Genomic DNA, 72,089 nt, shown 5'->3' on the forward strand with positions numbered 1-72,089 from the left:
CAGAGTTCATAGTCAGTAATATTCTTCACCACTGAAAGAACCAAAATGTTCCTCTAATTAAAAGAAACAATGAGGGTTTTCTTTCACATCTACTGTTTTCTCTGAATGACTATGCTAAAGAAATGTAAAAATTGGGCATTAGTAATTGCCTCACCAGATCAGAATACAAAGCCAGTGTAGTGTAATGGTTAAGGGGGTTGGACCAGGATCTGTGAGACCTGGGTGTAAACTGCACGGAGATTTTATTCCAATCCCAGGTCGATTCAGTCCCTGCCCTCTACACAGAATGCGATTTCTGTTTTGATTTTGGACGATTTAAATTTTCCGTCTGCAGCAAGAAGGATTGATCCGGAGTGACCCTACTTTATTGTGCAATATCTTAGAGTGCTTTTAAACTTCAATATTTTAAGATTCGGATTGAGAAAGCAGGCTATTTTGAATCTGGGCTCTCCTCCATGGTAGAGATGTCATGATTGGCCAAAAGTGCCCATGTGACAAGCTTGCCTTAAAGGAGAAGCCCCTAATTTATCTCAACTTCTGTCGGTCTTGGATTTTTTTCTCCCTCGTCTGCCTTCTTTGATCCTCTCCCCCCCTCCAAGAAAAGAAAGAGGATTCCTGCTTGGCTTCTCCCCCACTTCAAGAAAAGAAAGAGGCTTGGTTCCCCCCCTCCCCTTCTGAACTACCCTAACCACGTGCAGAACACTTTCCTGTATCAATGGGGGGAGGGGGGAAGAGGAAGACCCGAGTTCAAATCGATCTGAATTCAACAGGATTGACAATGGAATAAACAAAGTAAGTGCAGCCTCTGCCCTGGATTCAAATCTCTACTCATACCATAACAATTCACTGGGTGACTCTCTACTAGTGGCCCTATGCCCCTTCCTCTACTTACTGAGGTGTGGCATGGCTGCCTACAAGCTGAACTAGCTGGGGGCTAATGAGGCAGAGAGTGCCAGGGGGACAGCCCAGCATTTTAGGGAGCGAGTTGGACAGCCCCAGAAATGGGAGACTTGGAGCCATAAGAAGGTGTGGTATGGAATTCGGCAGATAGACGACCCAGGATTGAAGAGGGAGAGCACAGTCATATGGGGAGAGAGAGATGTTTAGTGGCAAAGCAGCTTTATTACACCTGGGCTCAATAAGTTCTAATGGGAACCACATAGAAGGTGATCATGTTAGCACCTTATTGGATGAGAAACCTGCCTTGCAGGAAAAAGAAATGGTAGATTCTGGGATTGCCCTCCCCCCCCCTCTGCAGGAAGCTCTTTAAGGTCTGGTGGGGAAGGTACCAAGAAGGAAGAGCCTGGTTGTGCCCCACAGACATATGGGTGCCACAGAGAGAGGGAGGAAAAATAGGGAACAGAGTGAAGATAGCCCTCTGCTTTCCCCAGAGCCCCCAGAGGTGGACAGTAACCTCGGAACAGATGTCCCTACCTTACAGGGCTGATGTGAGAATATTTTTCTGTTCCTTAACATCCAGTAATTAAAGCATGTGGCCAATATATCTTAGCCTAACTTACTTTATCAGTTAATTATTAGGAAAAATTGAGGAAAGCACATTATAAAGGAGAAATAGATGTGATCTCAGAGTCACATGAGAGAGACTGGGCAGTGGTGAGTCACCTAAGCTGCCATTTGGCATGCTGGAGGGTGGGCAGGAGAAGTGGCACAAGTGGCCAGGCAAATGCCAGCATTGGCAGATGTTGCCTGTGGTCACATGCACAGCTATGTGGGTGGGGCTGAGAGGCACCTTTATAAGGTGCCATGTGCTTGGCCCCAGCCTCTTCACCGGACACTTGAACAGTGGTGAAGGGTAGGCAGGCGGAGAGGCTTCACATCTCCAGGTCACTGGAGATGTGTGAGTTTGCAGGCAGGGACTTTCCAGTGGAAAGCATAGAGCATGCAGGGAGCATTCCTCACCCCCACTTTTCCCCTCCATCGGGAGGATGAGTGGGCTTGTAAGGGGGGGTTGGGGTAGGTGCACCAGTGGGCCAACTTAGAGCTTGATGGGCCCCAAGAGGAAGTCCTGGGCAGGCAGCTCAGCCACAAGGGCCAGGGAGGCAACTGTCAAGAGTGTTCGCCAGCAGGCAGGCAAAGGATAGTGTTGCATGAGTGCTTCAAGGGCCAGGGAGGCTTGGGCCTCATCGGTTCCAGCTCCATGGCCCGGGCAGGGCAGGGCGTGACCCAGTCAATGAGCAGGCCACAGCCCTGTGGATACAGGGTCGGATCACGGGGGGAGGGGGAGTTGAGGAGGATGGCACGAACTCCTTCCAACTCCCCTCCACAACTCAGACACAGGACAGGCTGGGAGACAGTGGTGCAGAGGCCCAGGAGTAGGGGGGGGGGTGAGAGGCTTCTTGCAGCTAGGGGGCCTAACCACTCTTCCTCCCCCAGGAATTCTAGCGTGAGTTCCCCCAGGGCAGGGGTGGCCTTCCAAAAAACCACTGTGGCACGCAGAGTAGGGGTTCATGGGCCATGAGCAATCGGGCATCTACAGGTTGGACAGATGGTGGATCTCCTTCCACAAGCTTTGGAAGAGATGACACACAGAGTACCAGCAGCTCAGACCAGGAAACCAGCAGGGATAGTGGCCCCAGTGTTGAGCACTCTAAGGAAAAAGGCTTGCTGATGTTTTAGAAAAGATACACAGATGTGGTTGAGCATATGGCAAAAGCCAAGGCAGGTTGCGGGTCATCTCACAAACCTAGCTCTTCAGATAAATCCAGTACAGGCAAGAGTTCCAGCTCCAATGGTTCTGCGTGGACCTTGGCACAGGAGGTGAAAAAGGAAGGGTGGACATAAAAGCAGGTGGTCAATGTACAGCAGTGTGCAGCAAACTGGATGGGTGATGTGCAGCACACAGGGTGAGTCTTCCTCTTGGGATGAGAGGATCACTATGTCGAGGGATGGCTGGTACTGGCTGGAAGGGGCCTACGTGCCAGATATATCGAAATGGCTGCAGTTTCACCGGTCAGAGGCGAAGTGCCTTTTGAATGATGTGAGGATTTTGGAGGACAGACCCACCCTGCCAAGTATAAGGACATGGAACCCCCCCCCCCCCGGGGCCCACTTAGAAACCAAGTTACAGGAAAGAGCCTTAGAGGGCTTTTTTATTGATGTCTTTGCCTTAATTAAAGGACAAGGGAAAGGCGGGGACACGGGGAGTAGGAGAGATAGATAGGAAGAAGCAGAAGAAAGTGAGAGGGCTTTTGAAAGTTGGATGAGGGGGTATGTGGAGTACCTTACCCTCATTGCTGGGAGAGCAATCACCAATGCGAAGCTTGTGGCAGCAATCACGCACTCCCTGTTCATACACATGGGTGGTCTCAACCCCCTTTTGTGAGGGCCAGCCTTCCGCAAAAAAGGATGGAGGGTCGGGGGTTACAGGAACTACAGGCACTACAAAAACAGCATGAATGGATTCCAGCTTCCCTCCTTTGCTGGCTGTAACACCAGTGCGGCTGCACATACTGTCTGCCTTGCTCTTAAGTTATCCTGACAGGGCAGCGGCCAAATATTTAGCCAAGGGGTTTGGGGAAGGCTTTCAAATTCCTTACACAGGAATCTAGGCTGCTATCAACTGTAGCAATTAAAAGTCGTTAAAGGAAATGCCAGGGGTGGTGGCACGGAAGATACAAAAGGAGTGTGGTGAGGGACACATAGCTAGAACATTCTCCTCCCCTGCAATCCTGAACTTCAGGACTTCCCCAATGGGAGTTCCAAAAAAAGGCTCCAGGGGAGTTCAGATTGATCTACCACCTGTCGTATCCCCAAGGATCCTCCGTGAACGACTCCATGACACTTGAACTGTGCGAGTTGCGTTATGCTCCTTTTGACTCCACTGCAGCTATGGTATGGGAATGTGGCAGAGAAGCCTTATTGGGCCAAATGCGATATCCAATCTGCATTTTGGCTCCTCCCCATATGCCCAGAGGACTTCGGATTATTGGCGTTCCAGTTCTAAGGACTATGGTATGTAGACCAAGGGTTGTCCATGGGATGTGTGATTGCATGTGCAGCCTTTGAGGCTTATTGGGAATGGGCTGTGAAGGACTGGGGTCACTTTGGGGAAGTGATGCACTAGATGACTTCCTCTTCACAGATTCATGGGACTCCACAGCTTGTGCAGCACACTTAGACTTGTTTCAAGGCATGGCAGCAGAACTCAGAGTTCCCCTTGCAAAGGAAAAAAAAAACAACCAAGGGGGTTTGTATTATTTAGGGATTGAATTGGACTCAGTGCTAGGGACTTCCAGACCCTCAGCAGGAAAGCTTGTGACACACAAGGAGCTGTTGATTGTGATGGCTGCTTGCTGAAAGTGCACTTTAAAAGAAATTCAGTCTTTTGTGGGGCACCTCAATTTTGCCTGTAAGGTGGTTGCACCGGGTCAGGCATACTGCGCTAGGCTAGTATGATCCACAGTGGGTATCAACAAGCCTCATCACCAAATCAGATTGACTTGGCAGATAAAAGATGACATCTCAGTTTGCTAAACATTTTTTATCAAATGTTAATGGGGTAGCCTTTTGGCAAATGCCAGTGGCCCTGGGAAATTGTTTGCAAGTGCACTCGGATGGTGCAGGGGGCATTGGTTTGGGGGTTTATTATGGGAACAGGTGGTGTGCGTAACATTGGCCCAAAGACTGGGGGAGGTGGTTTGCAGGGACCTCACCTTTTTAGAACTGTTCCCCATTGTGGTAGCCATAGCGCTTTGGGGTATCATGTTCATTAATAAAAGGGTCACCTTCTGGTGTAATAACCAGGCAGTGGTCTATATTGTGAACAAGCAGTCATCCAGATTGGCCCAGGTCATGAGGATTGTTCAAAAGATGGTGTTGGCTTGCCTTGAATTTAATGTTACATTTGTAGCCAAGCACATAGCAGGAGTTCACAATGAGGTACCTGATGCCCTCTCTCATTTGCAGAAGACGTTTCGTTGGCTGGCCCCAGGAGCAAATCAAGACCCAGATATGTTCCCAGAAGAGCTACAGGCACCTGGAGTTGAGTGATCCTTCAGGGAGTGTAAGGGTCCATGGCCCCTTCAACACACTGAGCTTATGAAAGAGACTTGAAATGTTTCCTGGACTTTGCTGCCATGCTAGGCTACAGTGCATCGTGGCTAATGAAGGAAAGTCTATTGTTATTCTATTTGACACTTATGTGGGGAGAAGATAAATCTCCAGAGACTATAAGGGTTGAGATAGTGGGTTTATCCTTTTATAGCAAGGCACTGGGGATTTGGGATCAAGGCACTTCCTTTTTTGCACAAAAAACTATCAGAGGTTGGAAAAGGGAAGCTCCTGCAAAGACCGACTGCTTGCGTCCACTCAAACAAGACATGCTGAGGGGTTTATTGGGGCAGATTGACAGTGTCTGCTTCAACTCGAACAAGGCAAATTTAATGAGGGCTGCATTTACCATGGCCATTTGGGGGGCTTTCTGTTGCAGCGAATGGTTAGCCCCATCTTGGGTGGCACCCGGGTTAGCACCTTTGGCTCAAGACAACATAGACAAAGTGAGGGAACATTTATGGGTATGGCTCTGGAATTCTAAAATGGGTTAGTGGGGCCAAGGCATATCCATCCACATAGCCCAGATGCAGGACAAGTATCTTTGTGCCACCTTTAGGGTGGAGCGATACTTAAGGGTGCAACCAGACATCCTGGGCCCATTTAGGTCTTGTTTTTCAAGGTAAATTCCTGGCCATCAGGCAGTCATGCTTGACTAAAATGGTAATGCAGGAGGGACCCTTGAGTATGTACTCATTCCGGATAGATAGGGGCTGCTACACAAGCCTATTGGGAGGGTGCCTCAACTGAAAAAATTATGAGTCTGGGCAGGTGGAAGTCAGGGGCGTATGAAATATATGTCCGGCATGTTGTCGGTAAGTAACCTGTGCTTTGTTCTAGGGATCTGCTCCTCAGTATGGATGGTGCTGTTTCTGGGGCATAGCATCATTCACTGGGCTGGCCACTATGCTTCCAGCTCTGGATGGGATTGTCAACTCAGACTGGAAGGCTACCTGCATATTCTCTGATGCAGCCACCATGGTATGAAGTGGACATTCCTTTTGGAAGAGGCATTGAGAGCCATTCATTGTCGGGAACCTAGGACTGTGCTCATCTTCCAGCTGGGAGAAAATGACATACCAGCGGTCTCTGGTCGCAGTTTGATCAATGTTATGTTCAAAGATTTAACAATGTTACAGCAACGGCTCCCTGGAACTCTGTTAATGTGGTCAGAAATGTTAAGCTGCCATGTTTGGCAGAGTGTTTAGGGGCCCTGCATTTATCTACATGCACCTTATTTATATGGAAATATGGGAAGAACTTGTACTGTTATTTTGGTGTCAAAACTATTTATATGCTTTGCTAAATCCTAAATTGAGCTGCCACAAGCTGGTTTGCTATGGAGCAACAGACCCCACTAAAAATTTCCTTACTGAGGGGTATTTGAAAAGTTGTAGGGAAGAGAAGCAGGATTTTTTTTTTCAATGGCAGTCACAAACTTCTGTAATAAATTATTTATTTATTTATATTTATACTTTGATTTCTATACCACCGTTCCCACTTGGGCTCATGGCGGTTTACAATAATAAAAAGGTAAAAACATAATAAAAAAAACCATAATTCCCTCAATTACATACTATTACTGGTAAAAAAGTGGCAGGCGAAAAACCACTAACTGTTCAACTCCTGGTCCAGCCAGGGGGGCAGTTTCCTTGTTGTCTTACTAGTGGGAGTGAGGAGCCAGATCAATCAATAAACAATAACAGAATAACAAGATGGACATGGGGGGATCCCAGCTCGAATCGAATATCGGGACCCCGCCTGGGCCTCAACTATATGCCTGGCGAAAGAGCTCCATCTTGAAGACCCGATAGAAAGTTGATAACTCCAGCAGGGCCCTTAGCTCTTCTGGGAGATCATTCCACCAGGTTGGAGCCAAGACCAAAAAGGCCCTGGCCCAGGTTGAGTCCAGGAGAGTGTCCTGAGGGCCCAGGACTACCACTAGGTTCATGCGCGCAAAACGAAGATCCCTGTGAGGGGCATAAGCAACCAGGTGGTCCCACAGGTAGACAGGACCCAGACGGTGTATAGGATTCCAGTTAACCTCCTTGGTATCATTTAGGGGGAAATACTCCCTCCAAAGCCCATTTTTTAGTAAACATCAGGAGACTAATTGTCGTTAATGAATGCTACGTTAGTTATTTTTTTACGGTTTTGCTGCAGTTTTTTCATGGCTTGCTATGTTTTATGAAATTCTTTATGTCACTGCAAAATAATTTGTCCATGGGGCATATGCATGCATATAACTTGACATTAACTGTTAACATAGGCCTCAAAAGGACATAGCCTAATCTGCACACCCAGCTATATTTCAATAAAATTACATTGGGTCTTCCTTCTATTTAGTAGTTTTCCTGATTATACAGTATTTAGGTGGGAGGTAAATATACACAGATTGCAATCTTTGGCTGATAGCAAACACCATTTACATGTAACCTAGTTTCACTCTTTAGATTTCAAATGTTAATGTCAAGCAAATCAATTAATCTGCCATTACCCAGACCTTCATCATAATTCGAATAATAGTTTAAGAAGTAAATGTGTACAGTTCTGCATGACTGTATTGTGCTTAATGTGTCATTCTTTAGTTATTTCTTTTAAAATAATGCACACCTTTTAAAGTCATCCTAAACTCCAGTTGAGGGCTTTTTCATGTCCCCCCTTTGTTCTGAATGGTAATAATAAAAAGTTGTATGAAAACACTATTAAGAAGGTAAGCTTTAACAGATGAGCCCCTTAGATGTTTTTCATTGTGCACATGTACTGCCGCAGCCCTTGGCTTGTGAGTGCTTGTCTGCTGTATGTCTCTCTCTCTCTCTCCCTCTCTTTCTCTCTCTCACACACACACACACACACTCAATGGTACATAAGTAGCACGTTTTGGGAAAGCAATGAACATATACATTTGCATCAGCAAGCCTCAAGGATATTGAGGATGTTCCAGGCATGTCAACAGCACGTCTCACATGAACAGCTTAACATGCGGGGGGTGGGGGAATGGATGCATTGTTCAGAATATTCTTTGTGCGTGTGGTATGCATGTACTTCTCAACCTGCCAACACCCAAATATTGGAAACAACACAGGATGCAAACTCCCTGCAAGGAAAATTTTCCTATAAATGTAAAAATTTACAAGTAGGGCTACTTTTCTGGTTGGCTGTGTTGGATTATTATTAGTGAACTAATCTGGAATCTTTGCCAACCCCCAGGCTCCACAGTCACATTCAGTAATGGAGACCAGAAACGTCACGTATAGGTATGCTTTTGGGGAACAATAAAAAACAAATACTTTAAACACACACACACACACTGTTAACCATATTGACATGGGACAAGTCAAGGATAATGAGTATATAACTAGCCAGCATGAAACAATCTTGATTAACAATCATTAAACAATCTTCCCCAGGAAAATGAGATGTTTGGAAGCAGTTTTGCAAAGGAGGCACACAAAACTAGAAAGCATGGAGGGGGGTACTGTGACATGGACAATCATCGTTTTGTTCAATCCAAACTCTTTTTTTCCCTATAAGACATCAAAGACAAGGAGATGTATTCATTTAAAAAAACTATCTATTCATTGAAAGGCTGTCTTTTTTCTTCCCGTGAACAATGTGCTCAATAGATATTATTTCTTTGGATATACTCTTCTAAAGGTCCACTTCTGGGAAGAGGCAGGTTTAAATGTCAGTTTGTTCTGATACTGTCATATGAATTTGATTGATATATCACATGGCATGGCATGAAGCCTCAACAATAAACTTATTTATTTACCCTATCACAGGTGAAAATATCATTAAGAAATTGAGTACAGATTATCACCCCCCACATTCAGAATGAAGAACAGCATAGATATCTTATGGATCTTTCAGAATATCTGAAATATCAAGGGTATTTTGAAATTAAAGAAGGTGGGGCTTTTAAGATAAAGAGAGAAATCATTATAACAGTGGTCAAATGATGGACTGTTATTAAAGTAACCTCTTACAATCACAATCCTTTAAAATGTCCGGACCATTCTAAACCAATTTTCTGTGCAACAGCATGGCACCAAGAATCTGAGAACAACGAGCAGCTCAAGGCTCAATAAGAGATCACCCAAGTTGCAGGAGTGGACTAAGAAGTTAAAACGCCCTTGGAGCAAGCTGCGACAAGCAGCTCCTGCTGTGCTGGTAGAACTGCCAAGTCCACTCAGCTCAAATCCAGGCAACAGTTACAATAGCAACAGGTGAACTTCTACCTGTGGTCAACAGTTGCCGTGGCCCAGGTCCAAGCCACAAAGCCCCTGTGGCTCTGCTAGCACCATAGGGGCCACTTGGCTCAGTTTGTTCCTGGCCACCAGCGTCCTTCAGGGCAGCAGCCTACCAGGAACATTCTGTTAAGTATCTGGTCCGCCCTTGCAGAGCTGGATTTTGGGATTAGCTAAACAAGATACAGTCTGGAGCTTTACAATGTCAAGGGGGGGGGGATGACACTATAGTTAGAATGCAGTTTTTCTGTATGATTTCACCTTTTTTTACACACAAAAATAAAGTATATTTATATTGCAGTCCCATAAAATAAAATAATTTTAGAGCCTCTTAAAGTGACATCACCATGGCTTGACCCTTGCAGTCATCACAGTATACACAGTATCTGAAGAAGCGTGCATGCACACAAAAGTGAATATCCAAAATGAAACTAGGTTGGTCTTAAAGGTGCCACTGGATTCAGACTTTGTTTTACAGTATACATTCATAAGCTAATGATCCTCTGGAACTTCTGTGGTTCTTCTCACTGTGTGCATTTTAGAAAAAGAATTTCTTCAAAAAAAACCCTTCCTTTTCAATGGGACCATCCACCTTACCTAAATGACTACATTCTTTGTGATAACCTCTTGTGAAATACAAGGCTTTGCCATCTCAGAGATCAGGTGGTGGTGGTGGGGAGAACACTCTTTTCCACCCACCCTTCCTTATATTCTCTTTAGATAAAACATTCTCTTCAGAGTGTTTATCCCCTAAAATATTTCACTGCCTTAAGCAGAATCAGTTATTTTTGTTCTCTGTTAAGTCCCTCCTCCCATTTTGGGGGAATTGAGAAATTGCTGTAAGTAATTGAGTCTCTCTGCATATTAATGAGTCTGAGGAAAGGGCAGCAGGAAATGTTTTAAAAGAGGAGGAAAGCGGCAGTGCTCAGACAGAGAGCAACTGAAACGGATGGGATCGCAAAAGCAATAGCCGCAGCCAAGAGCATAGAGCCTAGGTATTTGCATAGCCTGGCAGCACCCAGTCTGACCACTGCATTTGATCAAAGAACAGAGGCAAGAAGGGGGGAAGCAGATTATTCAAGGGAGGTCTTAGCAAACATCTCTCGAGGTACCTGGGATCTTTTGATCATGAAGTTCTTCACATTCGCTTTTCTCTTTGTGTTCTTTGCAGTCTGTTTGACCAGCATAGAAGGTAAGTTACAGGTTATTCACTAACCACTCATTTCACCACTTTTTTTCTCATTTGATTTCCTCCACTTATTAAATTGTTGCTTGAAAAGTATCGTCGTGCTTGGAGGCACTGAAGACCTCAGTTAGTTAATAAATAATGAATAAAAGACCCTTTAAAAAAGTGTAAAAGTAAAAATGCAGGAAAAGCCAAAGGTCCAACGCAACTCTAGTCAACATTTTAACTGCCTGAACTAAAATGCTGAAGGATTTTTTTCTGGGGCTTACTCTGGTATGTATTCCTGTAGTGTGGCGAATTTGGACGTGTTAATGGGGGGAAAGTCAGGGAAGAACAAACTGATTGAGTTATACCTGGATTCAGCATCTTGTAAAGTTTGATACCATATTCATGGTTGTGGATTTGAATTTGCCTTGTTTTGATCCAAGGGGATTATTGTTGCTAAAGTCAAGGGCTATTTGAATGTAGAATGCTGAAGAATTCTGAATGCATTCTATGATTCATTTTAAAGTCTTTGTCTAACGAGAAGAGGAAAACATTTCTGTCAGTCATCTTTAATCTACAGATTTCTATAACAGCTTCATTAATTTGTTTTGTTTGTCTTCATTTTCACAATGATCCCAGCAGGTGCAGTTTTGCCATATGACTTCTAATATCAAGGATGTAACACTGCATATGCATTTGAACTTTGTGGATTTTATTTTTGAGTAGACATTGATAGGATTCACCTGCATATCTTATTGACTGTAGTGGAATATAAACTGCCTAGCAAACTGTCTACAACACAGTATCTTTCTTGTGTTTTTCTTGTTTAAAAACACAGTGAACCTAGATTTTTAAAATCCTCTTTCAAGCCATTCTTTACAATGATGTAGATGTTTAAAAGCTCATCAGTTTGCACAGATTAAAAGCCAAGAATAAGGGAGATAATGGGGGAATTATAAGTGCAGGACATATTATGCTGTACTTTTAATCTACCAATGAGTGAATTTTTATTCTTTTAGGATCCAAATGCAAATGTGCAAGAAAGGGCCCTAAAATAAGATTCTCTGATATACAGAAACTTGAAGAGAAGCCAAAGTATCCATATTGCAAGGAGAGGATGATCATGTAAGTCCTTTTTTTTATTTGTCTCATAACAAACAAAATTAGTATGCATCTACCCATGGGGGGTCTGCTTTTTAAAAAATTAGAAATATGAATTTGGCTACTATAATATGCTAATACATTAGGCACCACACAATGAGCAAATATTTTGAAAACGTCCCATTCATCTTTAGTGTAATAAATCTGTTTCAGCTGTAATTCACTTGACTGCAATAGGAACTTTGTAAGGGTAGTCAATTGATTCCTAATGAACATAATCACTTGAGCTATGTTTCTTGCCTTCTTGTAACTCCAGTGATCCAGCATGTATTTTCAGGGAAGCAAGTAGCCCAGCAATGCAACTTGACTGCTCAAATCCCATTATCTTCAATTAAATCTGCTTTACTGTGTGTAGGTCTACAATCCTGCATTCAGCTGCCTGAGTTTAAATAAGCATAGGATTAGGCTGTGCATAAGGAGCAAACTCTCAGTTCACTGGAGGAACTGGTTTACATAAATAAAAGCACTTTGCCCTTGATATATATGGTACACCTATCTCTTTAAAGACATGTTCTAACTTGCATTATTATTTCAGTTTAGTGACTCATTGTGGGATATACCAAATGTTTAAAAAAAAACAACTTTGTTCATTTTGCTGCGTCATTTGCTGGAAATGCGCCAATCAAAGTCTTAAAATGACAATGATTAGTATTCTTCCTTGGGATGCTAACTTTGGAACTAGTTACATAATAGATGTGTAACCAATTTGCTCTCTTTCTAGGAAAAGAATGTTATGGCTTGGTTCCATTGGAACGTTTATGTGGATGGAAGGATTTCCTCTTTCAGAATATGACTTTCTAGTCTGTCCTCTTCCACTACAGGCCAAAATGCATGCAGAAATGCTGTTCCTGGGTACAGGAGACCCCTATGAATAGCATTTCGGAACATACAGGGGATGCAGAAGGAGGGGGAGAGGAAAAAAGTCATGCTCTGCAAGTGAAAATCTTTCTATCCTCTGTATTTCATTATGTTTAAATCTTGTTTGTGTCAACTAGTTCTAGAGACACAACTGTCTTGCTTATGCATAAAAGGAATAACAATGTTTATACTGCTTTCAATAAGCCTGTTGAATCAATGATAGACACAGAAAGAGTCATTTTCATGGACCATAGGCCCTTGGCTTTGGATTGTGCTAGTCCTTTCATGGTCTGCTGACAGTTTCCAAGAAACTGTAGAGTGGCTAATAAAATTCCAAGCAGCCTTGTTTTATCTTGGATATGTTTTTATACTATGTAAATCAGGATAAGGCTCTTGAAGAACATACCTGCATCCTATCATTTTATGGGCAGCAACTATAGGGCCACAGTGCATCCATCAAACTCTAAATTGACTCCTGGTATCGCTGTACAGAATCTGCCAGTTTCAGAAATGAGAAAGGCTACTTTTTAAAATGGTTGGTACATACATGGGAGTAAAACTAATAGAATCTTTGCTTCACTAAACTAGGTCATCAATTGATTACTGATTTGTTTCCGCAGCAGAAGCAGCCTCTCTCTCACTTACTACAGCAACTGAAATGCCCAGTTCTCTATGAGTATGAAATATGCTTACTCAGACGTTGGGCTTATGCCATCCGAGTCAGTGTGCCATCTTGCACTGAAGTGAAACATGCTCCACAACCAAATCCTATTGTATTTGTTTTCTTTCAGTATCCCAAGGTCTTTTTTAAAATTCTCTGTGGCTGATAAAGTGATAGGAGCAAGATATGTTGGCCATGTTGAGCACCAAGCCAGCATGAAAGTTCTGCAAGCAACCCAGGATAACTTTCTATTTCAGACTAATTTTTCTACAAAAAAATTAGTCTTCACAATGTAATATACTTCTCTTGGGGGAAGTCAGACCAATTTGGAATCCAACTGAACCCCAAGTAAATCATAAACAAGCTCTTGAGACTCTTTTTACTATATGTAGTTTCTTAGTTACTTTTTTTCTAACTGATAAAAACTGTTGCTGCTGAAGCTGCCATAGAATGTGGAATATTGTCATGGGTGACGTCTTTCTCTTTGTGTGTGTATGCATGTGTCTGCTTTGAACATTGTGGTCCCACTACCACCAGCCCCCTGGAGTGAAAACAGTGTGTGGGAGGCATTGTGATTTTTAGTCAAAAATGCTTGGTAGGAAAGAGCACTTGTGCTGGTTTTCTGCTTCAAACTGTAGTGCCAGTCTGAAAAAAAACTATATGTGTAATATGTAATTTTGCTCTCAGTAGACGCAGCGAAGCCATGCAAAGTACTGCACGACCTGCTGATCTAGGCACGGCCTCTTTATGCTCATTCTAGAATACCGATGGAGCATGAAATGGGTGTAGCTTTAACATGGTGCCTTGGTCCTGAGACTGAAGCTTTGTGGCATACTGTATTCTGCTTTGATATCAGAACTTAATGCTTGGAATATGTTGATTACATAGTCAAATCACAAACTACAACAGAGCACAGTTCTGATCAAGTCACGGTTCCAGCATTCTGTTGAGAATCAGTGACCAAAGCAATATATCTGAAGACATCTAGAACAGTGGTACCTGTGACATCTTCTAAGCCTATGAAAGAACTAAGGTTATAAGTAATCTAGGAAATATGTTCAGTTAACATATTTTTAAAGGAAATCTCTTCTCACAAGTATGTATTATATCACTTTAGGGGCAACTGGCAGCCTGTTTCAGATTCAAAATATATTGGAGTGTAATTTTACTAATTTGCTAATTGTTGCTTTTAAGTTAGACTTCCTTTAGAAGAAGAAGAGTTGGTTCTTATATGCCGCTTTTCCCTAACCAAAGGAGGCTCAAAGCGAGCCCAAGGTCACCCAGCTGGTTGCATGTGGGGGAGCGCAGTATTGAACCTAGCATGCCAGATTAGAAGTCCGCACTCCTAACGACTACACCAAACTAGGCATGATCCAAATACTCTAGATTCTCAATATTATAATTTGACACTTATATTGACATTCTTGAACTGCCTTAAAAATAGTTTCTCCTTTCAAAACATTATAAGGATTAGATTCCTGGACCTGAAGTGATCATTTACAGTCTCTTGATGGATGTGTGATCAAATATACAGATTACATAAAAATATTCCTACACATTGAGTTCTCAGTGATGACTATAATAAGTTATCCTGTAATTCAATATGTCCTTCAAGCAGGTGCCAATTAGACCTATATGAATTAATTTTTCTGGTTTTAATCCCATTGGTCTTTTCCTTATCAATTTCCAGTGAACAGGAACCCACATTCAGATAAATTATAAGACTGTACCAAAAGCAAAATTGACACAATTATGCAACTGCATAAATATTACTATGTGAAATGTGCATTACTACACGTTAGTAATCTGTATCAGAGTTGACCTACACATGCTATCATTTCATCTGAAGTCCCAAAATCCAGAGTGAAATTCAGATGAGCAAAATTTCATCAGCATCCCTAGGGGAAATAATATGGTTTGCTTCAATGAGCTTTTAATTCTCTTTGCTGTAGATTATTGCATTTCCCCATGGCTCTATAGCCCACTGTGGTCTCATTCAACAGGCTTGCACAATGAAGCAGTAAAACAATGCTTATAAAGATTCTGTAGAAGTTCACATTTGCTTTCAAAGCCAGATTGGGTTTTGAGGTTCAGGATTCAAAGGCAGTTCTTGGGGAGGGGGGCATGTTTAGCTAAACACTTATGAATTGTGTTCTGTGCCAAAGAACATCACACCAAAAGATGCAGAAGTAGTGAAACAACCGCATTCACAAAACATCATCAAAACAGAATAGGAATTAAAAGTACACACACTATTAAGCAGGAAAACCCAAAAAACAGAACACTCAGTGTACAGCAGTAAAGTTCAATGAAATTAGTACTCCATTAGTCTGGGGATGCCTTGCTAAACAGAAATGTTTTCAATTCCTGATGACATATCCACATGGACTTCCCTAAGAACTGCCCAGAAGATTTTTTTCTTCTGGATAATTAATATCCATTAACTCCAGAGATTGGTTCCTAAGGCCCACCACCATTTCCTCATCATTTTTTAAAAATAAGATATGCTTCATCTGCCCATATATACCTTCTGTATAGAAGGAAAATATGGTAATATCCTTATAGGTATTCCTGTTACATTCAAAATGACGGAGAAGAGAATTATAGGTATTTGTATTATGTTCAAACTGACAGAAAACAATCTTGGCAACTAGGAAGTTTGCAGGAAGTGGGTTACGGATTCTTGCCAGGGAATTTCTGGACTTCCTTTATTTGATTATGCAAGCACACTATCTTGATGATCACTGATTACGAGATCAGAACATCTACTATCCCTATTGTAACCTGTCTTCAGAAACTCCCAGAAGAACTATCTGAAAACAATTCAGTACTAAGTTGTTACTATGTGTTCTTCATGAACTTACTTTCCAATTTTGAAACACAAATAACTGGTGCCTCAGTTAGCCAAGGTAAGCCTGCTAACCTATCCTAAGATACAAGCTCAGAATTGTGGTTCTGTGGCTGAGGAAGATTGTTCCTTCTCCCTTGCTCCCCCTCTTCTCATAAAACATTATATTAGGCCAGAGCAGATTCTCCATGTCAATACTAGAGGATGGGTGTTCCAACCTCCCTCCATGCAGACCAGTGTGCCAGTGACCTCCTTTCTTACAAATTAGCAAAGATCCATAAGGTGTGGAGGTAGCAATTTCCCAGTCAACTTGCATACAGTTATGTCTCCATTCCATCAGTACCCCAAAGCTGACAAAGGGTTCAGAAATGGGTATCAGCATAACAAAAGGTTGTGAGGATTTTCCTGCCCAAGCATCGCCTGCCAAGGACTTAAGTCTGGGCCTCAAAGTTTGCCTGCCTGATGGGAAAACCAAACAGCAGTATGCTCTCACAAGCAAGATGCCAGCAGAGAGTGGATGTTGAAAGGCTGTCAAGAAAACAATAACAAGCTTTTCCTAGGATGGGTATGAGAGAGACGTGCGCTCCAGACCTTTAGAAGCACAGCCAGATTTGGCAGTTGAAGGAAAAGGCAAAAGCCGTGAGGTACAAATGTAAATGAAATGCCCATTAGAGAAACTTTTCACTCTCCCAGAAAACCATCAAGAAAACATGCACGATTGAGCCTTTAGTTTCAGAGTGGAATCCTCTGCTTTAAAAATTCTTGCTGTTTTTCTGTTTTCCAGGTTCACTGAGGTTGTATACTGCTGGTTTCTCCTTAGTGCACATTTCTTTTCTGATGAATGCTGTAATGTTTTTATGCATTTCATTGTATTTAATTTGAGTGTGCAATCAATGAATGGTTTTAGCTTCTGGACCACCCTTTTTGTATATTTTAGAAACAAACATTTCATGAAGACATATTATTATTAAACTGTAATGTCTTGACATCATTTCCTTCATTTTATTCATTCCCCTCCCCCCAGATTAGTAAATGAATGATAACTTTGCAGGAAGTGTGGTAATACAATACATCTCTTAGGTATTAAAATCAGTATAATCAAGCAAATATAGCTCTGTAAGAGTTCCTCAGAATGTACCAATTTAGGACCTTGTGATTTGTCAAACGGACATTGTAGCTCAGAGATGGAATGCATTGCTTTGCTATTAAGATGTTCCACATTCCATCCCAGGTAAAGACATTTAGGAGAACAGCTGGAAAATATCTCTGTTTCAGTCCCTGGAGAACTAGGTATAAAAGTTGCTGCCAATCATGTTTGAAAGTAGTGAGCTAGAATACTTATCTGATTATACTGTCAGATCAACAAAACAAAATCAGAGGCCAGTGGCACCTTTAAGACCAACAAAGATTTATTCAAGGCATGAGCTTTCGAGTGCAAGGACTCTTCCTCAGACTAACACGGCTACCCACTTGAATCTCTCCCGTCAGATGTGAGGCTGTGTTGTGCTGCTATATTTTAGGCAGCCTTCCAATAGTAATCAAAGAAGAGTGACCATGGAACTGGAAAGAAGACCACAGGGAGGCAAAAGAATAAGCCCATGAGTACTGAGCCCTAGAGCCTAAGAAAAAACAAAGCCTGACCTAGATGTATGTGTTGTTCTACCACACCATGGGAAACCTGTGTGGTTCTGGGTGGAGATACTCTGAACTCCTGGCAACCTAAGGGAACCATCTTCTGACCCACAGCCACATGCTGTCCATTGGCAGCACAGTTTCCCAGTTCCTGTCCTCGTAGCTTCTGAAAGGGTGCACACGGTTATCCTTGTACACCAATGATTTTCCATATACACTATGGTATACAGTTTTTTTAAAAAAAGAGCTGTTCCTGTGGAGACTTGACTGGATTGCTCATGTACTTCACTACACTAGTGAGCCAGCTTGATGTAATGCAGGGGTAGTCAAACTGCAGCCCTCCAGATGTCAATGGACTACAATTCCCATAAGCCCCTGCCAGTGAATGCTCATGGGCTCATGGGAATTGTAGTCCATAGACATCTGGAGGGCCACAGTTTGACTAACCCTGATGTAATAGTTAAGAGCAGAAGCCTCTAATCTAGAAGCCTGGGTTTGATTCCCCTATCCTCCACATGCAGCCAGCTGGGTGACCTTGGAGTAATCAGTCCTGTTACAGCTGTTCTATCTGAGCAGTTCTGTGGAACTCTCACAGTCCCACCTACCTCACAGGGTGTCTGTTGTGGGGAGAGGAAGGAAAGGAATAAGCTGGGGAGTGAAAAGCAGCATATATTAAAAATAATTCTTCTTCTATACTAGTTTGGCCTATGGAGGACTACATTCATGCTATCCCTTTTGTCCCCAACCACCAACATTATTTATTAATTGTTATTTAATATTTATAGCCAGGAGATCCTAAGATTGTGGTTTACCATTGCCTGCCCTTGCATCCCAATCTGGTTCTCCTTGGCGATCACCCTTCCAAATGCTAGCCAGGGCTGACCCTGCTTCTGAGATCTGATGGGATCAGGCTTGCCTGAGCGGTCTAGGGTGGGGCACCAACCGCTGAAGCTGTTGACACTCTCTATCAGCTCAGTGAGTGTGCATTAAGGTCATCATAAGAAGCACAGGAGCTGGACTGCAAGAAGCTGGACTTCTTCACTGGATGGCCTATGGAAATCAATGCCCAGTCAATTGATGCCAGAGACATCCCTGCATGCATAACAGAATGTAGGATATGCAGGAGAAATCCTGCCACAACTCCTTTGATCAAGCTGCTACAGATTCTGCTGTCACATAAGCATGCCTTTTTAACACGCTGACAACTTGTTTTTCATTTCAGTGTCACCATGAAATCCCGATTCAGAGGAGGCCATCAGTATTGCTTGCATCCCAAACTCCCAAGCACAAAAAGATTACTTAAGTGGTACACAATATGGAAAGAGAAAGAGAGGTGGGTAATGATCATACCTAGCACAGGACACAATTCTAGCTTCCCACATTCGCATTATTCCTTGAGGATTTTGATGCTTTTATAGAATTTCCCCCCTTAATGTACCTTAATTGTTTTAACTTTAACAAGTTTAACAACTTTTTTTTAAACTTTAATCAGCCAGTCTGGCAACAAGCAATAAATGGAAAGTGATAGTCTGATATTGTTTGGAACTCAAGACCACATAGATCAATAATGAAATCAGTAAGTTCATGAAAACTCAGGTCACTCCATACATATGTACTTGACTGAAGAGCCTTATGGCTGGCAGTAATTGGGTAGCCTGGCAGTAGGGTTGCCAGCTCTGGGTTGGTCATTTCCTGGAGATTTTGGGGGTAGAGCCATGGAAAGTGGTGTTTAAGGAACAGAGGGACTTAAATGTGATGATGATGATGACAATAATAATAATAATAATAATAACAACAACAACAATAGGATTTATTTCCCGCCTCTCCATAGAACACACCTCCCATAGAATACACATCCCAAAGTGGCCATTTTCTCCTGGGGAACTTATCTCTGTCTCCTAGAGATCAGTTGTAATCCCAAGAGATCCCCTGCCACCACCTGGAGGTTGGCAACCCTACCTGGCAGTTGCTTTATTGAACTGTATTGCTAGTGTGCAGTAAAAATGAAGAAAGCCTTCCTACAGCTGTCAACAAAGCCAGGGTGGCGAAGTGTGATTCTGACCAGAGCACAAATCAACTCTGGTATACAAAATCCACAGGACCTTCGGCCTCTTATTTTCCCTCAGGGGTTCTGTGGGGATAAAAAGGGATAGATCTAATATGTGAAGGGAAAGAAAAATAAAAGATACATTTCAGTGCTTTTATCATAACCAATGGTAATAGCTTGGAGATTTGTAAGATAGTGGAAGGCTTTGACTTGGATCATGGGAGAGTGGTTTAGCCCATGCTTAGACTGAAGATGTTTACTTGGAAACTTCAATGGAATTCAATAGAACCCATTTCCTATTGAGTGTTATTTTTCTCCCTTCCTCCTACGTCATACTGACAGTTTTGCCTGATTATCTGCCAGTGTTCTTGAGGCAGCTCTTTAGGAGAGAACTTGGGTTGTATTGCTAAATGTCAGCTATTATGTAACCCAATTTTCCTTGTTTATTTTTAAGAGTAACCATTAAAACATAGGAAATAAAGACCCAATAACTTATGTATGAGGAATCTTAACACTCTCTCTTTAGGAGTACAAAAAGCAAAACACATAAAAAGTAAGCCTGTTTAGACAATTGTCCATATTGTAATGTCTTCCCATTGAAATACTGTTCGGGGCCCGTAGCTTACCTTTTGATTTTTCATTATGCCAGACCTATGATGTGAACAGCATTTCTTCCTAAGCTACATGCACATTATTTGTATTCAAACAGCTAATGATGTATTCCCCATGTTAGCATCACTGTACACAGACAGCTCTGTTGTTTATCCAGAAGTCCACAAGCTGCTTTTCACTCTCATTCAACAACACTGGAATGTTTGGATGCTATTCCTGTATTTGAAAATGATGAGAGGAAGCTCTAAAGTACATGTTATTAATCCTTTCTCTCCATTTTCATAGACACAGAACTGACTGGAGAAAAGGCACATTCCTGTGTACTTAAGTCCAAGAATCTTTTTTTTTTTTAAGAGGAGGCAGATTTCTTATTTGCCTAGGTGTTAAGTCCTTTTAAAGCCTCTTGTGGTGCAGAATGGTAAGGCAGCAGACATGCAGTCTGAAAGCTTTGCCCATGAGGCTGGGAGTTCGATCCCAGCAGCCGGTTCAAGGTTGACTCAGCCTTCCATCCTTCCGAGGTCGGTAAAATGAGTCCCCAGCTTGCTGGGGGGGTAAACGGTGATGACTGGGGAAGGCACTGGCAAACCACCCCATATTGAGTCTGCCATGAAAATGCTAGAGGGCGTCACCCCAAGGGTCAGACATGACCCAGTGCTTGCACAGGGGATACCTTTACCTAAGTCCTTTTACATCTAAAATATATCATCTGTATCCAAATACGTGTGCTTATGCAGAACTGGAAGAAACTCTGCGCATACTCTATTACATTCCTTTTATTAATTTGGGTTTCAAAGATGATGCATAACTCTGCAGTCTTGTATTCAGACCTGATCTAAGTTAAGTCACACTTAGAAACTTTACCATGGGAAGAAACTTTAATTACTTGGATCCCCTCATTTCAACTTGTCACCAGGAATTTAAACAGAAGATACTTTCAAGGATTGTTCTCCTATGATTAAGAGTATGCAGAGTAAACTAAAATGCCTGTAGCTTTTTGGCATTTCATTTCCCCTCAGGAATCACATCATTCTATATTTAAATATTGACTACATATTGCTCCCAGATGGCAAAAAAAAAAAAAAAAAAGACCAAGTCTCAAGGATTGGTTCAATGAAATTCTATATAGCTGGCTTGCAACATATTGTCTCCCCTTTAATGTAGATTCCCTTAAAGGCTACCAGTGGGTACTAGCAGGTTCAAAGTTCAAAATGACCATGCAGCTGCTTGTCCCTTCTTCTTGCCTGAGTACCTTCTAAGCAAGACACCAATACCCTTCCCCTATGCTGGTTACGTACAAGTTCAGGATGATGTCCTTGGGCTGGGTTTGATCAGGTAGATGCCACAGATGCCTCAGTGTAGTTGCGATCTAAATGGAATTGTAGCACCTGTCTTGTTCTACAAACTTAAATTAGGGACTAGTCAGTCTCACTGAGTTCACGCCTATTTAAAAATCACATATAGTATGAAGTGGGTGGAGGAGAGACTTTCCTTTTTCACATTTAACAAAATAATTTCAGAGCCTCAAAAGCCAGTCAACTAATTCAACATTGTGCTGTAAAGGATGGGTAGTTTTACCATTGCTTGGGATTTATTAATCAGAACTAAATACTAACCTATTTCTCGTTCAATCATGATAATAAGCAGGTTATCATTATATTCTTTATTTTTATTTATTTATACTCTTCTGTTAATCCAAGGTATTTTTTCATACAAGTTAAGACTTTTCTTAATATTCCTTAATATTCCTAGAATCATAGAGTTGGAAGGGATCTCCCGGATCATCTAGTCCAGCCCCCTGCACCATGCAGGACACTCACAACCCTATAGCTCATCCACTGTAACCTGCCACCCCCTTAAGCCTTCACAGAATCAGCCTCTCTGTCAGATGGCTATCCAGCCTCTGTTCAAAGATGTCCAAAGATGGAGAACCCATCACCTCCTGAGGAAGCCTGTTCCACTGAGAAACCGCTCTAACTGCCAGGAACTTCTTCCTGATGTTTAGACACAATTTCTTTTGAATTAAATTCATCCTATTGGATCTGGTCCATTCCTCCAGGGCAAGAGAGAACAACTCTGCTCCATCCTCTATATGGCCATCAGATTCCCTCTCAGTCGTCTCCTCTCCAGGCTAAATAAACCAAGCTTCCCCAATCTTTCCTCATATGTCTAGGTCTCCAAACCCCTCACCATCTTTGTTGCCCTCCTTGGGACATGCTCTAGTTTGTCTACATCCCTCTTCAACTGGGGTGCCCAAAACTGAACACTACTCCGAGTGAGGCCGAACCAGATCAGAGCAAAGTGGTACCATCACCTCCTGTGATCTGGACACGATGCTCTGTTTGATACAGCCCAAAATCCCATTTGTCTTTTTAGCCACTGAGTCACACTGTTGGCTCATGTTCAATGTCTGGGCTACAAAGAGTCCTAGATCCTTTTTGCACATGCTACTGCCAAGACAAGTCTCCCCTATCCTATATTGTTGTATTTGGTTTTTTGTACCTAAATGCAGAACTTTTCATTTGTCCCTATTCAGTTTAGCCCACTTCTCGAGCCTATCAAGATCATTTTGTATTCTGTTGCTGTCTTCAGTTGTGTTTGCTACTCCTCCCAGTTTAGTATCATCTGCAAATTTAATAAGTATCCCCTCTAAACCCTCATCCAAATAATTTATAAATATGTTGAACAACACAGGCCCCAGGACAGGTCCTTGGGGTACTCCACTTGTCACTCTTCTCCAAGAGGATACTGAACCATTAAAAAGTACCCTAAATAATACTTTACTAAATAAAACCTTTTTCTGGTGTAATCATCACAAAAGAAGATTATCAATATGGAATAATCACTGCATGTCAGGAGGACATGTTTTGACCCTGTCAATTAAGATACCCACACCAAATCTTTTGGCAGTAAATTTGGCCACAGCTATTAGCATATAAAAAAGAGCATCAATGCTGCTTGAGCAGTTATCATGAAAAGGGCCAAGCCCAGTGCTCAGCCTCTATAAAGGGGTCACTTGCCCTTGGCCTTGCAGGATGCTCCGCTCCATGCAGGCCGCATCCTGTAACTTTTAAACAAGCAATTATAACACACACGCCCCACTGCCAGCCACCCAGGCAAACAACTGCAAACCAGAAACTTTGGGAGGAAGGGTGGGAAGCTTGTCAGCATCCCAGCTGGTGAGGGCAGGCAAGGTATGAGGCACGTAACTGCACCTGCCTCCTTAATTCAATCCCAGGGCGCCATACTGCCCTTGCAGCCACATGGACCCTGGGCTCCATTCCCCCTCCCTGCGTATTTCCTGCCTGCCCCACCTGCCGCAGCAGTGGCGGCCTCAGATTATTCTGAGCTACAAATTAAAATTAAGTAGATTTCTTACCCGCTCTCAGAAACAACTTGTGGTGGGTTACAGTAGAATAAAACCCCAATACATAAAAACATAAAAAACCATAAAAACCAAACATCTTGCTCCGGTGATGAGACAAATAAACCCCCTTCTTAACCTCCCATGTCCCTCCTTCCATCAGCACCCCAGGGCCCCAGTTCTCAAGGATGCCAATAGTTCTTGGTTGTGGAGAGGCCCCTGCAATCTCCCATACCCTGGCTTCAACCAAGGACCTAGTGGAAGAGCTCTGTTTCATAGGCCCTGCGGAACCATGAAAGCTTCTGCAGGGCTCTTAACTCATCCAGGAGTTAATTTCACCAGGTTGGGGCCAGGACTGAAAAGGCCCTGGTCCTGGTTGAGGCCAGGCAAACCTCTCAAGGACCAGGGATCACCAACAGATTAATACCCACAGAACACAAGGCCTTGTGGGGAGCATAAGCCGATAGGCAGTCCCTCAAATATATGGGGCCCAGACTGCAGAGGGCCTTATAGGGCCTTTTACTTTTCCAGGTACTTTTTCCAGATAGGTTAGAGTTTCCTTAACTTTTTAACATGCAAAGTAAGATTACCATGTTCCATGTGAATATTTTTATAAAACACAGAAGATCCATTATTTTACCACCCTTCCTAAATATGTGTATGGGCAAGAACCTAGTCAGTCATGTGACATACCAAGTGACCTCTATAAAGAGATCCAGCAGCAAAAACAAAAAACAAACAAACACTACTCTGCAAAGGAGGAAGGGTAGAGACACATCAGAGCAAGTGAATATTATTAGGCTGAATGTCATTTGGGCAAGGAGAAGTAGTGGGAGAAATCTATGGAAAAGGACATTAGAAAGGCAATACAATTACCGTATTTGCCGGTGTATAAGACGACTGGGCGTATAAAACGACCCCCAACATTTCCACTCAAAATATAGAGTTTGTTACATGAAGTGCACCCGGCGTATAGGACGACCCCCTTGCTTGGAGGCATGTTTTTCAGGGGGGAAAAGTAGTCTTATACGCCAGCAAATACTGTACTTGCTCTCTTTATGTCTTTATTTAAATTATTGCCGCAAACTTAAAACCCATAGTTGATGGGGAGGAAATAAATCAAGTCAAACCAGAACAGATTATTAAAAACAGCAGCAGCATTTGGTCAGATCATATTCTTTGACATGAACTGTGGTGGTTTGGGTGCATTCTGCAAACATGGCTCCTCTTCCTATACATTTTCTTTTGGACTGAGCTTAGTGATTGTGCAGAAGATAGACGGGCACCTAAAATTTTTTGAGCACAGCAGTTTTGCTGTTGTGAGTTTTGACAAACGCTGAACAAGGACAGTCCCCAAGAGCTTATCTAAAGAAAAGCAGTGATGGTCCTTAATACTCTTAAAGGAAGAGCCATTGCATTTCAATGGAAGTGTCACATAAGAACTGGTATCCCGCTGCTATGCATCTGCAGATGTGTGGTTATGGTGCTTTAAGACTTGCATTCAGGTGTTTGGTTTTGCTTAAATCCAAATCCCAGAATAAAACATTTCAGTATTTTCTCATTGTACCTGAAATTCCAGAGAAACATTAAAAATCTATTGTATTCCACTAGCACATGGGTTATTTGGCAGACTCTTGCATACTGGTGCAGGAACTACTCAAATCTTAAGTAACAATGCAACTTCAGTATTGCTTTAAAATCTCGCCCAGCGTGACTGACCCAGAGATTTCAAAAGATGCTTGCTGTGCAACCGCAAGGTCAAATCCTACTTCTCTGGTTAAAAGCCACTCTATTGATTATAGGAACACCCTTCCTTCCTTATAAAGCTCAGCACTTCGGAATGAATGGAGGGTTATGTCAATAGCTATTCTCTTCAGCATTAGGGCTCATTGAACTTTAGCACACCTGCCCTGGGGTGAAACAGCAGAAGCAGATGAACTAGTAAGAACAAAGAGCTTGAATGCATGCAGGGCTTCCTTGTAATACAAGCTTAGGGAACAGACAAAACACGGAACATGCGATCCACAGAATTCAGTCTTGCTTTCACAGAGGTCAATAAGGATTTTGCCAGCAGAAGCTGGACACAACCCACAGATGCTTTGTACGCTTAGCATTAAGAATTTTAAAAGACAAACACAATGGAATTTTACGTGACTCCCCCTTGCCTGCCCAGATAATACCGGCATAGTTATGATCAAGTTGATTTAGGTCATTTGGACAAATGCAGTATCTGGAATTTTTCAATGTCTTTACAAAGAAAAAGTTAACGCTTCGTTTCTGAAGGATTTAAACCAGAGACATAGTTTCATAAATTGTTCCAGGACTTTTCAATAGTTAAAAACATGTGGCTAAATATGCAGTTTCAGATCTCAGGCATCTCTCCCATTTGCACTTAAGGTAAAGGTAAAGGTATCCCCTGTGCAAGCACCGGGTCATGTCTGACCACTTAAGGGAAGGCAAAAGGGGTGGAAGCCCATAGTTCATGAGCATTCTGCTTTTGTTTATGGCTTAAGTTTAAATTCTGCATGATGCTGCTGAGGCCAAGAGCCTGACTGGGGCCAGGATTATGGTTAATTTGCATACTCTTTTTCACTTTACCTAGTTTGGTTTACCTGCCAACTCCAGCCTGTGAGATTCCTGGAGATTTGGGGGTAGTGCCTGTATAGTCAAGAATCTGGGGAGTGATTTTGCATATGTGGTATACCATTGAATTTGCCTTCCAGAGTTGCCATTTTCTCCAGGAAAACTAATCTTTTAAATCTGCAGATAAATTGTAATTTGGGGAGATCTCCAGGTCACACATGGAAGCTGTTAATCCCACCTTGTATCAGGAAGCAGAGAGAGTTAGACCAGCATGTTGGTAAATGTTACCCTGTGAACAAGGAAGTCCATGGTTCAAATCTTGTTTTTGGTGATAATTTCAGTAGACTGAACCACTCTGTCTGGGCCAGCTGCAGCCTGAGGATAGCAACATTGGCCTACCTTATACAATTGATTAGCAGGCTGGCACTTCTGCCGATGAATATGCAACTTACTTTCTGACGTAAATATGGCCACAGCCGATTTATTATGCCTCCCAGAGGAGGGTTGGCCCAGCACTTGAAGGAGCCTGACCCCTCAGCTGTCCAGCTGCTGAACCTGAGGGTCCTAGGATGCTTTGGGTCCGTTCCATCCCAGCCGGGAGACCAGGCCTTGCACATCCGGAATCCCTCACCAGGAAGCGACCATAATGGGGCCCACCAGGCATCCATCGCAACTTGGTACCCCTAGGTTGCTTGGCCATGAGCCCCTGGCCTCCCAGCTGGGCAGGCCACGCTTGCATCTCTGCCAGTCTTATTAAGGAGACCCCCAACCCCCAGGGAGTCCAGTATGCAAAATGGGCTCCTTGACAACAGGCTCCAACTGTGCCTAAACCAAAGCTGCGATAAACATGAACCTACAAAACATTAACCAAAATACAAAACGCTGGGTGGGTTGGGAGGGAAGCTGATCATGGTGAAGGCACAGAGTGGGAGAGGCGGAAGCACACATCACCTATATAGGCCGCCTTGCTCTGCCTCCCACATATGCTGTGTCTGCGTGCATCCTAGTATCCCGCTCGCCATCTTCATGGGCCACCACCAGCTTCTTCAGCGGTGGCCGCAGTAAGTCCCAGCTGCTAATTGTGGTAAGACCTACAGAGATTTTGTACAGGAAGTGCTTTGAACATAAGAATGTCTATAACTGCTCAACAATTATTCTAATTCCACTCTCCTCAGTTGGATGCTAGTCAGTCTGTTTGGAAAATCTCCTATAGGCAAAGTCTAAAATATGAGATGCTATCATAGGCACCACTTTATGTTTTGCTGTGGTTTTGCCTGCAGTTGACTGAGACCAGAACAGTCAGAAATAATGGTGCAAAAACCCATACAAATGTGTGGGTTACTCAGAATTCTCTCTGGAACCACAACAGACTGTGGACTGGGAAGGGTAAAATGGCTTGTGGGGACAAGCAGGAACACAAGACTGACCAAGTCCTTGGTCGAGAGAGATTGGCAATGCTAGTACAGGAGAGCAGCAGGAGCAATGTACCTTGAACCACTACTGTTCTATGTACATGCAAGTGTGCAGAAACGAGGACAGTCCCTTCCAGCTGGGTGTTGCTGAATATGTGCCTGGAAAGAAATTTGGGTTTGCTGATTCCAAGATACATTTTCATTCATCTCCAGACTACAGACATGTTTTTTAAGACATGGAAAGCACTTTTTTAAGACATGGAAAGCAATTATCATATGCTTTTTGATATTTACTTTCCTAGGAGGTTATGGGGTTGTTTGTGGTTTAATCAAACTGGCTGAAAAGCTAGGTCTCTCTTTATCTCCACAGAGTTTATGAAGAATAAGAAGGTCAAAGGTCAAAGGATAATACAAGAAGCAAGGTGGACATAAGGAAAGGATGGACAATGGAGGAGGCTACTTCTCATAAGACATGACACAAATACTATATTGTTATAAAGCACTTTTTACCAAGGATCACTTTTTACATTTTATAGCTGCCAGATTTCGTGTCTTTTACATACTAGATTTCATACAGTCCCCCTTAGAAGTGAGAAATCTCATGAGTCATAATATTTGTTTTAAAGGTGTTTTTTTAAATTGAGTATTGAGAGCTGTTCATATATCACTGATTCAAAACTGGGCTTTATAAGCTCATTCAGTGAACCACAATTTGTATCCATACACACAAGATGTTCTGAAACTGTGTCTCTACTTTGGGATTGGGGCAGCGTCCTATTCCAACGTGAAGGTTTCCAGTTACAGAATACATCTATTTCAGTAGGGAATGGGGGGAACACTTAAGTATTTCGACCAGGGGTAGTCAAACTGCGGCCCTCCAGATGTCCATGGACTACAATTCCCAGAAGCCCCTGCCAGCAAATGCTGGCAGGGGCTTCTGGGAATTGTAGTCCATGGACATCTGGAGGGCCGCAGTTTGACTACCCCTGATTTAGACTATTATATTTGGGATACAGTAAGTTCTCAGTGGCTGTAAAATGATATAAACTGTTCAGCTGTTAATCCTCATGGAGGGTATAATACAATAAGTGACCCTTCATTTTTGTCTGTGAGGGGGGAAAAACTTTATAAAGCTGTTTTAATACAAAGAAAGCACATATTTTTGTTCAGCTGAGATTCTTATGAAAAGTTCGCAGCTTCAGTATTGAGATATTTTAAGCTTCAGGAATATTGTGTATGGTTCTTTAGATTTATAGTCTGAGACTCTCAAAAATATAACTTTTTACAGAAAAATACCCTTCTCAGATAAAGGAATGGCTATAAACATTTTAGACACAAAGCAACATCAACATTATGTAATGTAATACTTCCATTGGTAAGGAGTGCATTCGTCTTTTTAAAATTATAAATAACAAACTACCTTTTCAATTGTAAATATACTACAGGAGATTTCCCTATATCTTTCAGTATAATGTATTGTACTTCTAAATTATCATATGCTATTTAAATGTTTTAAATATTTAGGGAGTTGCATGCAGATTTCATATTTCTTTCTATGGCAAATGGACAAAATAAGAAATAAAATACATTTTAAAAGGATGAGCATTGTTTTTCATTTGATTATGTTTGGGAGCCCTATAGGTGGCAGTTTATGCCACCCTTGGCCATAAAAGTGGACATAGCACATGGAGTGAACACACTGTGTAACCTTCTGTTGCTGAGACAAAATTCATACAATAGACTGATCTTGAAAAGAGGAGGGTGTAAAATGTATCTTTTTGATACATTAAGGCTACAAACCCATACAAATAGAGTTCCAGTCTTCCCTGAGTCCTACTCAACATAGTTTGATTTGTCCTCACTACTGCAAATCCTCGTCGCTATCCCTTTCTTGTGCCCTGATCCAGGTTTATTTGACAGTGCTGAGGACAGCTTGTGCCCAAATTTCCATTACGTAGACAGTGTCATACATACTACAGCAGCAACTACTGTATGTCCTGGCAGAAGCCCCATCATAAAATGTTCTACATCATCCGTAACCATTGCCCCAGTCCTCTCCTTAATTGGTGATGTATTTGTAGGCTAGTTATCAACTCTACATGCTAAGAAATGAGAAAGTCGGGTGTATTTAACTGACCTAGAAGAGAGTTGCCAGTTGGGAAATATTTGGAATTTGGGGGGAGAGGAGCCTGAGGACAGTGGGTTTTGGGGAAAGGGGAGACTTTAATGAGGCACAATTCCATAGAGTCTGCCTTCCAAAATGGCCATTTTTTCCAGATGAACTGATTTCTTAATCCCAGGACATCTGCAGCTACCACCTGGAGGATGGCAGCCCTACTAGAAGCAAAGGGTCAAGAATGAATGTGAGCATCAGATGTGAGCAACATCCAACACTACTTCTGTATCAGTGTGGGGCTTAAGAGAGGCAGAAATGAAGATGAAGTTTCCAAGGGAAGCAAAGGCCAAAGGAAACAAAGGAGGTTGGGAAGGCAGTTTTGGCTAGCAAATCACCCCTCCCTGCTGTACAGTTCAGTCTGAGAGCCACATTTTCTTTCTACAATCCTTTCATTCGTGGGAATCACTGATTAATTATAATAATGCCAGTTCTGGTGTTTTCTAAAAGTATGCGGAGTGCTTGCCGTTTCCATTCTCTACATGTCGTTTCCAAGAAATTCATTTAACATGCTAATCAAGCTAAACTCACACTTTGCAAGGAGAGCAGGAGACAGAAACATGTTGCTGTTTGAACACAAGTAGCTCTCTTCCTCAGTCCCCCTTTCGTAATTATCTTGATGTTTATTATTTTCTGAGTCTGTGTCTTTTAATTTCATATGTATTACCTGGCTACATACATTTTACAATGATCAAATATCAGGTTATGCTTTAATAAGTAGGCCAGAATAATGTGCAGCTGTTCTAAAAGCACTCAAACAGAATGAGGGGGGGAGGAGCATTCCTTGCCTTTTGTCAAGTTTAAGTACTACATAGAATTAGTAATGGAATACAGAACCTGTCACCACTTACATGTCACTTGTTCTTATATGGTCGAAGGCAGGTGTGGCCAACATTTTATTAACAACTGCCTAGTGATCTATGTTAATAGTCCAGTTTTATTCTTACTATCCAGATGTCCACCATGCCTTGGCTTACTAGGAAGCCACGGGGACCCAGTTGCGAGGTGTATATAGCTCTAGGAATTCATTAAGCAACACTGCTGTGGATGATCTTCTTTACTCTTATTACATTTCAATGGTCCATTGGTGTTAGAGAAATGTTCCTTACGAAAACACTGGATAGGAATCTACGATAGGAATCTCCAACAAAGAAAAACAAAAATCCATGTAATAGAATTGGAATCTACTAGGCAAATTTCCTGGCACCCTTGAAAAATTAGGGAGTTGACATGAATCAAGAACAATGATCAGTGGACTGCTACAGCTCATGAGTCTAGCTCATAATCTCACACCAGTGTGTGAGGTACGTGAAGGTTCTCCAAATTTTACTGAACCGGCTCAGATGAACTCATTATACAGAAGTCAAATGCATACCACTGAGATTTAGAAGCAGAAGCAAATTCAACAGTGAGTTGTCTTCCTAGATCGCTTTTGCTTTAGATGTTGATCTAACCGTGTGTTTCTTTGCCTGTTTCTCCACTCATGCATCTATGGCACATGCTAACTGCTGAGCTAAAAATAAAGCAAGCATTTTATATCCATTGCCTCTATCTATTACATGTAATTATTAGGTCATTTGAATTACTGCGGTCATCATTTCTCTACATTGTAAAATAGACTTCCCCCCCCCCTCCCAAAGCTTAAAAAAACAAAATGTTGTCTGTGAGTGGTGGGCTATGAATAGAATAGAATAGAATAGAATAGAATAGAATAGAATAGAATAGAATAGAATAGAATAGAATAGGGGGGGCGGAGAGAGAGAGAGAGAGAGAGAGAGAGAGAGAGAGAGAGAGAGAGAATATTTCAGAATGAGTTCTGTAATTTACCATTACTTAAAGAATGTAAAGGTATATATTTTCATAAACCCATATTTAAAGATGAATCATGGTGCCTAGAGACAAGCTAGTGCATAAATATGAAGCTCATAGATTAAAGCAACACCTCTGATCATTAGAAGGAAAATTATATAAGACTTTTGGGCTAGACATACTGTCTTTTTTGTCTTTTATATATTGTGATACCCTTTATATTATCATATTAGGAACAAGTTTCTGAACCTTCTAATAATAATTGTAAAATCCTGGGTGATTATCGCATCCATTGTTCCTCCTCTTAATATTTGTGAAACAGCCTGGGGGGTGGAACAGTCTGGGGTGTCCGAGTTGGAATAGGGCCAATCAGGGTGCAAAGCTGGCTGCACCCTGATTGGCCCTGCACCTACAGCTCCCGCCCTCCCTCCCTGGACACTAGTCACTTTGCTCTCAGACACTGCAGCAGCCAGCACCTGAGAGAGACACACAGAGACACAGAGAGCCCTGCCAAACTGCAAACCAGCCCTGATTACCTGCTATGTCTCCTGCTGAGACAGAGAGAGAGAGAGAAAGAGAGAGAGAGAGAGAGAGATCTGCACCTGCCGGCGTCACCTGGGTCCTAGTGCCCATTACATTCCTGGTTGCAATGGACTTTCTTGCTAGCATATGTAATAATACAGATGTGGACCACTTAATCTTTTCCACTATTACATTTTTTGTGGTATTTTATTGTATAAAAATAAAATAAGAGCAAATATGAAAAGCCAAGCCAAAAAATGGTCCCCTTCTTTATGTGAAACTTTTCTTCTTGTCTTCTTTGCTCTGGAAAGGGTCTACTGAAAAATTATGACTTTTGTATCAGTATCAATTAATCCACTATTCTGCTGCACAATACATTTTGATAAATTAATACAGGTGTAATTTGTTGATCTGGCCAATGCTTTTCTAAAGCACCAGATCATCAAAATTAGAATTAGAATTCATCCATTCTAGTCTGCAGGAACTTGATAATTAACAGCTGGAGCTGTGCGTAGAGCAGCCACCAAGGAGTGTGTCTTAATTGGACACAATCTTTTCTGTGTTTCCTCCTGGTTATACCCACATATTCCACATTCTGCAGAACCTCAATAGCAGTTTGGGGAATGTCATTTTTGTTCACTCTGTAATGTTGCTGCAGATCTAGAACCCTGAGCTTTTGATCAACTCATGAACAAGACATAATTGACGGTGTGATGGTAAGTATGGTATGTATGTTACCTTTGGAATTATGGATGCTTATTGTTTAGTCATTCCTTTATATGGTGAAGTTTTCATCATTTTTATATATTTATCATCCCTATCCATGGTTCCTCTATACATTTGTGAAACAGCCTGGGGGGTGGAATGTTCTCGGCTGTCCGAGTTGGAATAGGGCCAATCAGGGTGTAGCCGGCTGCACCCTGATTGGCCCTGCCCCTACAGCTCCCACCCTACATCCCTGGACGCTAGCCACGTTCCTCTCAGATGCGGCAGAGACAGAGAGAGACACACAGAGCCCTGCCAGACCGAACACGAGCCCTCATTCCTTCCTATTGCTCCTGTTGCGAGGGAGGCAGAGAGAGACACACAGAGAGTTGTCCTAAGCTGCTGACAGAGACACAAAGAGAGCTGCCACAAACTGCACATCAGCCCTGCTTCCCTGCTAAAAACTGCACATCAGCCCTGCTTGCAATGGGATTTCTTGCTAGTGTGTATGTGTGTGTGTGTGTGTGTGTGTGTGTGTGTAAAGGTATCCCCCTGTGCAAGCACCGAGTCATGTCTGACCCTTGGGGTGACGCCCTCCAGCGTTTTCATGGCAGACTCGATACAGGGTGGCCTTGCCAGTGCCTTCCCCAGTCATTACCGTTTACCCCCCAGCAAGCTGGGTACTCATTTTACCAACCTCGGAAGTTTGGAAGACTGAGTCAACCTTGAGCTAGCTGCTGGGATCAAACTCCCAGCCTCATGGACATCGCTTCAGACAGCATTTCTGCTGCTTACCACTTTGCACCACTCTATCCTGGTTTTACTATCAAGCAATATCCTGGTTTCAATTTTACCAGTGAAATGTGGATGCATGAATGTCAAGGGAACATGTTAGGTGGTGGTTACAAAATCACTAAGTGAGTGTTTCATATGTTTGATTTTTCAGTACGATTCTGTCTATTGCACTGAAGTGTGAAAGAGGCAAACTTCTTGTTCAATCTGTTTTCCAGTGCAAATCTACACAATATAGTCTCTGTTCCTGGCCAGAACCCAAGACTCTCAGCCCTTTTGGCTCACACTTGATCTCTAGCAATTTTGTCTAACTGAACATCTGGCTTAATTAGAAATTGCACTTCCTATTAAATCGTCCTCCACTCCTGGCTGGTTAATTACCCTCAGCTGTTTTTATAAATATTTTCTGGATTTCCTCTCAATATTTTTCTTATTTCAAGAATGTACAATACTTCAAGTTTATGTACATCCCGCTGCATGGTAGTTCAGTAGAGTTGTGAATCTCAGCAGCACCCCATTTTAAACACTCTTCCTGGGCAACCACCATTCTTTTATTGCTCACTTTGAGGAGGGAAGTTCATATTATCACTTTAACTTTACTTGGGATACAGTAGCTAAAAATAGCAAATGATTTAATCAAACCAAATTTATTTGATACAGCACTGTGGCCAGATAAAACAGATAGCGAGAAAAAACATTTCACAGTAAAAAATTGCAAAATCAGGGAGCCAGTACAAAATTTAAAATATATAAAATTGTATAATTGATGGGTACATTATAAAAAATGCATAGTAAAATTCCTCTAAAAATCTTCACTTAAGCTTAAGTTGTCTTTCCCGTGTGCTAAGCACATGCGCACAAAATTTGGCAACCTGCTTAATAATATGGCCCCTACTATTCCACAGGAGGAATTTTACTTTTTCTTTGTTTGAACTGGTGGAGGAATTCCTGAGTAATGGGAGGATGAATTTATTTCTCGCAGAGCTAAAAGTAGGGCACCTCAAGAGAACGTGTTCGATTAATCTCCCCGGAATTACAGGGGCAGAGTCTTTCAGCTAATGGGGTTTTCTTGAAGCGGCCCACCAGCATGGCAGAAGGAAACGCAGAGCATCTAGCTAGTGTGAATGCTCTCCTATAGTATTTTGTTTCCAAACAGGAGAGATAGTCTGCAGAGGCTTGAATATATCTGGAACACAGTGGTGCACCATACCTAGGGGAGCGAGAAAGGTCAGTTTGACACTCTGTATCCTCAATCCTTTGTTTCACTACAATTTTCGCCTGATCGTACCCCAACCCGAGTAGTGAAAGCGAGGAAAAGCCTAATTTTATAATTTCCCTCTCGGTGGCCAACAGCCACTGGGATTTAAAATTGTCACAGAGGATTGAAGGAAGTAAACCAGCTGTGGCCCAGTGTGCCTTTAACCATAGGGAGATGGATGAAGTTACTGCTTTCACTTTGAATTTTGGAAACCCTGTCTCTAGGCGTATCCATGAGTTCGAAACACAGTTTGGAACCTGAAGTAACACTCTAAGAAATTTTGTTTGAACCCGCTCAAGTAGGGCAAAGCAAGAGGTTGGTGGCCCTAAAAAGATCCCGTACGCCATTTGAGCTATTGTCTTAGCTTGGAAGAGTTTGAGTGCTGCTGGAACAAAATAGGCTCCATTGGAGTGATGGAATTTGAGTATATTGAGGGCACTTCTCTCCCCTATGTTCGCAAGCTGTCTACAGTGTTCGTGCCTTGATCCTGAAGCCTGAAAAGTAACTCCCAGGTATTTGAAGGACTTCACCTGTTCTAACCTCTTTCCAGCTAAGCGCCAGGTCCTAACTCTGGGGCGATTGCCGAAGGCAACCTTAGTTTTTAAATCATTTATTACCAGGGCTTCTTTCTCGCTGTATTTCTCCAGCCCTGCCAGGGCTCTGTTCAGACCGACAGGGGTTCTGGACAGTAAGACCACATCATCGGCATAAAAGAGAGCAGGAATGTGCTGCCCTGCTAATTTAGGTGGGTGACAATCTATGGACTCAAGGTGGCTCTCTAAGTCATTGATGTAAAAAATAAAGAGTGTTGTTGTTGTTGTTATGTGCGAAGTCGTGTCCGACCCATCGCGACCCCATGGACAATGATCCTCCAGGCCTTCCTGTCCTCTACCATTCCCCGGAGTCCATTTAAGTTTGCACCTACTGCTTCAGTGACTCCATCCAGCCACCTCATTCTCTGTCGTCCCCTTCTTCTTTTGCCCTCGATCGCTCCCAGCATTAGGCTCTTCTCCAGGGAGTCCTTCCTTCTCATGAGGTGGCCAAAGTATTTGAGTTTCATCTTCAGGATCTGGCCTTCTAAAGAGCAGTCAGGGTTGATCTCCTCTAGGACTGACCGGTTTGTTCGCCTTGCAGTCCAAGGGACTCGCAAGAGTCTTCTCCAGCACCAGAGTTCAAAAGCCTCAATAATTTGACGCTCGGCCTTCCTTATGGTCCAACTTTCGCAGCCATACATTGCAACTGGGAAGACCATAGCCTTGACTAAACGCACTTTTGTTGGCAGGGTGATGTCTCTGCTTTTAAGGATGCTGTCTAGATTTGCCATAGCTTTCCTCCCCAGGAGATAGCGTCTTTTAATTTCTTTGCTGCAGTCCCCATCTGCAGTGATCTTGGAGCCCAGGAAAATAAAATCTGTCACTATCTCCATTTCTTCCCCATCTATTTGCCAGGAAAAAAATAAAGAGTAAAGGGGCCAATAAACAGCCTTGTCTGACCCCTTTATGAGTTTTAATCTGCTCTGTTAGGTGACCTTTCCTACTGCATCTGACTCTGAGTGTGGTCTGCTCGTACAGAGAGCGTATCAAAAAACTGAGTCTTTTATCAATTGTGGAAGCTTCCAGTTTCTCCCATAGTCTGGGTCTTGAGATGGAATCAAATGCCGCCTTGAAATCTACAAAGGCTGCATATAATGAGGTCACACTCCGGGAGGAATATTTTTCAACCAGATGTTGCATTGTAAGACAGTGCTCTAGAGTAGCGGTCCACAAGCTTCTGCTTGCCACGGACCGCTGCGGAGTGGTGAGCGGAGTCCGCGCACGCGCGTTTGCGCCGCCGCTATGCCGGCAGCTGCGGCTTCCCCTCCCGGCCCCTCCGGGTCGCGAGCAAATCGGCCACTAAAGTGGCTCGGCAAGCTTCTCTTCCCTCCCCTCCCGAAGTGAGAAGCTCGCCGGGCCGCGAGCTAATCGGCCGCTTTGGCGGCCGATTTGCTCGCGGCCTGGCGAGCTTCTTGCTTCGGGGGGGAGGGAAGACGGAGCCGCAGCCCGGCGCCGAGGCCTTTGTGGCCTGACGCCGGGCCACGGCCCGCGCGTTGGGGACCACTGCTCTAGAGTACCTCTGCCCTCCCTGAACCCTGCTTGCGCGGGTACAATGATCCTTTCCTGTTCCAGCCATAAGATAAATTTATCTGGCAGATGTCTGGTGTACAGTTTGCTAACAATACAAAGCTAATTGGCCTATAATTGGCAGGGTCATCTCTCTTCCCTTTTTTGAAGAAAGGGATTACAACGGCCATTTCCCAGTCTCTAGGTATCTTTCCAGTGGAGTCAATGAATGTGAAAACAGATGCTAGATAGGGAGTCTTGAATTCTTTAAGAAGTTCTGAAGAGATGCCATCCCACCCGGGGGCTTTCCCTTTCCTTAGTCTCTCAATGTCGGCAGTTATCTCACTCGGGGAAACGGGAGGCCATTTGGGTAGGTTGGCAGGATCTGGAGTTAGCATAGGATGGAGGGGAACATCACCATACATGCTTTTAAAATAGGTAACCCATCTGTCCGCTGGGATGATTGAGTCAAGTGGGGTAGGCTCCGTTCTATGATTTATATTTCATTTCATTAAGATGCCGATCCCTACCATGGTACTGTTTGTTTCCATTTTCAGAATCAATATTACATTTACATAATTCAGAACTGCTTTTATTCACCATAATTTGTAGCCAAAATTGGTGCCTCCCCTTTCCATTCTACAAAAATAACAAAGTCTTCTGGGCCAGATGAATTTCATACAAGGGTACTAAAAGAACTTGCAAATGTCATTTCTGAACCTCTGTCCATTCTTTTTGACATTTCTTGGAGAACAGGTGAAGTGCCAAATGATTGGACGCGGGCAAATGTCCCCATCTTCAAGAAAGTGAAAAAAGAGGATCCGGGTAACTATCGACCTGTCAGCTTGACATCTGTAGCTGGCAAAATTTTGGAACAAATCATCAAACAGTCAGTCCTTGAGCAGCTGGAACAGAAAGCTGTGATTTCTAAGACTCAGCATGGGTTTCGCAAGAACAAATCATGTCAGACCAACCTTATCTCTTTTTTTCGAGAAAGTGACTACCTTGCTGGATCAGGGGAATGCCGTGGACATAGTTTATCTGGATTTCAGTAAAGCGTTTGATAAGGTTCCACATGATATTCTTGTTGACAGGTTGGTAAAATGCGGTATGGATTCTAATTCTGTCAGGTGGGTCGATAACTAGTTGACAGGCCATACCCAATGTGTACTTGTTAATGGTTTAGCATCCTCTTGGAGAAGAGTGACAAGTAGAGTTCCCCAGCGTTCTGTCCTGGGGCCTGTTTTGTTCAACGTATTTATACATGATTTGGATGAGGGTTTAGAGGGGATACTTATTAAATTTGCAGACGATACTAAACTGGGAGGAGTAGCAAATACAACTGAAGACAGAATCAGAATACAAGATGATCTTGATAGGATCGAGAAGTGGGCTAAACTGAATAGGGACAAATGAAAAGTTCTGCATTTAGGTAGGAAAAAACAAATACAACAATATAGGATGGGGGAGACTTGTCTTGGCAGTAGCATGTGCGAAAAGGATATAAAAGTCTTTGTAGCCCACACCTTGAACATGAGTCAACAGTGTGACTCAGTGGCTAAAAAGGCAAATGGGATTTTGGGCTGTATCAAAAGGAGTATCGTGTCCAGATCACAGGAGGTGATGGTACCGCTTTACTCTGCTCTGGTTCGGTCTCGCTTGGAGTACTGTGTTCAGTTTTGGGCACCCCAGTTGAAGAGGGATGTAGACAAACTGGAGCATGTCCAGAGGAGGGCAACAAAGATGGTGAGGGTTTGGCAACTAAGTAATATGAAGAAAGGTTGGGGGAGCTTGGTCTGTTTAGCTTGGAGAGGAGACAACTGAGAGGGGATTTGATAACCATCTTCAAGTATTTAAAAGGCTGCCATATAGAGGATGGAGCAGAGTTGTTCTTTCTTGCCCCAGAGGGATGGTCCAGAACCAATGGGATGAAATTAATTCAAAAGAAATTCCATCTAAACATCAGGAAGAAGTTCCTGGCAGTTAGAGCAGTTTCTCAGTGGAACAGGCTTCCTCAGGAGGTGGTAGGTTTTCCATCTTTGGACATCTTTCAACAGAGGCTGGATAGCCATCTGACGGAGAGGCTGATTCTGTGAAGGCTTAAGGGGGTAGCAGGTTACAGTGGATGAGCGATAGGGTTGTGAGTGTCCTGCATGATGCAGGGGGTTGGACTAGATGACCCGGGAGGTCCCTTCCAACTCTATGATTCTATAAAAAGTGGTTTGCAGGTTTTTTTCTACACTCCTTTGAAGAACTGAAATTATTTCAGAAGCTCCTGATTCGGTAAATGTTTGCTGGTTTTTACAACATTTGGGTCATCAGCACTAGCTCCATTGGGGAACTGTGAAGACAGTACTATCGAAGTATTTATCTACATAACGGAGGGCATGGCAAGAGGCATATGAGCCAAGTGGGTGTGAGCTGAAGGCTTCTTGTCCTTTGGATGACAGCCTAGAGCTGAGTGGAAGATCTGCCAAAAGAAAAGAAAAGCCTGCTTTGCACTCAGAAGTCTTTTGCCACCCTTTTCCTGTTTGTTTCTATTGTATTGTATTTGTAAGCCTCTTTGGATTCCCAGTATGCAGAAGACAGGGATATAAAATATCATATCATCTCATAACTGTATGCTTCACTAATAAAATGTGAAGGGACAAGGTATGATTCTGTGTAAAGGTTTCTTCATCTCAACCAATTTTCTTTCTTTCTTTGATTAGCTGGACTGTCTAACCTGGGTTCCCTTGCATCTTTTCACTGCTGTAAGACACGTTGATTGTCTCACTCAAATCACATGCTGACTTACTAACATTTATTATTGCAAACCATGAGGACTGGTTTCCTGAACAATTTCTCTTGATACCACATAGTCCCATTGGTTGCAACCTTTGCTGCCAAGCATCCTGCACAGCTGCATACTGGGCAGAAATGTAACAGTGAAGCTTGCCATCACTATCTCCCAGCAAGAAAAGGTTTCTCAACTTGGATTTCTGCCATATAGTAGTCTTTCTAACTGCACAAGAGTGACTTCTCCAAGACTAATCAAGAAGACATTTATTATTTTTAATTCAGGAAAAAACATTTGCTTTTTGGCCAGCAGCTATGGACTACAACTAATTTTTTAAAATACATTTTTCAATTAGAATGTAAATTAAGGGTAGAATCCTAAATATATTTACTTGGATGTAAATCTTAATGAAATAAGTACTGCTTTCAAATAAATATACCTGTTACAACAAACTTTAGAAATGGGTCTGTTAGGAGAAAGTTATTGAGACAGAACTTGCTGAAGTTAGAATTCACTTTGCCCCTCCTCCAGTACTGTTTAGAAAATATTATACATCTGAGCATATGTTGGCTCACCAGGTTGCTATGTATATTCATTGATTCAAGAATTCCACTTTGATCTGTATATTTGAATGAAAACAAAGATGTCAAGAGCTGCTCACTAATCCAGGGTTCTTTTTTGTATTTTGTTTTTGATTATGTTGAACTAGGGGCCAAGCCCGTTGCATTCAGGAGTACAAAAGGGTGCTAGATTAGGAGGATGGAGTGGAAGAACTCTGCAGATGGCCAGGAAAGGCAGCTGTTAGGGAACTCACCGGTAGGGGCAGCTCTCATGTGGCAGGGATCTGCAGCTTCCAAGCCTCAGAGGGAAGTGGAAGGTGGAGGGGGTGGTCAGGGGTGGGAGGATGAAAGGCGATTGGCTGGCCGCTGGACAGACAGGCAAGCTGGTTAGAGGAAGAGGCACTCATGGGCAGGACAGCCACCCCGTGTGGGTGTTAAGCGCTGAGTGGCACTTAAGCCATGAGACATACTCCTCCTCCCTTTCCAGAAATATTAAGTGAAACAGACAGATTTTAAGTAACGGTAAACGGTAAATGTTACAAAAAAGTAATGGTAACTGAAAATATCAAATACGTGCTATATGCAAAGTGCCATTAAGTCATAGCCAATTTATAGTAGCCCCATAGGGCTTTCAAGGCAAGCAATGTTCGGAGGTCGCCATTGCCTGCCACTGCATAGCAATGCTGGACTTCCTTGATGGTCTCCCATTCAAACACTAACTAGGGCCAAACCTGCTCAGCTTCCAAGACCTAATGAGATCAGGCTAACCTGGGCCACTCAGATCAGGTTCCTATATAAATATCCATTCTAGGAAATTATGATTTGCAGGTTTCCCTGTATGTGCTCAATAAGGGGACTTGCCAAAAATAGCTAGACTTCTAAGATGGGACACAACTCTGTGTCAAGGGCTTTGAATCCTGAAGACTTACATTCTAAAATTCTTCTTGGTTTCTAAGGTATTACTGGACTGAATTATAACTTTAACACTTATTCATTGGGAATGACATCTTCTCACTCTTGGTGACACTAGCTAAATTGTTTTATCAGTTAGAAAAGGTAGATTACAAGATATCTTCCTGCAAGAAAAGTGATGACATTTCCCTCCATAGAATGTAGGCTAATATAAAATGTATTGTGGGGGGATGGGCTTCCTATTCTATATTGGTCATAAAACAGGGAAGCTCGGTAACTCAGCATGAAGTTCATACTAAGTTGGCTATGTTTCACTATCCCAGTGATAATCAAAGCAGGGCAAAGGGGCAAACCCTTCATCATAACAACAAAAATGACCCTAACTTCTTTGAAGTAGCTCTAATCAAGCATTAATTCCATACCTAACATTTCATAACAAGATTAAAAACCAGGACATTTAGTGGTATTTTAAGCACTTGCATCTCTTTCCTTTAAATGTCAGGGGGGGAAATTCAAGAATGAAATTAGATCACTCCCACCCCCAGGACACAAATACTTCAGCATATTTATTTATTTTATTTATAATTGGATTTCTATACTGCCCCTCTCAGCACTGCCAGCTCAGGGAGGTTTACAGCATTTAAATATAACATATCATAGTTGCATGAAATAATAAAATAATTTAAACAGTTAAAAATTGTTCATTAACCACATCGGCCCCCATGGATCTTGGTTTCTACATCCTCTTCTCCAGTTCAGCAGGTTTTTTTAAGGAGGGCTCTTTCAAGTGATTTCATTACTGACCCCAACTAAAAGTCTGGCTCCATCATGCAAGCCCTTCAGAACTAGGGAAGTTCCTGCAGGGCCTGCAAATCTTTTGGGAGCTTGTCCCACCAGTTACGGGCAAGGACCAAGAAGGTCCTGGCCCAGATTGAGGCCAGACATACTTCTCTAGGTCATGGATCACCAGCCAGTTTGTACTGGCAGAGCGAGGCACTCTTTGGGAGTACAATCAGTTAGCTTGATATTAAACCTCCACACAATGAAAATGGAGTATAACAAAAAATAGGAAAAATGGCACCATCTACTGTTCTGTAATAGCTATGGAGCCTCATAGAGTTGCCAACCTCCAAGTGGGGCCTAGAGTTCTTTTAGAATTACAAATCATATATAAACTCCAGAAATTAGTTCCCCTGAAGAAAATGACAAGTTCAGACAGTAGACTGTATGGCATCACATTCCTACTGACCTTCCTTATTTCCTCAAACTCTGCCCTCACCAGGCTCCATCACTTTCATCTTGTCACCAGCCTATGCAGTACTTTCCCCTAGATGTCTGTTTGGTACTAAGCCTCTGTTACTAAATGACAATACTTCTCACTCCTTTGGATTCCTCCTAATGCCCACCAACTTTATGTGCTCCTAAAAGGGGCTGTGGGCCACAGCAGCCTGCAAATTTAGCTAGCTGTGTTCTAAAGCAATCGGATGCTGCCATAATGGCTGTCTGCTTAACCTCTGCCCACTCTTTATTTTCAACACATTGCCTCATTTCTGCTGCAACTGATCTTGAGTCACTTCTGGATAACCGTTGCTTGCAGTGGGGCAATCCACTGATGTCACTGCTGCTTTGCAGGGGGTAGTAGATTTTAAAAATGTCCTAACATGCTTATTGATATGGCTGAAATTTCACTTATGAAAATGTTTGTCACCAGAGCGGTGGACATACTACTGAAAAGATTTTTCCCTTTATTAGCTCACTGCTCAGGAGTAACTCACACATCTGTTGCTTCTTCAAATGCTAGAATTTTCCTTTCCATCAAGGTTGCTGACAGCATCATGCACCATACCCACACTGTGACCATTTTTATATTACTTCTGGCATTTTTATACTACTTCTGGCATTTTTTTATGACCCAGCCCTGAGCAGGTCTTGAGCATGAGCAGTGGAAAAGACTGTCTGTTTTGCTAGTTTTCCGGGTTTAAGAGGAGCCAGCCCAGATGACAAGTCCTCTACTATTTTTTGTTGGCCTTTTTATGCCATATCTGAAATAAAACATACATTTTCCTTTCATGAGTTGTAAGATGGTATAAAGGATGGGAACAGGTGGTAGATAGCATATGTGTGTGTGTGTCATCTTACAATTCTATACTAGGGAGATGATACTCAATTCCTAGTCAGGGAATGGATTTTCAGCCCAACTGCACCATTCTATGGCTAGCCTGAAGAATGCTGGAATTAGCACAAGTGCTATAACAGTTAGGAAAATAGATTTGGTGAAAGGTAAAGTGAGTCACCCAAGACCTGGACATCTGAGATACCACTTAAGCAGCTTCAAAACCCATTTTCAGTATTAGAAATCTGTGAACTGTGGCTAAATTATAAACTGAATTAACTCAAATTAACTGAAAAACCAACTGGCAAAATCCACCCACTGGAAATGTGCATGTGTGTGTGTGTATATATATATATATGTGTGTGTGTGTGTGTGTGTGTGTGTGTATGTATATGTGCACATATATATATGTATATGTGTGTGTGTATGTATACACACACACACACACACGTATATATTTATATGTATATATGTGTATACACACACACACACACACACACACACACACACACACATATGAATCCCCATCCAAGCCCTGAAATGAAATCTAGTTAGGCATCTAACACTTTCCCCCACTCCCCCTTTACCCAAACATGAACCAATGCACAATAAAAAGTGTAACCCAAACTGCACGTAAACTGCGGACTGGGTAGCCCTGAGATGTCGTAGCTGACAATCGGGGCCATCCCTCTGGAAATAAATACACTGAACATTAACCACTTTAACCAAAACCAAAACTGCAGCAACAAACCAACCCCAAGCAAGAAAGCCAGAGTACAAGAAGAACCCTAGAAAACAAAAATAAACAGTTGGAAATCCCAAAGGAAAGTCGACCTGTGGAAAGCTAAAACAAAACACCAGATATAGAAGGCTCACAAACATCAGGCAAAATCAAGGGAGAAACAACAACAGGGAACCCAAGGGGATCAGGAATCCCAATAATAAGGGGAAGAGGCAGAGATAGTGGTGGGAGAAGGTTGAACAAGAAAAGGAATTGAGATATGGTCATGCTTGAACCCCTTCTAATCTCCACCCCATCTCTCCGGTCACTAGGTGGAGGCAAAGGTGAATAACCAGCCTCCGACACTGATGCTGTGCATTTCTAGGTCAATTAACAACAAACTCTCTACTCTGCAAGCCTGCTTCACAGAGCACAAGGTAGACCTGACTTGCAAGACAGAAACCTGAGCCAGGGAGGGTAAAACAGAACTAGCCCCTGGTAGGTTCTCCATCCTCCATCATTTGCAGGCTGCAGGGTGCAGAGGAGGGGTGGCAATCTTAATCCATGAGGATTTCTTCTCCAAAGCACTCCCCGCACCATCAATTTCAGGAACTGAATGTGTTGGCCTTTGGTGAGGCACAGCCTGAGAGTGTATCCATCTAGTTGGTATACCGTGCACCTAACACATCACCAGATGCCCTGCCAGCCCTGATGGAGGTGATGGCTGCCTGGACATTACAGTCCCCTAGACCAGGGGTAGCCAACCTGTGGTCCTCCAGATGTTCATGGGCCAGCAGGGGCTCATGGGAATTGTAGTCCATGAACATCTGGAGGACCACAGGTTGACTACCCCTGCCCTAGACTGTAAATTCTGGGAGACGTTAATATCCACGCAGAGCTGCCAGCCTCTGGAAATGAGCTTGACCTGGGCTGAATCTGCACGGAGCTTTTATTGCAACCCCAGTTCGATTCAGTCCCTGCCATCTACGGTGAATGTGATTTTAATTTTGATTCTGGGCTATTTAAATTTTCCCTCGGCAACTAGCAGGATTGATCTGGAGTGACCTTACTTTTCTCCCGCAATATCCTGGAGTGGATCTAACACTGGATATTTGAAAAATCAGCATGAGTAAAGGTGCAGCTCTCTGCTTGTCCCCAAACTAATTTACTTCCAAGCCACCAACACTGTACAAAAGCCCTGATTGGCCAGGGTGTCAGTTCAAAGGCTTCCTGGTTGCAAAACTTTCCCCCCAAGATTTAGTTTTTCTCTGTTTCCCTTTGTTTTAAAGTGACTGTGCTCCAGAACCAGCAGAGATTTGCCTCATTCTGTGAGAAGCTGCTGCTGGCTGGCTGGCTGTTTGGGCCTTTCCCTCCCCCCCCCCCCCGGCTCGTTAAGACAGAGAAATCTGTTTTAAAGTGACTGTTCTCCAGAACCAGGAGAGGCTGTTCCTGCTGGCTGGCTGACTGCTCGGCTCCCCCCCCTCCCCCCACACACACACACCAGCTCGTGCTGCACTAAGCTTCTCCACTGGCAGTCAAAAGAGGAGAAATAAAACATGCCAGCTGAACTACCTCCCCCGAATCAAGTGCAGAACACTTTCTGTTTCAAGTAAGGGGAAAGTAATGAGGAAGACCCGGGTTCAAATTGATCTGAATTCAACAGGATTGACAATGGAATAAACAAGGCAAGTGCCATGGCAATGCTAGGCTCTCACAAATTGTTGTTGGCCCTACCCATCAGACAGGTCACACCCTGGACCTCATTTTCAGTATTGGGTTGAGTGGATCTGGTAGCAGCAAATGCCATGCCATGGTCATACCACTATGCTCTGAATGCTCAGCTAAGGCTGTCACCTCCCTCTCAGGTAGGTGCCAAGGAGATTCTAGCTTGCCCATGGAGACTTATGGATCCAATTGGATTACTGAATGTTCTGCAGGACCCAGTGCCTCCTGGCACTTCTCTAAATGGACTGGTCAGTGACTGACATGACAGAATGCTGGCTGCCATTGATGAGATTGCTCCCCGATGTCTTTCCACCCCCATCTCAAGCAGGCCCCCTGGTATACCAAGGAGAAGAAATGGGAACTGAGACATCTAGAGTGAGTGTGGAGGAAGACTCATGATGAAGCATTGAGAACATTTTATAGAATGCAGATGAAAGCCTATGAGATGGCAGTGAAGTCAGTAAAATGCAACTTTTACTTGACTTCCATTGCATCTGCTAACTCACACCCAGCACAATTGTTTAATTCAGTCTCTGACTGCCCTGGAGGAAGGGCACCAAAATAATAGTCAATCAGGTGTCAGCTGTGAGGCATTTGTAAGTCATTTCACAGACAAAATCCCAACATTCCACTGTAATCTGCCTCCAACTCATGCTAACTGAAGTGGACAGGATGCTAAGGGCAGAAAGGCCAATTACATGCCCACTAGACCCCTGACCTTGAAACTCAACATCAAGAAAACAAAGATCATGGCATCCGGCCCTCTCAATTCCTGGCAAATAGATGGGGAAGAAATGGAGATAGTGACAGATTTTATTTTCCTGGGCTCCAAGATCACTTCAGTTGGGGACTGCAGCAAAGAAATTAAAAGACGCTTGCTCCTGGGGAGGAAAGCTATGGCAAATCTAGACAGCATCCTAAAAAGCAGAGACATCACCCTGCCAACAAAAGTGCGTTTAGTCAAGGCTATGGTCTTCCCAGTTGCAATGTATGGCTGCGAAAGTTGGACCATAAGGAAGGCCGAGCGTCAGAGAATTGAGGCTTTTGAACTCTGGTGCTGGAGAAGACTCTTGCGAGTCCCTTGGACTGCAAAGCGAACAAACCGGTCAGTCCTAGAGGAGATCAATCCTGACTGCTCTTTAGAAGGCCAGATCCTGAAGATGAAACTCAAATACTTTGGCCACCTCATGAGAAGGAAGGACTCCCTGGAGAAGAGCCTAATGCTGGGAGCGATTGAGGGCAAAAGAAGAAGGGGACGACAGAGAATGAGGTGGCTGGATAGAGTCACTGAAGCAGTAGGTGCAAACTTAAATGGACTCCGGGGAATGGTAGAGGACAGGAAGGCCTGGAGGATCATTGTCCATGGGGTCGCGATGGGTCGGATATGACTTCGCACATAACAACAACAACAGACCCCTGACCATCATGGCTTCTAAAAAGAATGTATATAACAATAGGGACACCTCTCTGGGAAATAATCAACTTCTCCCTCTCAATGGGAGAATTCCCAGAAGGGCTAAAAGAGACAGTGGTAAGCCCGTTGCTGAAAAAAACATCTCTAGACCCACAAAATCCCTACAACTACTGACTAATCTCGCACTTAGCCTTTCCGGGGAAGTTGGTTGAAAGGGCTGTAGTGAACCAAATATCAACATTCCTGGAGGAAACTTCAGCCCTTGACCAATCTCAGTCAGGCCTGGCTGTGGGGTTGAAATAATGCTAGTTGCCCAAGTAGATGATCTCTCCTGCCAGCTGGACTGAGGCAGGTCAGTGCTGTTTGTGCAATTATACCTCTCAGCAGTGTTTGACACAATCAATCATGAGCTTTTAGTTCATCACCTTGCTGACACCGGGATACAAGGCTGATCAAATGGCTGATCTCCTTCCTCTGGGGTCATGGACAGAAGGTAGCAAGAGGAGATGACAATGGTATCTCACAAGGAGCAGTCCTCTCTCCAATCCTAATTAACATCTTCATGCACCCTCTTATTCAGCTGGTGTGGAAGTTTGGGCTGGGATTGTATCAGTTTGCAGATGACACACAGCACTTCCTCCTGATGGATGGCCACCCTGATTCTCCCACTGAAGCCTTAGCCAGATGTCTGGGAAGCAGTGATGAGTTGGCTCAAACAGAGTCATCTGAGGCTCAACCCTTCATAGACGGAGGCCTTGTGGCTAGGCAGAAAGGATCCAAGCAAGGAAGCATATCTACCCAACCTGGATGGGGTGCAACTATCAGTGGCTCACTTCACCAGAAACCTGGGCATGATCCTCAATGCCTCCCTCTCTATGGAGGCACAGGTTATGAGAGTAGTGTGGCAGGCTTTTTACCATCTATGCCAAGCTAAACTACTAGCTCCCTACTTGGTCCTGGAACACCTAACCACAGTGATCCATGTGCTGGTCAGCTCTAGATTAGACTTCAGCAACTCGACATACACAGACCTCCCCTTAACCTTTATCTGGAAACTGCAAGTAGTCCAGAATGCCATGACCAGGATCCTCACAGATATACCATTTCATTAATTCCCAGCTGAATTCCAGATCAGACTTAAGGTCCTGGTAATCACCTTCAAAGCCATATGCAGTCTGGACCCACTGTACCTGAGAGACTGCCTCTCTGCCTATATCCCTCAAATTATTATTATTATTATTATTATTATTATTATTATTATTATTATTATTATTATTATTATTATTATTATTATTATTATTATTATTATTATTATTATTATTCCCTCCCACTCCCTGGCCGGCTCGTGGCAGGTTGCAACATCTTTTAAAATCCCCATTAAAACACCCATTAAAAACATAAAAATGTACATGACGGGAAACCCACACCCAACCTCCACTACTAGTGGGATGGAGAAGGAGGTCTGATGATGTACTACTCAAACCCCGGGGGGGGGGGCATCGATCTACCTCACCAGCCCCAGCCTCAAGCATAGAGCTCCATCTTACAGGCCCTGCAGAATGCTGAAAGATCCCAGAGAGCCTGCAGCTCACCTGAGAGCTCATTCCACCAGGTAGGGGCCAGGACCAAATAGGCCCTGGCTCAGGTTGAGGCTAGGCATGCTTCCCTGGGGCCAGGAACGACCAGCAAATTTTCACCCTCAGAGCTTAAGGCTCTGCGGGGGGCATAGGGCAATAGGCAGTCCCTGAGATATGTGGGTCCCAACCCGTGTAAGGTCTTAAAGGTTAAAACCAAAACCTTGAACTGGATTCGGACAGCAATCGGCAACCAATGCAGCTGCCTCAGCACAGGTTTTTAAAACCAAAACCTTGAACTGGATTCGGACAGCAATCGGCAACCAATGCAGCTGCCTCAGCACAGGATAGATGTGGGCCCTCCAAGATGTGCCGGTGAGGACCCTAGCAGCTGTGTTTTGTACTAGCTGAAGTCTCCAGATCAAGGACAAGGGTAAGTCCACGTAGACCGAGTTACAGAAATCTATTCTGGACGTGACCGTTGCATGGATTACTGTGGCCAAGTGTTCGGGGGAGAGGTAGGGCGCTAGTAGCCGAGCCTGGTGGAGATAGACAAATGCCTGGCCTGCTACTTTCTGCACCTCCATAGTCAGGGAAGCTTCAATGGTCACACCCAAGTTCCTGGCCTGAGACATGATGATAAGTTGTGCCCCTGCCAGGGTGGGCAAACACGCTTCCTGATCCCATCCCTACCACCCAACTACAGGACCTCTGTCTTGGAGGGATTGAGTTTCAGGCGACTCTGCTCAAACCATTTAGTCACTGCTTCCAAACACCTTGCAAATGGTTCCGGGGTAGAATCTGGGTGGCCGTCCATAAGGAGATAGAGCTGGGTGTCAGTGTACTGATGGCAACCCAACCCAAAACTTCGCACCAGCTGGGCCACAGTGCACGTGAAGATGTTAAACAATGTGGGGGAGAGAACCGCACCCTGAGGGCCTCCACAAGGGAGTCTATAGGAACTTGAGAACTCATCCCCCACAGCAACCCTCTGGGTCCAGTTCTGGAGGAAGGAGCATATCCAGCACAAGGCTGTGCTCCATAGCCCCATGCCAGTGAGGCGATGGACCAACAGTTCATGGTCCACGATGTCAAAAGCAGCCGACAGATCTAGGAGGACCAGCACAGCTGACTCGCCCCTATCCAGCTGGCAACGGAGATCATCCAGCAAGGCGACCAACACTGTTTCTATCCCGTGGCCAGGACAGAAGCCAGACTGATATGGATTGAGTGTCGAAGTTTCCTCCATGAATGCCAGGAGCTGGTCTGCCACAGCCCTTTTGAGTACCTTGCCCAAGAATGCCAGATGGGACACCGGGCGGTAGCTGGCCAGATCCTGTGGGTCCAGCGTTTATTTTTTTAGGAAAGGTTGAGCCACCACCATCCTGAGCTGCTCAGGGAACTCCCCGGAACCCAGGGAGAGGTTGATAATGTCCCTGAGCTGACCCCCCTATCCTCTGGCTACCTCCCTTGAGGAGCGAGGATGGACTAGGGTCAAGGGGGCATGTGCTTGACCTCACCAACCCCAGCAACTTGTCCACTTCAGATGAAGACAGCTGCCTGAAGCCATCAAACACCACATCCAAAGATGGCCAACAGGCCTCCAGTTTATTTACTGTATTAACTGTGGCGGGAAGGTTACGGTCTGCCAACTAGTTGTGGATCCCTGTTCCCAAATAAGAATGTTGGGCTGCAACTAGGGCCAGAGCTTTCTCTGTCCTGGCCCCCAGCTGATGGAACAAGCTCTCTGAAGAGAACACGGCCCTGCCTGAACTTCCACAATTCCCCAGGGCCTGCAAAAGGGAACTCTTTCACCAGGCATTTGGTTAAGTCTGATTCAACAACATCTGCTGAACCCCCTCCTCACGATCTGAGCCCAATCCGACCTCCTATGGGATCATGGTTAGAAAGTTATTGTTGACATGTGAAATGTTATAATACTGATGGTTTTCAGTTATGAATCCCACTGATATGGTTGCTGTCATTATGAATTGCACTGTATTATCCCTACATTGTATCTTCACCGACTTGAGACTCAAGGAAGGGTGGTATAGAAATATAAGAAATAAATAAATAAACTTGTGGTCCAAAAGCTTGTGCAAAATGTATTTTGTTCAACATTGAATATGTGTGACCATAATCTATACTTCTGGAACTGATGCAAAGAAATTTAGGATACAGGATGTGGCTTCTAGCCTGAATTAAGCTTTGAAAGCCTAATTTTGTATTCTTTGTGAACTGGACCTTGACTGGAGCCAGGGATTGACATCCTAGTAGAGTCCACTGCCTAACCAAGCTATCACTGCTATTTGTTTTCCTGCTTGCTTGCTCACCCTCCCATTCATTTGAATGAATAAGCATGGGACACAAAGGCATGCTTACAGGTGGCTGACAAACTCTCATTTAAAATATACAATGAAAGTCTCCTCCCTTCATTTTTGAACTAAGAATTGCCTCATTTCTCAGCCTCCTAGAGAATAGTATGAGGAGGAGAGGTGTAGTGGAAACAGGCTGCAATCTGAGAAACAATTTAAGAGGAGATTACAAGTTCTGAAGATAGAACACAAGAGAATTATTCAGGTAGGAAGAGGAAAATGGTGCCTTTCCTTGTTGGGAAACCGGGTTCCCTGAAAAGTACTCAGATATCCTTCTGCCACCACTTAGGAGTTCCTGAGAACCTGCTGAGAAAGGTAGTCTTTTACAGAAATTACAAAATAATTTATAGCCAAACTTTGTAGCACCTGTGCAGTCTAGCATATGGGGAAGAGATTAAGAGAAATATCCCAGAGAAATAGCTTGTACTAAGCAAAGGGGAAAAAGCAACTTTGTAAACAGGTTTATTGTAAAAAAGATGTTAAAAAGAAAAATGGTGGTTGGTATCAAAAAGAGATGGAAAAGGCCAAAACAAAATACAGGGGAAAGCACACAACAACAACAACACGGAAATATTCAAATGAAAAGCTATATAGTTGAACTGAGCTAAACACACAATCCCCATCTCTGATATCAGAGGCTACTTTTATCAATCAGACCCAGTTACAATATAGTCCCACCACTATCAAGCTTCTGGTAATGGCTCTGAACTTCCATGACAAATAGATTTTCTGATCCAAGCCAATGGTTTTTTGTCCAAAAGGGATTAAGTAAGACAGGATGACCCAATGTGGAATGAGAGTGAATAGTTCATTCTCTGAGAGATCCAAGCTTCCAGATGCTCTAGTTTTTAAAGTTTTCTACCTGAAATTTTAACTTTTCTACCACGAGTTTTCTACCATAAGGTGCTTTGGGTTGACCCTGGAGGGGGCAGGGAGTACTCTGCAAATAAAGTAAATAAATAAATAATCCTTTCACATCAGACCTTGGGAGCAGAAAGCAGGTTCAGCTTACAAATGTCCATTTGGATACCACTATCATATGGACGACTGGGACAGAGCATGCCTATCCATCACCTCTCTCAATGGGAATCCTGTGGTTTACATTTTCTGACAAAGACTTTGCAACCTCTGGGGATGTATACGCATAACGGTTTACACACACACAAACACCTCAACTATCATAATGACTGTTACTTAGCTCATTTATTATACTTGGGTAATCTATTATACTGACTTCTGAGGCCTTCCTTCTGTCTAAGGAACCCAATAAACACTTGGATACTTCTTCTAGGGAAGCCACAGCTATAAAGGCTGAGGGGATGCCCTAGTGTCCATTCCACTTAATTGAAAAAAAAGTTATGTTAACTGTCTGCAAATAATTTGCAAATTCAAGGAGCTTTTCATCTTGTGATTCATGTTTAGTCCATTACTTGTGGTGCTCCATAAATTCCAATTCTGCTCCAATAATTCAGATCTGCAGAAGAATAACAACTCTAACAAAATGCAAATTCCAGGAAATGCTGTGGTTCCCCCTCCCCCATAACTCCTTAGCAAAAAGTGGAATACAAGCACCTCGGAAAGAACTTCTAATGTCAATCTAAAAATTGATAATTGCAAGGGTCTTTATGATTGAGCCTGCTTATATCCCTCAAAATAGAAAAAAAATGTTTCTAAAGGCTTGCGGAAGGATTGTTGGATGGGAGAAAGAAAATGCAGCTCTAATTGCCCTTCTTTGTTGCATTTAATTAAGGATTCCAAAAGCAGTTGAACTTTGTGTCTTTTCACGGTTAGAAACCTACATGGAAAAGAAATCTTTCTGTGCAGCCACCAATCGCGGCTTTGTTAGGTTACTAGGCACTAAGTGTGCTATATCTGAACACTTAGAGCTCCCCAGAAAAGACGTTTGCTCAAAAGAAACCGAGGGCTCAACAACAGCCTCTATTTGCCCCACTAAGTCCTGGCAATTGGGAACTCACTTTTAATCCCCGGAAGAAATGTCTGATCCCCATTTTCTGCATGGGTATATTTGTTATTCTGTGTTATGTAATGATGGAGTACCTTATGGTAAGAGAAATTTTAATTCCCTTCAGCCTTATCGGACTATAATTCACAATGGCTTGCTCTGAAAAGTGTTACCACTTTGCCGCTATACGAGGAGGAATCGTAGTATGTAAAGCAGTAGGTGAATAGGGTTTGCTATAAGAAGGGCCCTTCCAAGAAATCAGGCCACTTTAAAAAGATTTGTTTGTTTGTTCTGTTTTGTTTTCTAGGCTGCCTCTCCCTGTGAGCAACCTTGGGGCAGTTCACAACATATATTATAAAACAATTCATTATAAAAGCACAATTAAAAATATAGTAAAAACTCTGGTATTTTTCTCACTGCTCAATCTGCTTCTTCTCATGGTGTTCACAGTGAGAATGACCCATAGGTGAATGGAGGGAGGCCTCTAAGCCAAAACCAGGCCTCTAGAAAGAGAGTCCCCTGCATTGGAAATTGGCACAACTGGAAATGCAACTAAATTCTACCTTCCTGTAAAGCCCTTTATATTGACTCTTCCATGATGGAACAGCAGAGAATATACCTTTCCCCTCTTGCCTCAGCCTTCTGTTCTCCAACTACACCAGCTCCCTCAGCCTTTCTTCATAGGAATTATTTTTCAGACGTTCAGCTGCCTTTTCATACCTCTCAACCCAGCGCAGAGCCTACCAGAGGACACAGAATGAGTTCTGACTAGCAAGGAGAACACTGGAATTATTAACTTTTGGTGACCTGAAAACTATATGAAGCCCTAAAAATCACCTTCTTCTATGGCAGCTATATCATAAATACTGAATTGTAATGTTTAACCTCTGGTCAACCATGGTATCCTTTTCATATGTACCAAGCCAGCTCTCTCAAGCACGTTCACTGTTGTAGAATGGCTCCAGCAGGTCTAAGTTTGGTCAGTAACTGAAAGGGATTTTTCCAGGCAACACTCTTGAGTTCCATAAAAGATTATAAATTCTGGGTTATAATTTATTAGAAATATAGAAAATAGTAGGGTTGCCAACTGGTGAGATGGAAAACAAGGTCTTGTGCTTTTCATAGAGGGAGTTGAAACGTTTCATGGCATAGAGATAAATAACACCTGGTAAATAACACCATTAATTCTCTATGAACGGGATAAGATTTTTTGTTGACCACTTGGCAACCCTGGTAAATAAACAAAAATTGAGGTAGGCAACCTGGAAGAATAGAATTAGGCCTATTTACTGTCTCTCACACAATTTATTCCTTACACACATCAGTTCTTCCTATTGAATCTTGTTTTGTTTTTTCATCTGGACTCTGTAGGTACATGCACCCCACTTTACTTTCTCCTGTTCCTACCACACTGCCACAAAAGGGGTTGGAGGTGCCTAGTTATAGTAAGAATATATTTCATTGCATGTTGATTATAGAGAGTACAGGATTACGGTAGATTTATGCTAGTTTGGTTATCATAGTTAAGGATGGGCATGAACTGAAAAGTGTGATTCATTTTGGCTTGTGCCTGAACCACAAGCAGAACAGATTCACAAGCCAGCCAGAAGGTTCATTTGTGAAGCAAACTGGTACCTGGTTTGTGATCCCACAAATTTTGTTAAAAGAGAATGCAGTCTCTTTAAACATGGTTTGCAGAAAGCCTGAAAAACAGCTGAAAAATGGGGAGCAGCCTGCACTCCCTGCTGCTCAGCTGTTTGGGGCTTTAAAGGGACTGCACCTGACAGCCAAAAATCAGCTGAGTGGTACTGCTCAACTTTTCAGACTGTCCTGGACATTCCCTTTAAACATAACAGGGCCTGCACAAGATTATGGTTTTCAGGGGGAACAGAAAGCAGGGGTTTAAAGGGGCTCAGAGTCTATTCAAACTTCTGCTCTCTGCTCTATCCATGAACCACCACAACCATCATGAACTGCTTTGAAAGTTTGTCAAAGTTTGTGACAGACCCATCATTAACTTCAATTTGTGAGCCCCAAACAGGGCAAAACTCATGATGCACATTGCTTCATGGTTCAGTTCATGTCCATCCTTAATCATAGGATATAAGTGCATGGTCTTTTGCATGTGATACTAAGACAATATCAAATTTTGGTTTGATCCAGCCATCTTTTTCACTTTTATCAGTTCTAGAAATCTATTGCATTTCATAAAACTAGTCAAGATTGCCACCTAGTGGATAGTATATATAAATTATACTCAGTGCATTTCTAGAAAACGTTAACTGCTGTATTGCCTGCCTGCCTCTCTCTCTCTCTCTCCCCCCTATCTGTCTGTCTGTCTAACAACAAAGATTTTACAGCCATTCCAGCCTGCACACAAAGAGCAATACTGACACAGTTCCAGAGAGTTTATTCTACATCAGCGTCACTGCTTTAGTTTGGATCATACTGCATAAATAGATGGTAAATGAAGAAAAGTTTCATTTGATGAAAAAGCTTGTGAGAGAATTGTTATGCCAAAGTCCATATAAACCTTTACATGTTTCAAATGCTCACTTTGAATTGGGCCTGGTTGTGATATATCTGATGGAGCAAAGAATAAAATAATAATAAAGGATGCAACAAAGATATAACTTCCTTACATCTGAAGAACTGACAGCCAATTATATTATCCTCATTTGTCATTAGTCCAAGATAGACAGAAAGAATAACTATTACACAACAGGAAGTGCTAAGGAAAGGGCAAAAAGTAGTCCACATTCAATTAAGTGCAGCCATGACTTACTGGGCAGCCGCCATTGAAGCAGCAGTAGGCAGGCACTCTGCACAAAGTGTCGGGGAAAGGGAATGCAGGGGGTGTGTGCCGTGTGGCAGGGAGGAGAGGCATGGGCCCATGCAGCCTTTATAAGACACCACGTGAACCAGGGCCAGCCTCTTCACCCACGGCAACTGAGCAGAGAGCTTCACTACCACCCACCACTGTTTTGTGATTATTTTCTGTATGGGAATACTTAATCATAGAATCATCTTAATCCGCAGAGCGGATTAAATAAAAGGCTAAGGGCTGTTGGGGAGGAGTTAGGGTGGGCCCTGTCCGGGAGAAAAACTCGGAGGGCCCAATCAGGAGCCACTTTGCGGCTCCTGATTGGGCCCTCTGACTGTCCATCCAGGGCCAAGCGCGGCTCCCCATTGGTGGCTTGGCCAGGCCTCACCTGCCGGACTGGGGACTCACCTCGCAGATTGCTATGGCAGCCCACAGCAACAGTCCTCTGGCCCGGCACTCCTCCATCTTTGGAAAGGAGCAGGGACGCCGCGTCAGAGATGCGGCGTCCCTGCTCCTTTCCCACCCTGGGGAGCCTGCCCATTGTGGCGGCCACAACATTGCTGGCCGCCTTCTGCCACCGCCATGATGACAGAGCCCCTCACCGCCTCCCGATCCGCCCACATGCTGCCAGACGTTGCCGCCTCCCCCAGCGCTCACGAGGGCCCCGCACCCCTGCCACCGCCACTGCTGCCCACTCACATCAGGCCACGCCCCAGCACATGTGCCCGGGACCAGCCCACCCTGCCACCCGCCACCCCCAGCAACGCTGCCGTTGTTCTCGCAGCCGCGGCTGCTACAAATTGCTTGCCGGCTCCGCGCCCACGCCCGTTCCGCCGCCGCCTCCTCAAGCCGCGCCCACTGCCTTCAGGCCTCGGCGCCGGCCCGTGCAGCCGGCAATGGCCAGCGCCGCAACCCGACCCGGACGCCACCACAACAGCTCAGGAGCCAGCCCGGTGACTGTGCCTGTCCTGCTGCCGCCTCTTCAAGCCGCGTCCACTGCCCTCAGGCCTCGCCGTCAGCCCGAGCAGCTGGCCCCCACAGCCGGCAGTGGCCCGTGCCACGACCCAACCCAGACGCCACTGCAACAGCTCGGGAGCCAGCCCCGCGACCGTGCCTGTCCCGCCGCCACCTCCTCAAGCCGCGCCCACTGCCCTCAGGCCTTGCTGCCGGCCTGCGTAGCTGGCAGCGGCCCGCACCGCCACCCGCTGCCACCAGCCATGCTACCTTCGCCATCGCTGCCGCCCAACCCGGCCGCACCCCCCACACCTCGCCGCCCCGACCTTGCTGCGGCCCTATGGAACTTATAGAAGACCAGGGCACCGGCCCGACGCTGGCCCACGAACGTCCTCTGCACCCATGTAGGGTCCTGCCAAGCCAGTAAGCCGCCCCACCACACTCAATGCCCCAGCTAGCACTCGCTGTATTTATCCCACAGCGGGCTTATTTTCTAGTAGAATAATAGAGTTGGAAGGGACCTCATCGATCATCTAGTCCAACCTCCTGCAACCCCCAGGAAATTCATATCCCAATCGTTCATCTATTGTATCTTGCCACCCCTTTGCCTTCACAGAATCAACCTCTCCATCAGACGGCTATCTATCCTCTGTTTAAAAATTTCCAAAGATGGAGAACCCACCACCTCCTGAGGAAACCTGTTCCACTGAGAAACCGCTCGAACTGTCAGGAACTTCTCCCGGATGTTAAGACGGAATTTCTTTGGAATTAATTTCATCCCATTCGTTCTGGTCTGTCCCTCTGGGGCAAGAGAGAACAATTCTGCTCCATCCTCCATATGGTACCCTTTTAAATACTTGAAGATGGTTATTAGATCCCCTCTCAGTCATCTCCTCTCTAGGCTAAACAGACCAAACTCCCCCAACCTTTCTTCATACGTCTTGATCTCCAAACCCCTCACCATCTTTGTTACCCTCCTCTGGACACGTTCCAGTTTGTCAACATCCCTCTTCAACTGGGATGCCCAAAACTGGACACAGTACTCCAAGTGAGGCCAAACCAGAGCAGAGTAAAGCGGTACCATCACTTCCCATGATCTGGACACGATAGTCCATTTGACACAGCCTCAAATCCCATTTACCTTTTTAGCCACTGAGTCACAATGCTGACTCATGTTCAATGTACGGTCTACTAAGACTCCTAGATCCTTTTTGCACATGCTACTGCCAAGACAAGTCTCCCCCATCTTATATTGGTGTATTTGGTTTTTCCTACCTAAATGCAGAACTTTACATTTGTCCCTATTGAACTTCATTGTATTCAGTTTAGCCCACTTCTTGCTGTTACAAATTTACATTCATTTGCTCTTATACTGTTTATTTATGCTTGTTAATTGTCACAACTGTGGGGGGGGGCAAGGGGAAGGAGCTGGGAAAAATTGGGGAGGGACACAGAGGGGGGAGTTGAAGTACTCCCCAGATAAGGTACCTTGTTGGAAAGGCTCAGTTTGGTATGGGCCAACTCAGATGGGAAGGCCCCAGGACCACAATAGTAGAGCAGATGAAAGGGGATGGGAAGAAGGAGGTCTATGCCTCCTGATTCTCTCTTCTGGGGGGAGATGCCCAGTGGCAAGGGGACCCATGGGCCTGGCAGTGGACCAAGACAGGATCCCCAGGCTGCCACTGAGGTCAGCAAATTGGGTCAGATGACCTGATGAATGATGGTGTTAGGGCTTCATATCCCCTTGCCAGCCAACACATCCTTATCTATGATTCCTTTACATATTTGTGAAACAGCCCTGTGGGAGGAGCATGCCTGGGGTGTCCAAGTTGACTACGGGCCAATCAAGGTGCAGCCAGCACAGCTGGCCACAGCCTGATTGGGCCGGCCCCTACGCTCGCCTCCCTCACAGGGGGCCTATTATGGGGAGATGAAAGGAAGGTGATTTTAAACTGCTTAGAGACACCTGAGGCCTGCTGTGTGACTGTGGGTCATTCCAGTTCTCTCAGGGCTCTCAGCCCCACTTCCCTCAGAGGGTGACTGTAATGGGGAGAGGAAGGGAAGGCACTTTTAAACAGCTTAGAGACACCTGAGGCCTGCTGGGTGACTGTGGACCATTCCCAGTTCTCTCAGACCTCTCTCAGCACCACCTCTCTAACCGGTTGTCTATTTTGGGGAGATGAAGGGGAAAGTTGTTTGTAAACCACTTTGTGACTCCTTTTGGTAGTAAACAACAGGATAGAAAAATGCATCTCTTCTTCTTTTAAGGGGCAACAGTGAACGAAGCATGTGGGCTCATAACATTAAAACAGTAAAAAAATGGAGACAGAAGGAGCAGGGCCACAGAACTGGGAGGAATAGGCTGTCATGTAATCTCCCTCTAAGAATAGTCTCCAGTCTGATTTTCCGTTCACATATCTGAAGACATGGCTCTGGAAAGCCCTATGCCACAATTCCCAAAGCTCAGTCTTCTCCTACACTGAACTAACATTCCAAACCACAGGTTCTTGATACCCATCTCTCCACACGCACACCCTTATTTGTCACCACACCACCACAACCCCCCCACACACACACACACAACACACATATTCAACCTCAAGCCCTTACAGACTGGACAACCCCTCCCCTTATTCTTCCCAGTGCCAAGCTCTCTCTATCTTAATCACTCTCTTCCTTTCTACCTCCCTCTCTCTTTGCTATTTCTTCCCTCCTCCCCCCTCCTGCTAGTGCCCATTGTATCAGCTACAACGGGCTTTAATTCTAGTGGTTAATAAAGTTGTGGCCTGTTTGCCAAAAAATGGAACTGAGTATGAGGCTTATTCCTAGCCCACATGCCCACCAGCAAGTCAATGGCTTCTACTGGTTTAGACAAGTGGAGCTACACTGAAACATGCACAATGGGCATTAAGGCGTTAATTTAATCACAGTGACTATTTCTGCTGTCTGTCATTGCACATTTTTTCCTGGGGTTCTTCAGGGATTATCAGATCCAAACATGCTCAAAAGATGTAGCTAGATTGAATCAGAAATAAATTGTATTTTCTTCAGTGATCTTATGGTCTATTTTTGATTCATATTTGAGATAAGCTCTCTGTGGGGATCGAGGAGGTCAGGGTCTGCTTAGTACTTCACCCCCTGCCTCCAAAGTCACTTGGCAAAAGGCTACAGAAGCTGAGAGAGAAGGGGGGATGATTCCACCTTCCTCCTCTTCCTCTCTGGCCAAGCATCTCCTCTACTAGAATTGTCAGGCCACAGCCTAGAACCCCTGGGAGCCTTTGGGGTATAGGGATAAACTATTGGCATCATGCTTATCATGCCATAATACCACCCACACACACACCAAAAACAAATTGCCACCAATTTTCTCCCAGCTGAACTTGGTTTGCCAGTGAGTAATGGATAAAATTTCCAGATTACAAATCTGCAGAGAATTTGGAGCCTCCTCCCTGGGCTGATGCCTGGCTTCTTAGATGAGCCATGTTCAACCCACTCTCTTGCACCTTTCTACCCCACTCTCTTGCACCTGTCTCTGTTTTGCTGGATGATCTGATGGATAATGCACTTTCAATGTGTTTTTGCAGCTGGATTTTCCTGTGTGGAAAATAAAATCTACTTCTAAAGTGCATTGAAAGTACTTTATCCAGTGTGTGCAGAATGGACCCTGGCCATGATTGCTGGTGATGCGGTAATGATTTCTTTTTTTTTTCATCCAGTGGGTCAGCAGCATCTAAGGGATGCCAGGCAGCAGCCCAGCAGCCAGCTTAACCAAAGCACTATTGCTGCTTCTTCCCAGATATCACTGGAAGGCAGACAGCCTCTCTTCCAAGCATTTTTAACTGCATTATCCTTTGTAGCACTTTAGTACAGTCCTGAGCAGGAAGCCAATTGTTTGGCAAGCAGCTTGGATTGTTCACAAGAAACCTGTCCTCTGGATTATTTTCCATGCATTCGGGTAGTTGCATGTATGCACAGATACATGCTCAGCTGTTATTATTGCCTCACTGCCCTCCACCAGCAATTGTTGAAATGTGGAATAAAGAAATGGAAGTCTTTCACATATATGAATGATAGGTTGAGACCTTATATGCACCACCGGCGGTTTCTGGTATGCCAATGGGGGAAGATTTTCCCAGGCAAACACAGAATGTTTTCCCCGTGCCCACACATAACTCCTGGGTGGAAGGTTCCTCTGCACTCTGCCAAGGTGGTGGTGGTGGTGGGGGGGTTACTTCCATGAGGGTGGGATTGCATGCCAATGCAATCCCACCTTCATGGAAGGTTAATGAATGAATAGACTTTATTTTTTCCAGCCACAGGCCTTTACAATTCCAGCTATATCACAACAGTTGATATCAGATAAAACAATAAAGCAATTAAAACAATATATACAATAGTCAATATGTAACAAAATACAATAAGAAAAAATGCCCCATTTGGCTTTGCGGCGCCGAACAGGGTGGTTTCTGTCCCTCCTGCGGCACAGTACACAGGGGAAGGGCTGGACCCGGAAGGCCTGGCTCTTTTCTGCATGCATGGGCCTGGCCTGCCCTGGCCACTGATGACAGGTGCAACAAAAATGGGAGTGCTAAAAAATCAGCATTCCCTTGCCACAGGCCATCGGAGGCTCTAAAGTGGGCCAGGGCCAGGAGGGGGCTGGGCCAATTTTGTCATCATGCATAAGCAGGGATTACCCCTGCTGCCATGAAAGCGCCAGCCCAACCTTTCCTCTTTGTGCATTTTTGCTATTTTAAAGCCAAATATTATAAACTACTTTTTCTTCTATGTTGTTAGGTTCTACTTTTATTTTTCTATTTGTTAGTTTACTAAAGGATATACTTAGATAAGGTACAGGAGTTTGAAGACCCACATCTAGCACTAGATATATTTGTAAGCTTTATTTTAATAACAAAAAGCATATATTAGGATCCTCATAACTATATCAAATTGTATTTTCATGTGCTAAGCCATACATAATGCATTTCATATCCTTGATTTGGTGACTAAACTTCCTATCTGATCCACAAAAACATACATATATTTCAATATTCCTCAAAATAATTTTTAAATACATCTTGTAGAATTCCTAGTCTGTGCACTTTTTATATTTGGGACATTGATTTTCTATATACATTGAAATGCAAGCAAAGAAAATATAAAATGGTGAAAGATGCATTTTCAAGAGCTACAAGCATTCTCAATATCAGATGCTAATTTGTTCTTAATTTGTTACTGTCTGACCAACAGATGGCACTGTCCTATACAAAGAGAAGGCTGGAGAAGTCCTGCTAAAATTAATCACAGAAAATAAAGATCATGGAGTTACATTAAAATAACAGCACACTGGCTCTAACTAGTGTTTGCCCAGAGCCATTTCATGTAGCATTAATAATGTAATACTTGGCCCGAGAACACCTAGTCACTGTGATCTACATGACACTCACCTCTAGACTGGACTTCTGCATCTTGGTCTACACAGGCCTGCCCTTAAACTTGATCTGGAAACTACAGCTGGTCCAGAATGCTGCGGCCAGGATTCTCATAACAACACTGTGGAGGTCCCACATTCATCCTGTTCTCCAAGAACTGCACTGGTTACCAGTCGAATTACGGATCACACTTAAGGTTGTGGTAATCATGCTTAAGGCCATACGCGGTCTGGGCCCAGTGTACTGGAGAGGCTGTCTTTCTGCCTATACTCCCTGAAAAAGCTTCATGCTCTGCCACCTCCATCTGCCTGGTGATCCCTGGCTCCAAGGAAGCTCGCCTGACCTCAACCAGAGCCAGAGCTTTCTCTGTCTTGGCCCCTACCTGGTGAAACAAGCTTCCAAAGATTAGGGCCCTAATGGATCTAGAACAATTCCGTATGGCCTGCAAAAGGGCACTTTTCCACCAGGCATCTGGTTGAGGTCAACCTGAATCAACAACTTCCAATTGGCCCCTGAGCCTCCCTGCCATGAACCTCAATGTCCATGAGCTTCAATATTTTGATCCGACCAACCACATTTGCATTGTATGTTATGGTTATGAATGTACTGTTCTCACTTTTTATTATTGTTCTATTGTTATTTATGGTTACCAATTTCTCTGTATTGTTCATGTTAATTAAACTTGTAATACTGTTCCCGGTGTACTGCATTTGATGGAATAAATTGCTCATACAGCAGCAATATCTTCATTTGTATTTCTTGCTAAAGTTAAGGCAAATTCAAAAGGAAAAGAAACACTAAGGAATGGATGAATATAACGAGATAGTCTGGCAGCTCTGTGTGAAAGACATCATCATTATTTCTCTAGTAAATTTTTATTTGATCCTTTATCTAATGAGCTCATGGTAACGCACATGGGTCTGCCCATTTACTCTTTCCTAGCTGGGCTAAAAGTGACTGGGCCAAGATCACTTAGCAAAATTAAGAGTTGGAACTTGGGTCTCCCAGATCCTTGGTCAGTACTGCAACTACTACATCACAATGGAACACATTTTTCTCCCCATAAGGACCATAATATCAATATGACCGTTAGTTCAGGTAACAGATACATGGCACAGCCAGGCCCTCCACCAGTGATTTAAATGAGCTATGACTTAAGATCTTACTGCCGTTTACATAGCTGTTGCTGATGATTACAGCGGTATGATTGTCATTGTAAAGGGGGGGGGGGTGAGAAGGAGGTCATAGATCGTAAGGATCCTGTGAGAGATTACTGTCACTGTAGACCTTACCATTTAGTGACACAAAATGTTAAAAGACGATGCTGTAAAAGTGCTACACTCAATATGCCAGCAAATTTGGAAAAATCAACAATGGCCACAGGATTAGAAAAGGTCAGTTTACATTCCAATCCCAAAGAAGGGCAATGCCAAAGAATGTTCAAACTACCGCACCATTGCACTCATTTCTCATGCTAGCAAAGTTATGCTCAAAATCCTACAAGCTAGGCTCCAGCAATATGTGGACCAAGAACTTCCAGAAGTACAGGCAGGATCTCGAAGAGGCAGAGGCACTAGAGATCAAATTGCCAACATACACTGGATCATGGAGAAAGCTAGGGAGTTCCAGAAGAACATCTACTTCTGCTTCATTGACTATGCTAAAGCCTTTGATTGTGTGGAGCACAACAAATTGTGGCAAGTTCTTAAAGAGATGGGAATACCGGAATATCTTATTTCTCTCTTGAGAAACCTATATGCAGGTCAAGAAGCAACAGTGAGAACCGAGCGTGGAATCTCTGGTTCAAAATTGAGAAAGGAGTTCGGCAAGGCTGTATACTGTCGCCTTGCCTATTTAACTTGGATGCAGAGCACATCATGAGAAAGGCGGGGTTAGAGGAGTCACAAATTGGGATCAAGATTGCAGGGAGAAATATCAACAACCTCAGATATGCAGATGATACCACTCTAATGGTAGAAAGTGAAGAGGAACTAAAGAGCCTGTTGATGCGGGTGAAGGAGGAGAGTGCGAAAGTTGCCTTGGCATCTGGAATTCTCAGGAAAACACTGGAAAAGTCCACTATTTGCTGTTTCTCACAATTGTATGAGGTGAGGGAAAGGAAACAAAACAAGGGGCAAGAATAACTCCTCAGAGATGAAATAGCAAGAGCACCTTCCAAGCAGAAGAGAGAGCAGATGTTCCTTCCAAAAAGGTCATCCCTAAAGATATGTCTTTGCACAGCATCTCCATTTTCCGCCAATCATTGCCATCAGTAGAGCACAGCAGGATTGAGCTTCATTAACCAACATGCTCTGTTTGGGTTTTAAAATAAACACCCCTCCCCCCACTATTTGTATGTGAGGAATTCTGGAAGGAAGGAAATTTCAGAGATCAACTCCCTGTGTTCACTCTGCAAATGAACCATGCCTTTGCCTTTAAAACATGGACGTTTTCTCCCCATACCCTGTCTCCCTAGAACTGGGCAAGAGTTGAAAAAAGAGTTGAAAAAGAAGAGTTAAATGCAGAACTGTGATTTCTGTTGAACCAGTGGCAGGGAGACTCTGAATAGGTATAACAGCTATAACTGCATTAAACATTCCAGAAGAAATGTTCAATAAGAATGTACATAAGAAAATGGATATAAAGCATTATATAACAAATGAAATTTCTGGCTCAGTCCCTATCAGGGGCTGCTCTCCATCCCTTGCAGCATCTGATGAAATGGACCTTCATTGCTCTTAAAAGTTAGTTCAAAGATGCCACAAAGACCATAGATTTCCTTGGGGCAAGCAGCCAAAAAAAAAAATCAGAGGTGCACTCAGCAATTGGTGGACGTCATACGATAGGCAGTCAGCAGGTACACAGCCCAGCTCCCTTTGCTTAGCCGTGCCTGAGGAAACAAGACTTCTTTATGGGGGAGGTGAAAGCAGATCATCACTCTCTTTGCCAGGCACAAAGGATACAGGAATGCTTCCTTTGATTAGGTGACATACAAACAACAGCTTGCTATTATTCCCCAAGGACTTAATGGAAGCAGGCTTTTAAAAGCCCTAGGGCAAGGGAGAAATTGTTGATGACACATTTGTCCTGTTGAAGGCAGCCAAAGATGTAAGTTAGGTTAGGCAGAAGTGATCATTAGCCAGTTCAGTTTCTAACTTTTGTTGTAAGTTACAGGATGCTGACATCTATCAGTGGTTAAAGACAGGTATTAAAATGAAAACTATTCACTCTTTAATGTTCTTCCCCTTCCAGAATCCCTTGTTCTTCCTCATTTCAGAAACAGAGGTCATATAATAGGTAAACATGGACATGTAAGACATAAGTGTTAAGCAGTAGTGCTGTGAGACCCCCACTTTTAGCCAAAAATTTAATCTTATATGCATGCTAGTGGGTTCAGAGGGAGGAAGTTTGGATTAGAATTCCAGGTCATGAGCATAGGTATTCAGAACTTTAACTTTGATCAACAGGGAGAAAGGTAGGCTGTTTTATAGGAGAATGAGGATAGCTCCCTAGCTACAAATGACATAGCACTCCAATATGTAGATCGGAAAAGGCACAGTCTGTTGCCATTAAATATAAATTCAAATACTCACGTATGTATGTATGTATGTATGTATGTATGTATGTATGTATGTATGTATGTATGTATGTATGTAAAAAGGTAAAGGTATCCCCTGTGCAAGCACTGAGTCATGTCTGACCCTTGGGGTGACGCCCTCTAGCGTTTTCATGGCAGACTCAATACGGGGTGGTTTGCCAGTGCCTTCCCCGGTCATTACCGTTTACCCCCCAGCAAGCTGGGTACTCATTTTACCGACCTCGGAATGATGGAAGGCTGAGTCAACCTTGAGCCAGCTGCTGGGATTGAACTCCCAGCCTCATGGGCAAAGCTTTCAGACAGCTGCCTTACCACTCTGCGCCACAAGAGGCTCTTGTATGTATGTATGTCAACAATAACAATTATAGGAATAAGCAAATCTAACCTACAAACCTAAGACATCCTCTCTCTCTCTCTCTTTCTCTCTCTCTTACACACACACACAAACACATACTCACTCACTCATTCACACACACATATACCACATACCCCAACTCCCAAACGGGGAGTTGAAATGTAATGCAATACAAATAAGATATATATAAAATTTGAGTAGATAATAGCGAATAATGCCTGAAACACTGCTAGAAATGGTGCTCCCGAAAACATCTCCCTCCCTCTGCTCTTCAGATGCAAAGCAAGTGGACATATGGCTCATCTCCATCTTGAGGGGGCGGCTCCCTTCCTTGCAAAGTTTCGGATTGTATGACAAATCACGTCCTAGGGAAAGAGTCTCTCGTAACAAGCGGAGGGGATGAGGCGTGTGCCTCATTACCCCCAGACAACGGCTTCATTAGACTGGAAGGGGGGGGCCTCATGGCCCCTCCCGCTCAGCAGCACTGACCTCTCCTTCTCAATTTCCCTATTGTTTGTGCATTGCTGGTTATTGCTCTCCAAACCATATGGTTCCACTGAACTTAAAAAAAAAGCATAAAGCAAAAGATCCATGAAGTCTGAATTGGAACATTCCAAACCTTCCACAAGCAGCTTGGATATGAAAACACTCTCAAAACATAGAGATCTGGGCATCTTTTCACTAAGGGACAGGCAGGCCCCTTTTCTTTAGAGCCATCTATTCTGTAATTAGAACCTCCCTCAGCGTTACAGTGAAACAACAACATTCACCTCTACTCAACCTGATCCAGGTCCTTCTCTGCATTCAGCTGTACATTTCAATTATTATGAATTAATATTGCATCCTCATTATTATCCTGACAGGTGCACCCAAATTATACTGACGATTGGCATGTGTTGCATGTATTAGGATGCTGTTTAGATGCATTGACCATAAAGGGAAGGGAAGGAAGGAGAGAAGGGCTCTCTTTTCATTAGAAAAAGTCCAGCAGACTCCTCAAATACTTTCAAGTTTATGGAATAACTTTTGAGAGTTACACCTTTGTGCCTGAAGAAATCCTAAAGTATTTACCTGTAACTGCAGAATTAATTGCACTGTTTATTGACACACTTTTTTTAAAAGGAAGGTTATTTAAAATCATAAACTGTTGTGAAAAAGAAAATGTCGAATTATTATTCTTATACAAGCAGCACCTGGCACAGAAATATAATGGATTCTGCTGATGTGTGATTACCGAAAGTTAGTATTTTCCCCATTCACTCCAAGGCTGATTCTACACTTACTTAGTTTATTCTATCGTGTATCCTGCTGAATTCAGATCGATTTGAACTCGGGTCTTCCTCTATCCACACCCCCCCCACACACACACCATTGAAACAGAAAAGTGTTCTGCACATGATTACGGAAGCTCAGAAAGGGGAGACAAGCACAGCAGGACCCTCTCTCTTTCTTTTCTTGAATGGGTGTGTGTGTGTGGGGGGGGAGGATTGGAGACAGCAGAGGAGGAGGAATAAATCCAAGAGGAAAATCTCTGCCAATAGAAATTAGGGCTTCTGGAACTTCTGCTGAGAGAAGTTAGGGCTTCCCCTTTAAGGGAAACCTAGCAGCCTGGGAATGAGGAAGCCTTTGAACTGATGCCCCAGCCAATCAGGGCTTTTCTACAGGATTGGAGGCTCGGGGCACCTAATCAGTTTGGGACAAGCAGAGAGCTGCACCTTTACTCATGCTGATTTTTCAAATATCAAGGGTTATATCCACTCCAGGATATTGTGGGGGAAAGGTATGGTCACTCCAGATTAATCCTGCTTGTTGCAGAGTGAACATTTAAATCGCCGCTGTTTTTGGTGTACCCACTGATTTTGTTTTTTTCCACTTTGAGCCAGAAATTCTAGCAGTGATGGGCACTATGCATGATTATATGATACGGTTTTGAATGGATGGAAAGGGAAAGGAATGGCAAGGCCAGGATTTACCCTTCTCCTACCCTTCCATTTAACCCCTTCCTTCATTCCTAGCTCTATAGATCCTGATCTGGACTACAGTCCCTGTTTTCAAGTCAGTGCACAATTCAAGCAGGGAAGCTTTGGTGGGTAATTCACTTCCATGGAGCAAGAGTTGGGACAGCAACTACCATGTCCCACTGCTTCAATGTTGTCAACTTGAATCAGAAGGGCTGCTGTGGATCTCCAAAGGAGAAGAACTAAATTCAGACCAATTTACAGTCTCTCTCTCTCACACACACACGTACACAAAGTCCTTCCAACTACAAGAAGCATTTTTATTCACTATTTAAAGGGTTATATAGGGGGACTGGTCATTGATTCTAAAGACTCTATTGACCCCTGCCAACTGAGGGTTCATTTTAAAGCCAACTGTCAGCATGGGTGCAATAGGCACAGGATGTTCTGGGTCCAAGAAGTAGTCACCCCTAAATGACCCACCTAACTTTGGGGTCCTACAAGACCCAGTATTACCCTAGTCATCCTTGTTTTTGATTTTACATTAAACTTACTTTACACACATGAAAACAGTTTGGTATAGCGGTTAGGAGTAGGGTTGTGCGCGGCAGCATCCAAATCAGTTGATCCAGGCTGACGCACAACCCTAGTTATGAGCAGCAGCCTCCAATCACACAGCTCACGGCCAGCTTCTGGAGGTGGGCGGTCCAGGGACAGCACAATCTGGTCATGCCTAGTGAAGATGGGTGTGGCTAGATTGGCCTGTGTGGGCAGAAGTGTAGCTTGGACACCAGATGTTTCCCAGACAGCACTCCGCCCACAGGGTGCTTTCCCAAATATTAGGGAGAACAATGATAAGGATTACTTATTTAATTTTTATCCCTCCGCTCCCAGCAAGCTGTCAGGTTACAGTTAAAACCCCAATAAAACATACAATTAATTACCTCACTAAAACATCAATTAAAAACTTTGATTTCCTGTGGCCATTACAAACTTCCTGAGGCAACAAATTCCACATTTCAATCACTCTCTGTATAAAGTAGTATTTCCTTTTGTCTGTCCTGAACCTACTGCTCATCATCAGAAACCCTCGAGTTCCAGTATTTTGGATGAGGCGGAAAAATTTCTCTTGGTCAACTCTCTCTCTACCCCATGCATAATTTTATAAACCTCTATTATGTCCCCCCTTAGTTGTCTCTTTTCAGTTTAGAAAAGCCCCTGACTTATCAGCCTTTCTTCATAGGGAAGGTGTTTATCATCTTGGTTGCCCTATTCTGTACCTTTTCAAGCTCTGGAATGCCGTTTTGGAGATACATTGACCAAAACTGTTCCCCTAGGTATTGTGCACCACTGTGTTCCAGCTATATTCAAGCCTCAGCAGACTATCTCTCCTGTTTGGAAACAAAATACTACAGGAGAGCATTCACACTAGCTAGATGTTCTGCATTACCTTCTGCCATGCTGGTGGGCCGCTTCAAGAAAACCCCAGTAGCTGAAAGACTCTGCCCCTGTAATTCTGGGGAGATAGTCAATCAAACATGTCCTCTTAAGCTGCCCTACCTTCAACTCTGTAAGAAATAAATCCATCCTCCCATTACTCATAGATTCCTCCAACAGCTCAAACAAAGAAAAAGTTATATTCCTCCTGTGGAATAATATGGGCCATATTATAAAGCAGGTTCCCAAATTCTGTGTGCATGTGCTTAGTGCATGGGAAAGACAAACTTAAGTAAAGATTGTTAGAGGAATTTTACTATGCATTTTTAATAACGTACCCATCAATTATACAATCTATAGACTGCTCCGCGGGAGCGGTATAAATAAAGCCCTAAGGGCTAAGTGGGAAGAAAAAGGGGCGGGGCATGTCCGTGATAAAAACTCGGAGGGGCCAATCAGGATCTGGCCCTTCCGAGTGCCAATTGGCCTGCCCTGGACTGCCCGCCCAGATGGTTTGCCGCCAGGAAAGGAGCAGGGCCGCCGCATCTTTGATGCGGCAGCCCTGCTTCTTTCCCAGTGGCAAACTGGGGATCTTGTCTGTGGAGGGGAGTGCCAGGAAAGGAGCAGGGCCACTGCACCTTGTCTGAGGAGGGGGGGCTGAAGCCTTCGCCAGGCTCCTGCCCCGCCTTCCCCCCACACCGCCATTCTGGCCCGTTCCAGGTAAGATCCACCACTGCCCATAGCCTTCCACCTTGCCCCTGTGAAACGCCGCTGCTCCGCCACCCCATCCCCCAAAATGCTACCGCTCTGCCGCACCTTCCCCCCAAAACGCCGCTGCTCCTCCGGCCCTTCCCCCCCCATGCCACCGCTCCGCCATGTCTTCCCCCCCAAACGCCGTCACTCCACCACCCCTTCCCCCTACACTCAGCAACACAATCCACCCACCCTTCCCCCACCCTGCGAAACCACGCAACCACCCCTCTCTACCCTGCGCTCTTCCCCCCCTTTGCACCCCCCTTGCCACCCCCCATTCACAACACCCCCTCCTTTCCCCCCTCCCCTCCCAGGCCACCTACCTGCCTGCCTCCCTTCCTCCCTTCTTCCTCCCTTCTTTCCTTCCTGACTTCCTGTTCTCTATCTACTTCCTGCCTCTCTCTCCCTCTCACTTCCTCTCTTTCCCCCTGTCTTTCTTTCTCCCTTCTATACATCCCTTCACCCACCCCTTCTCCTCCTTTCTCACTCCCATCCCTCCTTCCCTCTTCTACCTTCCTTGGCCCCTTTATTCCTCCCTATCCACTAGCACCCGCTGTATTTTACCTACAGCGGCTTAATTTCTAGTTTTATATATTTTACTTTTTGTACTGGCTCCCTGATTATGCAATCTTCTGCTGTGAATTTTTTCCCCTTGCTATCTGTTTTATCTGGCTGCAGTGCAATAATTAAAAACAAATTTGAATTTGACCAGAACTATACATAGTATTCCAGATGAGGCTGCACCATAGATCTATACAAGGGCATTACAAAACTGGCCATTTTATTCTCAATCCCTTTCCTATTAATCCCCAACAAAGTATCCCTTTTTCACTGCTGCAACACACTGGGTTGATACTTTCACTGAGTTATCTGCTACGACCCCAAAATCTTTCCCCCTCTTGTCCTGTTTCCGCAAGTTTAGATCCCATTAGCCTATATCTGAAGTTGGGATTATAATGAAAAATGGGAAAAAGGAATGAAAGGTGGGGTAAAAATCTGATATATAGATTGTAAGATTACCAAAGTGCATTTGAAAAATTGTACTAAAGTGTACTAGAAGTACACAGTCAGCCATTCCACATTTTCACATTCTTCCAGCAACAGAAAATGGCCCAATAGAAGGTATCTTGGCTGTAGTTTTAACACAGACAGAAACACATTTCTTTAGAGATGAAGACTTGTGATCTTTGGAATGGAAGTGTATTTCCTGTAAGCAGTCATGATGGTGCATGGGAACAGGAATAACCAGGAAGGATTGCTATCTCCATTGTACAAGAGTGCTTTCCAGAGGCTGCCAAAGAAAGAGCATGGAACAGTAGATCCCAGTGAGCTTATGCCTGAACAGCTACAAAAGAACTGACTGCCTCATCAGTGTTGTAAAAGCACAGACTTTCTGATTTCGACTTCCAGCCCACCTCTGTACACACACAATCCCCCTCCCCAACAGCCAGTCTCTTACCATGATGAAGCAGAGCCCTCCCAGAATTGTGAGCTTCAACAGACCACAATTGAAGCACTGAAGTAAAGAATTCATTATGATTCCAAGCAATGGGCCTATTTTGCTCCCTTGATTCTCCCCCTCCTTTCTTTAAAAAAACAAGAGAAGGGGGGGGGGAATAAG

General features: G+C 43.8%; 1 protein-coding gene across 1 annotated transcript; it reads left to right on the forward strand.

The window, feature by feature from the left end:
* The first annotated feature begins 10,103 nt into the window (after positions 1–10,103).
* CXCL14 (C-X-C motif chemokine ligand 14) lies at positions 10,104–29,265 on the forward strand. The gene is made up of 4 exons (XM_077326782.1): positions 10,104–10,512; positions 11,511–11,616; positions 18,874–18,984; positions 28,037–29,265. Exons 1-4 carry the CDS (start codon positions 10,449–10,451, stop codon positions 28,050–28,052), a joined length of 297 nt encoding a protein of 98 aa, XP_077182897.1. The 5' UTR covers positions 10,104–10,448; the 3' UTR covers positions 28,053–29,265.
* The last annotated feature ends 42,824 nt before the right edge of the window (positions 29,266–72,089 follow it).

The sequence above is a fragment of the Paroedura picta genome, chromosome 3 (genome assembly GCF_049243985.1).
Source record: "Paroedura picta isolate Pp20150507F chromosome 3, Ppicta_v3.0, whole genome shotgun sequence".
NCBI lineage: Eukaryota > Metazoa > Chordata > Lepidosauria > Squamata > Gekkonidae > Paroedura > Paroedura picta.

Excerpts from the sequence above, each read along its gene's own strand:
- CXCL14 (XM_077326782.1), top strand. The coding sequence starts at position 10,449 with ATGAAGTTCTTCACATTCGCTTTTCTCTTTGTGTTCTTTGCAGTCTGT. Across the intron at positions 10,513-11,510 it reads CTGTTTGACCAGCATAGAAG|GATCCAAATGCAAATGTGCA; the intron begins GTAAGTTACAGG and ends TTATTCTTTTAG. Across the intron at positions 11,617-18,873 it reads TGCAAGGAGAGGATGATCAT|TGTCACCATGAAATCCCGAT; the intron begins GTAAGTCCTTTT and ends TTTTCATTTCAG.